Genomic DNA, 70,860 nt, shown 5'->3' with positions numbered 1-70,860 from the left:
CAGCTTGTACATATCCCTCAGGATTGAACGAGATTTTGTACACCCTAGCCTTGAACACATAAAGTCTTCCTTTGGGAATTCTGGTAGGGTCTTTACAAAGGATTTTGACTCTGACCAAGCTAAAGAAACTGTCAAACACTGAGTGCCAGTCCAGCTCTATCATTAGACCAAGACTTGAAGCAACCTCCCTCGCCATGTTCTAATCAACCCACTTGGGGGGATTCCCTTGATCTAAACCCACACTTCAATCAAATTCCCAACTGGTTCCACATCCCCATTCCACACACTCAGCGATGCAACAACTTTGGGCCTATTCAGCTGAAAGAGAGAGGCCTTTCCAATCACAAAATTCTCAACCTTCCTACTAGGAGGAAATATGACAATATAGCTGGTATCATCAGTCTTCTTCAGCTGCCAATTCCAATCCTTATCGAACAACTCTCTTAGATTTTCTAAAATCCCTGCCTCATCCATTTCCCCTTCCACAATACTGAGCACCCCAAAGTTATCCATACCATTCCAGTGACTAAATCTATTGTCCCTAACTCCCACATAAATATGATAAAAGCCAAGACCTACACAAGCACTTCCATAGTACTGAGCAGCCATTGGTGGTTTGAGCCATTTAGGGCACTGCTCCACAACATGATCGGTGAGGCGACAGTTGAAGCAAACCTTGGGTCAATTATAGCTAGAGCTTAGATGCCCCATATCTTCGTAGTTAAAGCAGACAACATACAAATTCCTATTTAGAGTAGCTCCTAGATTCTTTATCACACCCTCAGCCTGAATGTTACCCTCAATCCTTGGAGCTCCATCCCGATGCTGCTCCCTCACATTCGTAGCTTGATTCTGGGTTTGCCCACCATTCTGCCTGGTCGGTTGCTGTGGCCTTCCCCTCCCTCGGCCAAGGTTGTCGCCTCCTCTAGGTCGGGTAGCATCAAACGAACGATTGAAACCTTGTTGAGGAGGGGGATGAGGATGAATAGGACCTTGATTTAGGAAGGCCTTCCCCTCCCTCTCCATCTTTCTATTCTATTTGCTGGATGGAGTCCACAAGCTCTAAGCCATCTAGGTGGGAGCAATCACCAAGAATAATAAGAAAAATTATGTTTCTCAATGCCTTCTAATGCCACTTGATGAAGCTCTCAATACAAATGGACTAGAAAATTTATCTCACACTCAAATGATGAAAACCCAATCACGTATGTGATTCGAGAGGCTTATAGAGTGTTCTAGTATGTGTATGGCCCCCATAGCCGGCCACCCCTCTATTGAGAGGGGCCAAAAAAACTAATGTTATATGCTGTCACCCGTGTTGCTAGGCTGCTAGCAAACTCCAGTGCTTTTCTGGTGGACCACTGGAGAAATCCAATGTATGTTAGCGCAAAACATACACCGGATTTCTAATTCATCAGGTACTCAGCTATCAGCATCAGATGTTCCCAAAGTGCAAGTAGAACCAAATGTGAGCTCATCAACAAATTATGAGACCACATTTGAAGGGATAGAAAATAACTCATCAGAAGGAGATGTCATAATGTGTGGAACTATAGAAATATTTGTGGGTGGAGAGTTGCACTCTGATAGGCCCATTCACATTCCCCTGATTACGGAACACTTGCACACTCACTCTTGTCAAGAGACGACACCATCCCACTTACGCTTTCATACTCGCTTCGCGTAAAAGGATTAACCCGAGGACAGTGGGATAGACTCTAAAAGCTTTATTTGTTGATTTAATCCACCTTTAACAACTAAGGTGGGACTAAACCCCTCACAAACCAAATTCTAAACTAGGCCGGATGTCACAATTACCCAGGTCAGGTTTAGGCACACCACCTCAAGCTCCAAGCACACCACCAATCCTAGAACTGGTTGGTACAAGTAACCAAAATACACAACTACCTCCTCAACAAATGGTAATCAGAGTGAATATGAGTATAGGCTTGCTATACAAGTAAATGAATTATCAGTGAGAACGGATCAAATTTTTGCCATGACGGTGATTTTTGCACCTAGAGGAGCATTTGGCCGGCCACAAAATATTGATCCACAAATAGATGAAATTAAAGCAGCAGCACAACCACACAATCCTTCTCTGATTGAAGTTAGTACAGGGCCAAACCCTATGGTGAGTTTTGCGCCACATCCTATCGTGAATGCTCCTACATCATCGTCCACAACTGCTCCTCAAGCCGAACCATTTAGAGATTACCAAGATATTGAAGAATTTATTAATAGAAAGATGAGGCAATTCAATGTTGGGCAAACTCAGGAGCACCAGATGGAGGGCTTGACAAATCATATGAATCTCGACATGATAGGGTCCCATTCCCTGCTGCTTAGCCCCCACCAAAGCTCTGCCGGTTTGACGGTACTAATGATGCCATAGAACACGTTGTGTACTTTGAGTTAGTATGTGGTGACACGGCAAACAACCCATCCTTCTTGTTGTGTAGTTCTCTGCATCTTTGATTGTGGCTGCCTTCAATTGGTACAGTCGTATACTAGCTGGGTCAATGTCTAGTTGGGTAGCCATGAAAGTGCTTCAAGTCTCACTTTATCACAATGAGGAAAGACATATCCATCCTAGAGTTGTCACAAATCGACCATAGGCGAGATGAGAAGGTAGAAGGCTACATCATCCGCTTTAGAAATAATTATGTGAGGCTAGCAAGGGAAATGCATGCGGAGGATGCTATGCAAATGTGCATTCATGGTATGCACTAACACTGGCTGGTGGGAGTATCAAGATGTGACCCAAAGACGTTTAGTGCATTGGGTGACATTGTTGTAGCAACTAGCAACACATCATAGAGATGTATAAGAATGTTGGTTCTCATGATAACACCAGGGGCAAGGCAAAGGCTCCTGCTGAGTCAAATAGTACCAACATAGTACCGGTTATAGGACCTAGAAATGTCCGAATCTTGCAGAGGTCCTGAGCAAGCAATATGCATTCAGGTAGGACCTTGTAAGAAGCCTCTTTGAACAGATGAATCAACAAAAATTGTTGAACTTCCCCAACCCAGCGAGACCCGACCAAATTGCAATGACTGATAATCCTCTCTAGTCTCTACTGCCCATAGGTACGTTGTTCATGTCATTGAGGATTGCATTGCTCACAAGGAGCAGTTGCAAAGAGGTGTCGGTATATAGGGAGATTGGCTCTCAAGCCCAAAGCAAGGAATCCTATTATAATATGGACCATAGTGTCCATACAACAAATTGATACAAACGGGGAAGAAGAATATTGGGCTCCATTTCCTCAAGTGGAGCAACAGTTGGAAATATTTCAGCTTGCACCGGTAGGTCATCACATCATATATTTTCATAATAAAAACATTTAGAGATGCAAATTCTTAATAGTAATACAATTTTATATAAATTTAGTCAATCGGTGCAGAGGGACCGGACCCTGCCTTCGGTAGGACCGGACCCTGATTGGGGAGTCCGGTCATGCAGTCCAGAGGAGGCATGGCTGAGGGTCCATGACCGGACCCTGGTGGTGCAGCAGGACCAGACTCTGGGGGAACACTATTCCTGAGTCTAGTCGTGATGACGTGGCATATAGGGGCTGTGCAGGTGAGGATCGAACTCTGGCTGAGTTCGGTCATGCTTGAACAGATGTGTTCGATCATCTATGAGTCCGGTCAGTTTAGTTCTAGGGGGCGGGCGCGCAAGGACAAGACGTAGTGGCACTAGGTCCGGTCGTTCTTCACCACGTCCTGGTCATCACTTAATGCACATGCGCAAGTCACTTGATCGTTGGGATCGCTCGGTGGAGGTTGAACAGCAGGGACACATGGGCGCCATCTAGCGACCGAACGCTGGCTCGAGTGCGTTCTAGTCACCCCGAGCAGTGGATCTGGTCGCCCCGTTTTCTATGCAGTAAGGGGGCCAACAACTCTATTTCATTTGGCCCTCTATAAATTTTGGTTGGCCGGCTTGAGCTCACACTCTTTGCCATTTCTATTGAGAATACACCCTAGTGAGCCTAGCCAATCCTCTCTAACTCACCTTGCTTGATTGATTCATTATTTGGTGGGATTAGAGAATATCCAAGTGTATTGCTTTGAGTGATTGCATCTAGCGACACTTGGTGATTGTATTTCACTGTGGGATTCGTTTGTTACTCTTGGTGGTTGCCGCCACCTAGATGGCTTGGTGTAGCGATGATTGTTGTGCAGAGGGTGGTGTTTGCCTTTTACTCCGATCGTGGTGATTGTGAGGGATTCTCAAGCCTTCCCCATGGGAGATCACAAAAGGCATCTTTAGTGGATTGCTCGTAGCTTGTGGATCCCTAGCTTGTGTTGGTTGTGCGGCACCCGATTGCGGGTTATGCGTGTGATGCCTATTAGTGCATGAACCTCTAAGTGAGTGAATCGCTACAACAGGAACGTAGCTTGCCAACGAGCAAGTGAACCTCGGAGGAAAAATCATCGTGTCATCTTGTGTTTGAGGATTTCATTGGCATCCATTGTGATTGATCTCTTGTCGGCTCGGTATATCCTTCCTAGCACTTGTATTTACTTTCCTATATACTTGTGTAGTGCTAGTTGTAGCTAATGAGTAGTGTAGCGTGATTAGTTGTAACCATTCTTGCTAGGTTGCTCACTAGTGGTAGAAGTAGTGACTTAGCCATTGATTGTGATAGAGATCATAGCAACTAGACTTGTGGATAGGTGGCTTGCAACACTTGTAGTGCTAGCGCAAAATTCGCTTCGCCATTTAGTTGTCTATCAATTTGTCTTAGTGTTGTTGTAGAAATTTAAATAGGCTATTCACCCCCTCTTGCTATTTACGACCTTTTAGTCAGGGCGGGGCCAGCCCGAACAGAGCAGCACTGAGGTACGATGAGCACTGAGCAGGTCCCCGCCGTTGCCTCTGAATTCTATGTACATTCCAGAATCAGAGTTTGAGATACCTAGAAGTAATATGTCTTCTGCTTTCAGGCTAGCAGCGCCATCTGCAAGGAGGTACCATGGGAGATGCAAGAAACTTAGACACCAGGAATCGGGGACATCAAATTGATATTTATTTCACCTGTGCTTGTGTTTCTAGAGTTGCAAAGTCTTGAATTGGACATCAAATTGATATTCTCTAAATCTAAAACAAAGTAAACTCTGCAATTTGTTTATTTTTAGCCAGTAGTAAAATTGTCATTTTACCCCCCACTTAACACCGTCAAAGGTTTGAATTGGAAGGAAGGCTATAGAAGGAAGATATTTTTGTTTTAAGGCCATACATGTAATTTCAAAAAAAAGGGCCATAGAAGGAAGGTGCATTTTTTTGAGGGCCATACAAGTAAATATCTCCAGAATATAACACATAACATCACATGTATTCTATGTGCACATCAAAAAAATACATCTAGGACATCCCATATATACTATGTGAACATCACAGAATATAACACAGAACATCACATGTATATTATATGAACATCACAAAATACATATAATAAAACATCAAAAAATACATCACAGAACATCACATGCATACTATGTAAATATCATAAAACATATCATAGAACATGTATACTGTGTGAACATCACAGAACATCATATAACATCGTATGTATACTACGTGAACATCACATGTATATTACATGAACACAATAAAATATGTCACAGAACATTACATGTATAATACTATGTGAACATCACATGTATATTGCGTAAATATCGCAAAATACATATACTTCGTGAACATCACATGTATCTAGTATAATATAGAAAATAAAAAAATAAAATTATTAAAGTAATTAATTAGAATAAATAACAAAGAAAAATCACACTATAAAGAGCGAATAATTTGTGGGGGCTATCCCTCTTTCATAACTGTTTGATTTTGACACCGTTTCATATGAGCCTTACGTCGTCTGAGATCTTACTCTCCCTCATTGATAACCGTTCGATCTATACACCGTGTCATATGACCCTTCCATTATCCGAGATCTTACAGCGACTCCCTCTCGGTCAAGTATCAATAATCGTAGGTACCGACAATTACATTACAAATCCTATTCCGAGACCTGGTAGTAACGTGTATGCATGCAGGTGCTTCCTCTTCGTGGACTCTAGCACGTTGGCAACCAGCAGTCAATCAATTTTTATTTCCTTCAAAGCTCAGACTCTAGCACATAGCTAGCCGCAACGTACGAGGCAAGCATGAAATCCCATCGGCATGCTTCAAAAATATATATATATATATATATATATATATATATATATATATATATATATATATATATATATATATATATATATATATATATATATATATATATATATATATATATATATATATATATATATATATATATATACCTTTCTCTTTCCTTAATCTCCTAACGTGTCCAACATGGATAGAGCAACCACTACTAACCTTTACCTCATCCTCCTCCAGTAGTGGTGGATGACGAATTCGTATCCAGCTGAGGTGTTTCGTCGGTTACCAGGAAAAAGAATTGATTACTCTCGTACCTGATTTTGCAGTGTAACCCTAATATTCTCCAGCCCACCCTCGCCTTCCCCTTGTCCACGAACAAAGCCGACATCTGGTGGATGAGGCCCATGAGGCACCACGGACACTGCACCAGCATCAGGGCCTGCGTGCACTGCCCGAGCGCGAGCTAGTTGGTCGCCTTCGGCGGGAACCTGGCAATGGTCGTGCCGTATCTGTTGTTCACGTTGCTGGCCACGAGGGCCACCGTGTTTACGAGCCCCCCAAGTAGGCTAATGAACGCGTCGACGTTCCTGCCGCTCACGCTGTTCATGTTCCATGCGACCACCAGGTCTGCGGAGTTGTCGTAGCTAGAGAGGCAGTCGCAGTAGGAGAACTGGAACAAGCACTGATCATAGTACACCGTCGCATCTCTGGATCCGACGCAAATGGCGGACATCGCAAGGCTGAGCCCCAACGCGAGGCACGAACGCACTGGTCGTCGAGGAAGTCCCCGCGGCAGTGCAGGAGCCCGTACGCCTGTGTATGGGGTGTCTCCGAACGCTAGCGACGCGAAGCCCGACGCATTCGCGTTCCCTACAAGCTCGTAGGAGATAATGGTGAGGTTGGCCTGGAACGTGTTGTTGGACCACGTCGAGTTACAGTAGTCGTACGTGGAGTTGCAGATGTAGGAGAATGATCCGGCAACCCCGTCGCCTTGCCATCGCTCGGCTCCGTCACCAACGTCGTCGAGGCCGCGCCGACGAGGAGGAGGATCGAGCAAGGGAATAAGTATCACGTGCATCTACTGGATAGTTGGGGAGGCTGGTGGTGATCTGATGCAGATGCTGCTGTTAGCTACGTGCATGTCGCACGTGCATATTTGCTAGTTCACATAAAACATGAATAACATGACATGGATCTCATGTAACATATAAAATGAAAAAACTTAAGAATAAAAAAACAAAATAGTTCATATAGTAAATCAAAAAAGAAATAGTAGAAAAATAAAAAAGAAAAATAAATAAAAATAGAAAGAAAACAAAAAAAAAATATTATTTAAAGTAAAATAAAAATAAATACATGAAAGATAAAAAATATAAATAAAATAAAGAGAAGAATAAGACACCAGAAAAAAACAAATGAAAAAAAGAAGAAAAAGAAACGAAACAAGAAAAGGAAAAAAATAAATGAAAAAATAAAATAAAATAAAATAACTGAAATATCCACACCCACTATTCAGCCTACAAAACGAATTGCGGGCTGGCCGTGTCGTGGGCCGTCCTTGGCTCCCGCCCACACGTAGAATCCGTGGCTCCCGCGCTCTCTGTTCGGCGCGATGTTTGGGTCCAGCCGTTCGGATCCGAAGGTTTCCGATGTGCCTCTAGGCAGTAGGCACACATCCTCTTAGGCAAGGTATTTTTCTCTTTTGATTTGAATATAAAAAATAAAATTAGAAATTATGTCGAACAAGACTATAAAAATGAAAGAAAAAATAAAAAAAACATAGAGTAGCTAGAACTGGACGAAGAACTTTTAATTCTAAAAGAAGAATGAATACTTCAATAAAAAGAACATAGAGTAGCTAGAGTTTGCAGTTGGAAGAGGGGAGGAGGAAGAGGACGAGATGGCGAGGGACGACGGGTTCCCGGTGTGGGAGGCGGCGCTGCTCGCGGGCGTGGCTGCCGTCCTCGCTGCGGGGCTGGCCGGCGTCTACGTCTCCATGCCTCGCTCCGACTACAGCTTCCTCAAGCTGCCCCGCAACCTCCAGGAGCTCCAAGTCCTCACGTAATCCAACCCTCTCCGTTAGTAGTTGTTCTAATTTGGTAGCCCCAAGGCCCAAGCCATTTTTTCACTTTTGTTTTAATTTTAGAATTGTTTTGTTTTTGCTCTTTTTGTGATTTAAAGCTTAACGGATGGCCTAAATCCTACTTCGATCGTTCTAATTAACCCGTGATGTCTAGCAAGACAAACAGATATACGATGTTCAAGCTGTTCTTTGTTGGGTTGCATTGGTAGATTTGGCAGTGTACGCGTATCTTGTAGCAAAAGAAGGATCTGCTGTGCTCCTTGTCATGTTTGATATGGCCAATTTATATTATCTGCAATTCAATATAGGTAGAATGTGAATTTATAACATGGTTATCCAAATCCATGTCGGTTCATGCACTTTGCTGTGTGTGGTCCCCTTGGTTCATTGAAGAAAGTAATAAATTTCGTAGTTTCCGGAGTCGGTGGAGTTTGTAATCCTTTCTTTTCGATATTTGGTTTCTGACCAGCTGTAGCTGTCGTATGTTTTGAACCTGTTCACAGCGCGTTTTGTGATGTGTGCCTTCCTGATCAGTTTATTACTGTTAGCTCACAAAGCACGTTGTAATCTTGTGTACACACGTGAGCACATCTTCCTTGTCACAGATGCTGAAGTCGCTGATATTTGTAAAGTCAGGTCACCAGTAAATGTAGAGTACAGCAATGCAGCTTTGCTTCTTTTTTGTCAGTTCAGCAGTAAAGTTACAGTACAACTTTGTTTCATGATGAGTTATCATCTGGTAGTACAATTCAGTATTTGTTACTCAGTTTGACTTCAGAGTGTTGCCAACATGTTGCTGTAGGATTATGTATGTTTCAGTTCCAATGTCTCTAACTGTGGAAAGTGGATCGCCTGCCTTGCAGTGTCCATCTGGAGGGCTACACCAGTGACTACACCATCCAGGTGCTGGTGGGCTACTGTGCCGTGTACATCTTCATGCAGACATTCATGATCCCAGGGACCATTTTCATGTCCCTGCTTGCCGGGGCCCTCTTTGGGCAGCTCGGTGGTCTAGCACTGGTGATCTTTGCTGCCACTGCCGGTGCTTCTTCGTGTTATTTCCTGTCCAAGCTGGTAGGGAAACCACTGGTCTTCTCGTTGTGGCCAGACAAGCTCACGTTCTTCCAAAAGCAGGTAACGGCAGGACGTGCATTGTTAGTTGACATGCTGTTATGATAATGCTCAAACATGGAATGATGCCTTATGCTCAATTTACTGCCAATGTGGCATGGCTACTTCGTTGATTTGATGTTCTTATAGGAGTTTGTAGCTGCTTTATGTTTATATTAAGTCGGTGCTGAATTTACAATATCAATGCCCACAACTGAAAAGAGTAAACAATGCTCTTTAATTTCTCAGGTTGCAAAAAGAAGAGAGAAGCTGCTGAATTACATGCCTTTCCTGAGAGTCACCCCAACACTGCCCAATACTTTCATCAATTTTTCTTCACCTATTGTGGGTGTGCCATACCATACTTTCTTCTTGGCGACAGTCCATTGGCCTCATCCCAGCTGCCTATGTGACTGTCAGGGTATTCCTGCTTCTACTGTACTCGTCGTTCCCTCAGGTGCACTCTTCGTGTACGCGCTAATTGGTTGTCCTAACTTTTGCTTTGAGCGACCTGAGATCGTTGAATGACCTGTATGATACACAGTCGATAGCGGTGCTGTTCCTGATCGGGCTTGTTTCGGTGACGCCAACGTTGCTGGGCAAGAACGAGACGCCAAGCAGAGCACCAGACATGGCAGCTAGCACCAACTGATCACTTACACGCCACCCCAGCTCTCCTCTCCTGTATGTACATACAAAAGTCCAGCGCTTTGGTGGTGGCTCCGAGACTCTGGATCAAATAGAACCGACCACGAACATGGCGAGGGCCCCCAGTCTGTCTCCACTTTTGTGCTGATTTCGTAGAAGGGATCGGATATCTCATGATCACCTCTCATCGTGAACCTTGCTGGCAAAACGGGCTGAGGAACAGACCTCTTTTCGTTGCTGTGTTTTACATTGTTTAGATGGAAGGTTTCACTGATTGTATGTATCTTGCACACGTTAACCAGATTCAATCAATACAGCCGATTCAGTGATTCATTCATGAATGTTTGCTGTGTTGTCGTATACTACCTGCGAAATGATTCTTCAGTTTAGTGCATATTGTGCGTGGCGTGTGGTCTGTGGAGATTTTGCGTTTGTTTGGAACGGGATGCAAATGGCCCGTCATTCTCGATCTTGCTTTATTTATTTCATATATATGTGTGTGATCAGTGATCATTCATAGCTATTCAGAGGTGGCATTATCTGTATGTTGACGATAGTGCGTTGGTTGGTAACGCATATGTTCGCCCACCTCTTTGTTGGGACCTCTTGAGCCGTGCAATGGCCCTGGATCTCATGCCCGGCAAGGGGTTTGGTGACGCTCCGAAAGCCGCTGGCTGCTGACGAGGCATCCATGCTCCAATCCTAGCCACGAGCCAGCACAGCCAGTAGTAGCCACAGGTATGGTGTGATTGTGTGCACACGGTTTGCACGTTGACGTGTCGGCTAGCTCAGCTGTCGTGATCGGGCCTCCTTGGTCCTCACGAATCGTATCAGCAGCATCCTTTTTTGAATGAAAATATATCAGCAGCATCCTCACCCCAACGAAGGCCCAACAGAACACTTGGGCTTGTGAGAAGCAGGAGTTCGACTCGCCCCGGGCTCCACCAACCAGCCCAGTTCTTTATTTTGGGTATCCATGGGCCGAAGCGAAAACACGACATGCAGCGCCAGCGGTCGCGCGACGGCGCAGCCTGTTTCGGCGTTTCCGGCCATCACCACGGCAGGAAACGGGCAGGAATCGCGGCCAGTGTGGCCACGGGCGATCCCACGCGACGGGTGGCCGCTTTCTCCTGCAGCGCCGTGCAGCGATTCCGTTGGAACGTGCAGTGCAGCGGCCGTCCGCCCGGTGCGCGCACGGCGCACGCCTCGCCTCCTGCTGTGTCCTGCACAACTGCACAAGCACGGCCGTCGGCCGCGCCGCACCTGCACGTCGGTGCGCGAGCTGTCTCCAGGCCAGGCGGCCACCTGCCGCTTCCTTGCGGGGAAGGTGATTCTTGTCCTGGGTTGCAGTTACAGGCTTACAGATTGTGACACAATCCTCGCCTCGCGTACGTATACTGTCATACTGATTGATGAGCAATGGGTATTCACCGGCCGCTTGGCCTGCTGGCCAATCCTTTACTCTCACACGTGCGTACGCGATCCTCCTTGGCTTCACGGCTTTGTCGTCCATAGTAGCCAGCACCTGTCTCTGACTCTCTGTCCAGTGCTGATTTTCTGTCCATCTGCGTCGGCCGAATAACAGCTGGAAGAACGTGATGCCCCCCGGGATTTCAGGTCACACCCAAAAGACATGTCATATTGCTCAGTATTTATTACTAAGCAGCGGATAACTGGGCACGGAAGTGATCGAGGCATTTTAACAGCGTTCGGCAGATTATGTGGGTAAATGCATTGTTTTCTCCCCGAGATTGTCCACAGGGAGAGTGGTCATGGCTTCATGAGCATATTCTTGCTGTCCTGGTCTAAAATCCCAAGATAACTCTAGAAAATATTGTTAAGAAATCTCATATCACAAAACTTCACATGGAAGGACTATAGCAAGCTGGCAACAATTGAAAGGATGCAGTACCGCAATGAAGAGTAAGGTGAACTAAATGCTGAAAGGAAGTGGAAGGACATGAATTAGCATGAAAAAAACATATCTGCAAACAGCCTGTTCGGCAGTATGTATCTGGCTTGGCTTATCAGCCAGCCAACAGTGTTTTCCTCTCACACCAAACCAGCCAGCAGTACTTCAGCCCATGGCTTATAAGCCAATCCAGCCGAAACGAACAGGCTATGGGGAAAATTAAACAGACTCAGCAAAAGATCAGGAGGAAAGGATACTTCTTAAACTATCTCTGAACTTTGTTGGAGCTATAACAGATCCAGACCTTCGAAATGATTCATCAACATGTTCTTTAAGGGCACAGAAAGAACAGAACCCATCCTTATTATCTGCAGGTTAACAGCAGTTCAGATCATCCAGACTAAAATAAACCAGAATGTATAAAAACAATCGAACAATAATTAGTTGTATGAAATTATCCATACATGAGCATGGAGTGAAATGATCAGTTGAGTGAAGCTTGAGAAAAAACGGTACAGTCTGAGTGATGATACACTGAAGAGTTGCATTTAGGAAGCATGTGTTCCCCATATTGCTAAGACCAGCTCCCTGCACATGGGAGAATTTCGCAACACGATAAAATTGTGATAAGTCCTTAAGGATGTCTATAAAGTATAGAACTTAGCACAGAAGATATTACATACCACAGATTTAGGTTGCCTACTATAAGAAACGGACAAAGGAAAATGCATATCTTCCGCATCACAAGTTTCACCAATCTATTGAACAAAGCCCAGCAATACAAATGACTTGATGTAAGGAAGGATCAAACATAAAATGTCAGATAAAATGTGATTAAGACAATAAAAAGGCTTACATTAGAGTTGCATTGCTTGCTGTCAAGGGGCAACACTTGCTGATTATCTTGGACACCCCATAAGTCTATTTCATCCTACAGCAGCACCCAAAAATAATGTTAAGGGACTTTTCAGAGACCTAAGCTAGCAGTAAATATCATAGGGCTGTGGTGGGGACGCTTACAAATGAATCAGGCTGCTCTGTGCCAAGGGGCTCTGGCTGCTCACTTGTTCCTCTATGTGGCACATCAACTCCATCCTACAATATAGGAGTAAATTAAAACCCAAAAGGACAAGAACTAAGGATCTTCTAGGCACAGAACTCTGTATTAATGTTATATACAACAACAATGCCTTTTTTTGTCCCAAGCTAATCAGAGGCAATCTAGATATAAAAGTCAACAAAAGCCACCAACAAAGTGGGTAGAAAGGAAAGAAAGAAAATGGTATAGGTAGAAATAATAATAGTACAGGAAACTAATGTCATAGGTCAAGGTTCAGGCACATGGATTGCTATAGGAATGTCATGTATGGAATTATAATTGCAGATCAGCTGCATGTATCATGAATTGTGCATAGTCATTTAAGTTTCAAATTTAGCTTAACAGGCAGCCTTAATTAGTTAGTTGTGCTTCGTACTAGTGGTTGTGTGAGGATTGTGCACACTTTTCATTTTTATAAAAGTATAAGAGAACAGAACAGGTATATACATGAAGTTCCTGAGATGATTTTTTCAGATAAAAACTGGCAAGCTGAATGCTCTGTACCATTGATTGTTCCATTTTCATGACATCTTGCACCAAACTGACTTCCTTATTGATTGAATGTGGTGAACATGAATTATCTTCCCTTTCCAATGTACCAGATATGCCCTGAACAACAAATCCATGAACCAGTAAGCAAATATTACTATCAGAAGAGCCCAAACAAATTCACTAGAGCCATTCGGTTTTAAAATAAGGGCTGGGGGAAAGGACACACCTCAGGTTGAGGTTGCTCGCTTCCAAGGGGAGCAGATGCAGCTAGGGCCTGTTCACCCGCAATTGAGTTCAAGCCACTCTATATCAGAGAACAGGTATACCCAAATGATTACAAGCTACAAATTTTCAAAAGATCCCATAAATCTTGAGACATGCCGCGCGTGAGCCCTTTGCTTTGAACCCTACAACAACTGCTTCTTGATTCCGTGCACAGCTGTCATAGATCCACGTGTTTCCACTGAAAATAGACCCCGCCGGCACATGTCTTCCACACTCTCAGCCATGCTGGTCCGTCCCCTGCGATGTGTCATCTAGTTGGGGATGGTGATATTCAGAGTTCTTCGATGCGCAGCACAGACCGACTGGAGTTCATAAGCCAGGCAACCAGCAATACGGTTCAGGACAGAAAACTTGCTGCCAAGAAACCCCATTGGCTTGACTCCAGACAACCTAACGGCTTATGAGTTTCATTGCTGTGTGCATGCATACATGTGAGGCGCAGGACTTTCATTTATTTATGCATATGCAGTGATGCCGGATTGCCGCCGGACGGCAGGCTGTACTGACCTTCCATTCAGGAGGTCGGATACAATAAATAGCTCAAGTACATCGACATCCACTGTCCCCATTCAGGCTGTACTGACCTTCACACTGGACTCACTGGGTTAGTCCCAATTCAAGTCATTAAGACACAGGAAGTGAAGCTCCATCTTGGTTCTGCTACAGATATTTTACACTCACAAATGCTGTGAAGTATATACGGGAACAAATGAATCGAAATCCCACGTCCCTTTACATTAACATTACCCCAGCAGCCGAAGAAATACATGGACTAGAGCATCAATGCTCCTCAAAACATGCACAATATAAGAAATTAAACAGAAAAAGGGAAGCAACTACATCACCCTTCTGTTCTCTTCTGAAACTTCTTATACTATTATCTTTACGGTGAACCCTGCAGTTCTGCTGAATCAAAGTGAAGCTGAAGCTAGAGAAATAGTCATCCATGGCATACAACGATATTTTGTTTTTCTTTGAGATGGCCCGATTTGTTCTAATGTTGGCTTTTCTTCTTCAACAAACCACCAAATTTCTTCATCAAAGGCTTCTTCGGTTGCTGCTGCTTGATTGCCAGCTTCGTGTTGTTGTTCACCCTGTTGTCTATGGACAACCTGTGGCCGTCAGAGGCAGCGTCTCCCTTGTTGGACTCCAGATCAAATTCTGATTCACCGTCTTTCTCCTTCTCTGTAGATAGATCGTAGTCAGTGACCTTGCTGTTCTCCCACATCTTTGTAGCGATCACTACATGATCATCATCCTTCGTATTTCCCTTGTCATTCTCATCTTTTGGACCTGTTCCATTTAGCACTTTACCATTGCCAAGCATGGAAGATAGCTCCTTCAGCTTCTCTGAAGCATTCGACTCTTTGACCTGTAGGTCATCATTCTCCTGTTTTATGTTCTGCAATTCATTCTCTTTGTCTAGCAGCTTTTCTTTCCAGCTCAAAGCTTCAGCTTTGGCTTCATCCTTGGCTCTGTTCGCTTCCTCTACCTGAGCTTCCAGCTCCTTCAGCTTCTCCTCCAGCTCAGCATTTCTATTTCCGCATTCTTGCACCTTCTCTACCGCCTTATCCATCTCAACTCTCATTGTACCAATTTCTTCTTCTGACTTTTTGATGGAGCTCACAAAGCTGACCTCTTTGGATTGCCACTCCTCAGATGTATTCTTCGCTTCTGCCTCCATTCGCTCCACCGTCTTCTTCAAGCAGACTCTCTCGTAGTTTGCTTCATCAAGCATCACTTCATAGTTCTCCTGGGTGTTCTTGAGATTCATGTTGAGCTCCTCTATTTGTGCCTTGGCACGCTCAATCTCTTCTTGTTTGTTCAGGTACCTCTCCCGTGCCTCTCTTGCCTCACCAGACATTTCATGCAACACTGAGGCTAGATCTTCCATAGCCTTCTTAACTTTCTCATACTCACCTTTATTAGTTTCTAGTTCCTTAGCCAGCCTCTCCTTCTCTTCACATATTGATTCAATTTGTGAACTTGCATTGTTCTCATTGTTAATAGCATCCATCTTCTCTTCTTCCAGTGCTTGGAGCTTTGACTGAAGCTCATTGATCTCTTCCCTCAGTTCAAATGCTTCTTTCTCAGCAACATCAAGACGCTCATTAGACGCAATAATATCTTCATTCTGCCTAGCTACCTCTTCTTCCAAAGCCTGCAACTTGTTCTGAAGGTCAGAAAGTTCAGACTCTTTCTCCGAAAGCAAGGTGCTTGCTGCATCCAATTCTTTCATCACCGAGTTCAAGGAATCAACCTTCAACATGTAAGACTGGTTGGCTGCCTCCAATTTAATTTCCAGAATTTCAGCCTTTTGCTTCCATTCATCAGCTAGCCCCTCTGCCTCTGCTCTGGCCTTCATAGCATTGGCAGCATCAACTCTCAGCGCTTCGATCACATCCCCCAATTCAGCTACCTTCTCTTCAGCATCCTTTGCCTTCTGGCGCTCAATCTTCAGTGTAGAGACCTCTGCCTCAAGCCTCATGATTTGCTCAGCGCCTTCCCTCTCTTTGCTCTCCAGCTCAGTGTCAAGCAATTCTTTCAGGCGAGCAACCTCTGTGTTGAGGACCTCCACCTTATGAGCATTCACTTCATTGAGCCGGATAGCATCATCCACCTGATTAAGGGCCAAGTTCTTGGCATCGATCGCATCAGCGAGCTCATACCTAGCCTTCTCGAGCTGCTCCACTGTGGACCGCAGCGCGGCAGCATCTGACTCCTGCTGGCTCCGCATGCTCTCCAGCTTCCTCTGCAGCTCCTCCTCCTTCCTCTGCATGGACTCGATGCTCGTCTGCTCCAGCTCGACCGCGCGGAACATCTCGGTCTCGGAGGCCTCCGCCTTCTTCGGCGCTGCGAGCGCGACCAGCAGGTTCGCATTGGCCTCGTCGGCCAGCCGCTTGGCATCCTCCAGCTCCTCAAGTGCCTGGACCTTCTCGTTCTCCTTCTCCGCCAGCTGCTCCTTTGCCCTCTTCAGCTCCTCCTGAACCGCGGCGAGCTGCGCCTGCAGTTCGTGAGACTGCTTCACGGCGCTGCTTTGCTTCTGCAGCCATTCCAACGGGATCAGTTACATCCCAACAACCCAAACGGCACCAAGCAAGATCAAGCGACACTGATGACGAATCAAAAGAGACTCGTACCTCGGCAGGCGGCGTGCTGAGGCGGGCGAAGACCTTGGGTGTGCGGCGGTCGCCTGACGGCGGCTTGTCCGCCGAACCAGGGGACCTGTCGGCGGCGCGCGGCGCCTGCGGCGGAGTGCCATTGGCCGGCTTGGCGGGGCCCGGCTTGCTCGGCCTGCTGCCGCCCTTGGGCGTCGGCGGCGTGGTCTTGCCGCTCTTGCTCTCTGCCGCCGCAGATCTGCGTTCCAAGAACCAATTTTTTTTCTCAGATCAAGAACCGCACACACGGGACCTACCAGGATCTGCAGCCTAAAAAAAAGAATTGTCGCGCAGAACTAGAGAGATCGATGCTTACTTCGGTCTTCCCAGCATTGCTACGGCTGTCGCAGGCGGTCTCTGCAGCTCCGAACCGGGACGGTGGGTGGCCTCAGCACAGGGTAGGGATTGGGAGGGAAGAAGCAATCGGTGTGTCGGTGTTGGTCGCTTCGCTGTGAGCAACAGCAGAGCACAGGGCAGCCGTGGTGGTGGCTAGGGGGGAGGGGAGGAATAGAATCTGATCACCAGCATTTGCGTCATGAACAGCTCAGCTCAGTGTATATGTGTGATTCGTATACGGATCTCACATCATTAGGCTGGAGAGAGAAAGAGAGGAGAAAGACAGTGATTGAGAGGTGAAGCGTATAAAGCCAAGAGAAAGGCAGGGCTTGGAGCCCGCTTAAAAGCTCTAAATTAATAGTGGTAATAGTGCTTTAGCAGAGAGAGAAGGGATAAGATCACGCATTGTTTGTGTGCCAGTGCCAGGGTTAAAAATTCAGACAGCACGCTTTGCTTGAGCCTGCAGCTGTTGCCCCCTCTAACCACCGGTGGCCTGGCCGAGCAAGCAGACAGAGGGTGACGGTGGAAAAAGACGTCACCTGCTTGCCTTGCTTCTTTTCCACTCTTTCTTTCTCCTCCGGTTCTGGCGTGCTCGCTTTTACAGAGTTGTACGCCGGTGTCTCTTGTGAACAGAGCAGCGGCGAGTGAAAAGGGCCAAAAAGGGCCAGGTTCCAGGTGATTTTTTCACAAGAAAACCCTCCAACATTTTGCCACTTCCCAGCGTCTCTCTGGTAACATGTTTTTAGGTCCAGCTGCACGATGAATTCAGAGGAGTTTCGAACAACAACAGGAAAGAAGATCCAGTCTGTATCAATTATGCATGCATTTTTCTAAACGATGCCTTATACGAGAAGAAGCTTCCACGGCAAATCATAGCAGGTGCTGGATTTGATTGAAGATTGAGATAAGGAGATGTTTTTTTTATATCAGAAAACTATGGCCCCGTTCGCTCCGCTGAAAAAAAGAAGCCAAAACAATGTTTCGGTTGATTTGTTGTGAGCAAAAAATATTATTTTCGGCTGAAAAAACGAGCTGAAAAAAACGAATTATAAGATAAGCGAACATAACCTATGTCTATACGAGAATAAAAATGGAAAGCGTTGTGATAGATAGATGATATAAGATAGGTGATAGATGATTAGAGAATAATTTTATTTATAGAAACTATTTAAAATTATATTCTCTATAGATAATATCTATATTAAATTCTAAATATGCAAATTATTCTATAATTTTATGGTTTGGACTGTCCTTAGCCCCGAACATGGCCACATAAACAATGTCGTTTTCATCTGGGCGACGTGCTCCGGCCATAACATGCACCGGCGACGTCTATATCTGTCTGTGCACACCACACGAGCCGGAATTCTTGGCTAACTGCTGATTAGTGTGTACATTAGTAAATGGATTTGAGATCCTGGAAGTGCATTAAACTGGTTGCAACTTGCTCGAGAGGACGAGGAGCAAGGTGCAAGATACTGAAGAACGTGCACGGTGATCTGGCATCGGAATCCGGTGGTAAAAGCGTACTAGGCCGTATCGTGTCGTGGTGAGTGGCTGATAGGGCACGGTACCGCACGCACCACGCAGCGATGCTGTCCAGGAGACCAGATCACCAGAAACCCAAGTGGTCAAGAGAAAGAAACGACATGCGAGTCAATGCCGTCCTGGAACCCAGTTAATAATAAGGCCTTGTTCAGATGCCATCCAAATTCTAAGTTTTTTCACTTTCTTTCTATTACATCAATTTTTAGCCGCTTGTATGGAGTATTAAATATAGGTAAAAAAATAACTAATTACACAGTTTAGTTGAAAATTACGAGATGAATCTTTTGAGCCTAGTTGGTCCACGATTGGATAATATTTGCCAAATAAAACGAAAGTATTACTATTTATCGAGTTCACTTTTTTTTTTTTAAAGTGAACGAGGCCTAACTCTATGGGGGACTTTCACGCCGACAGGGAAAAATAGTAGAATGTGTGGCCATCGTGCACGCACTAGCAGAGAAGCCTACTGGAACAGCATCAGAGAAAAATAATGCCCCTACGAAAGAGCATACTGCTGCTCCATTATGGGTTCTTTTTATATGATAGGATAGGACGGTACTCATCGATTATATAATGAGTAGAAGAAAAGGCTTGTGTATCTTTTGAATGCCTGAATGGTATTGTATTGGCTACGTACTCAGTACCGACAGCTATTCATATATTTTTACTGTGTATATGTAGGTCAGAATAATCAATTCTGCCTTGTTTTTTCATGTGTGTTCTATTTGGGAAAAAAAGATGATAAATTCTGCACTGATTTGACTAGACATGATTCATGTTTTTCGTCGTAATATCTCCCGAAGAAGATCAGAAAATGTCAAAATGATTTCAAATTGGCTTCTTGTTTAGGTAAAAAAATTTGTTCTGTAGCAGCAAAGAAAGCTTAATACTGAAACATGTCCCGCCATTTCTATAGGTAAAAAAAGCCTTTTTCTGACGACACTATCACTACCGTAAGACAGGAACAGTAATTCTTGAAGCATTAGGAAGGGATACTCTCTTTCAGTCTTTTCAACCTGAAAAGGTTCATTTTACCACCAATAAATACTGTAACATTGCTTAGTTGACCTTCTAAACAAAATCTTGACTAGCTTTACTCACCTTAACTATTTACAGGTGGAAAAAAAGCTCTGTATTTTTTTTTCTTTTTCCACCGTGTAAGTTGTCCTTATATGTACAAATTTCTATGGAATCATAACAGCCTGTTCGCTTGCTCGTAAACGATCGTAAATTTTCAGTCGGAAACAGTATTTTTCTCTCACACCAAACAAGCCAGCAGTAAATAATCCACGATACGATACGGCCTCTCGAACAGGCTGTATAGCTGCTAACATACTCTGGGTTAAGATATATCATGATTTTTTATGATTATTTTCAAAGGTTGGGAGCTGATACTGCTTATCCCACCAGATAAAAGGTATTAAAATGGTTATTTAAAATTCTCCAAGCATTTTTTTAATGGGCTATGATGACATTTACTTTTTTTAAAATTACACAGTAGAGCGTAGGCGCCCACAACACGCACGCACGCTCACCCCTATTAACACACGTACGCAAACCGTACCGCTATTAGAACCTCCGAATGACTGAGCTGACAGATCTCGAGATTCACGAAGTCACCACTGGCGCCTCGTTGAGGTCGCCTACCACAGAAAGCATAGCGCCTTTAAATACTGGAATAAATCTAGAAAAAATACGAACATCCGTGCTAAGTCGAGAAGTTAAACCCGGGTTGACAGGTTGCACCACAAGAAACATAACCAACTCATCTATGATCAGTTCGCGTGATGCCATTTACTTTGTTTTTATTTTTCTAGATATATAGTTTCTACTATAACATATATCTAGATGCATCATAAAAGCTATAGGCCTGCTTGGTTGCAAGCTAATCTCTGCCAAGCTAAAATATGAACAAGTTCAAAAGATTTGACACATAATTGTTTTGGTGCCAAAATTTTGGCAAGACTTTCTAAAATTTGGCAAGGCAACATTTTTCTCTCTTGTTAGTAACAAACCAAATACCAACATTCATTGCCTTACCAAAATATTGACTTGTCGTAGTATCAAAACACTCATATGTTTGGTTTCTTTTAAAATTGGCTTGGCAAGAATGAGCTTTCAACCAAATAGGCCCTATATACTAAAAAGCCTAATTTAGAAGGAGGTAGCTAACAAAAGATTCATTTTTATAACAGTAATTTTATTTCGACTTATGATTTTTACGGCTGATAAGTTGGTTGATGTTGTTTTGCTGTGAAAGAAAAACACTGTATCATCACTATAAGTTCAAGCAAACAGGACGAATTTCTTTAAACAAAATATCCCCTGACGCATTTGAAGCCCAACTGCCATTTCACTATCGTAGATGGTCGTTGAGCTAAGACTGTCTCCAAAAGCGTAGGCAAAGGGCGACCCAAACCTAAAATACGTCGTGCATAGTGTTTTACGTCAAAAAAACACAAGCCAACAGAGAACGCATCCAAATACCCATTTTGTGTACTAGCACGTGACGGAAGGCAAAAAAAAGCGTCGTCTCTCTCCACAACGCAAATCACTGGAGCGAACGACGACGGCGAGGCGCGCCTGCACCTGGAAGCGCCGCGCAGGGGAGGTTGCGTCCGCACCATCGGTGGAGGTTGCTGTGGCATAACCGCCCGGAATAGCATACTTACGGAGGCGCTCGTCTTTTACCAGACGCTAAGCACCCCGAAAGCAAGCTACAACGGGCGGTATCCGTCGGGCACACCTCAAGGGAGAACCCGAAAGATCCACATTTTTCCCAAGGATCTAATAATGAGAACGAGTTACAATACTAGTCCATTTCATACATCATAGTTTCTTAAAAAGTATATTATTACAATACCAAATATCAGAGTGCGGAATGATAAACAGCGGAATTTAAAAATAAACATCTAGCGATAGGGACGAGGATACGTCTGAGCCCACCAGAAGCATCCTCCACACAAGGTACATTTCACGCATCACCTACAACAGGGGCAAATAAATCCCTGAATACACAACGTACTCGCAAGACTTACCCGACTAGTGAAAATAATTTCCCGACTCTAAGGAATATGAGAAGCTTTATGGCTTGTTGGTTTATTTTTAGCAGAAAGCAATACTAATAGTGAGTCCTTATTTAGGTTGTTATTATTGGCCGCGTTAAGTTATTATCTATGCAGTCTATATAAGCACTTATTCTACTTTCAAGCAAGAGTTGAGTAATCAGTTCTATTTCATTACCTTCCATCTTTCAGTTCTTACTACGATGCTAGAGTTAAGACAAGTCGTACCGACTCAGCGGCGATTTGCGAACCAATGTGCCCAGCTAGGTGCCCCAAAAACACACGCCCCGCTTGTACCCTAGGTACAAGCAGGGCCAACCCATCACTCTCCTATCCCGGATGTCCAGGTCCCCATTGAAAGGGTTGAGATGGCGACTAGAGGGGGGGTGAATAGTCATTTCTAAAATTAATCACGTCGGCTAACCGAAACAAGTGCGGGATTAGAACTATCGGTCTAGCCAAGACTATACCCCTCTATCTATGTTCTCCAGCACCTTCTAAAGATACTAATTAAGCAACAAAGGTGCCGGGCTAGCTAGAGCTCACCTAACCAATTCTAGGAGCAAGATCACATAAACCTATGTCACTAGTACTTTAAGCAACAAAGGAGCTCCTACACATGCTAGTAAGCAAAAGCACAAAGCCAACTAAGCTCACTAGCAATGCCCAATAATAAGGCAACCAATGCCAAATTAGAGAGCGCAAATACTTAGCTACACAAACTAAGCAAAGTGACTAACAAGATTACACAAACCTAATTAGCCACGCAAGGGAGCTACTTCTATGCTACACAAACAAGAAGGTAACTAGTAAGCTACACAAGCTAACTAGTTATAAGAGCAACTACACAAGCACAATATATATGAAAGTAATCTCAAGCTTGTGTAACGAGAATGCAAACCAACAGGAAGAACAAGGTTGACACAATGATTTTTCTCCCGAGGTTCACGTGTTTGCCAACACGCTACGTCCCCGTTGTGTCGACCACTCACTTGGTGGTTCGGCGGCTAATTGGCATCACCCGCCAAGCCCGCACGTCGGGCACTGCAAGAACCTACCCCGAAAGTGAGGGTAGCTCAATGACACGCTCAACTAGAGTTGCTCTTCGCGGCTCCCGCAGGATGAGCACAATGCCCCTCACAAAGCTTTTCTCCGGAGCACCGCACAAGCTTCTTATGGGCTTCGACGGAGACCAGCACCAAGCCGTCTAGGAGGTGGCAACCTCTAAGAGTAACAAGCACCACCGGCTTGCAACTCGATCACCTAGTGTCACTCGATGCAACCTCACGATGCAATCGCACTAGAATCGCTCTCTCACATAATCGAATGATCACTATCAAGTATATGTGAGATAGAGGGCTCTCAAGCACTACTACACAAGCCACCAAGGCTCTAGTGTGCTCAGCTTATGGTCCAAGGCCAACCATGGCTTCTATTTATAACCCCACGAACAAATAGAGCCGTTACCCCTTCACTGGGCAAAAGTCGGGACGATCGGACGCTCCGGTCCGATCGACTAGACGCTGGACCTCAGCGTCCGGTCACGCGATACTCGCCACGTGTCCCCTCCTTCAAACACTATTCATCTGATCTCAACAGTCATCTAACGACCGAATGCAACAACTTCAACTGACCGGATGCTGAGCCTCCCGCGTCCGGTCGTTTCTAGTAAGGTTCCAGAAACGACATTTCACGACCGGACACGTCCGGTCAATCATGATCGGACGCAGCACTAGCGTTCGATCACTCTCCAGCTTCTACTCTGCCTACATCACCATACATCAGCCCTGACTGAATGCACATAGCCAGCGTCGGGTTACTTCTAGAGCCAGCGTCCGATCGATTGACCGATGTTGCATGCTGCCTGCCACCACTGACCGGACGCTGCAACCCAGCATCCGATCACTGCATGACCAGAGTCCAGTCCACACTGTGGGACCCTATCTTTTTCTGTAGGGCACCGGTGGCACCGTCGAACTGTCCGCACTCTACGAGCGGACACTCCGCCGGTGGAGTTTTGAACCCTTCTCACCTCCGTTCCATCGCCGAGTTGATCCACATCAACTCCAACTTCATCTCCTTTGGAAATGTACCAACACCACCAAGAGTACACCACTATATGTATGTATGTTAGCATTTTCACAATCATTTTTCAAAGGATGAGCCACTCAACTTGCCACTCCACTCAATCCTAGCGACGATGCAAAGTTAGATCACTCAAGTGGCACTAGATGACCGATATGCAAACAAGTTTGTCTCTCTTGATAGTACGGCCATCTATCCTAAACCCGGTCATAAACTTCTCTACACACCTATGACCGGTGAAATAAAATGCCCTAGGTTATACCTTTGCCTTGCGCATTCCATTCCATCTCCTCCAATGTCGATGCAACACATGCACCAACACGATCAACAATGATATGACCCACTTCATATCATCATGTGATCATATTGGTTCATCGATCTTGACTTTACTTGCTTTTCACCATTGACTTCATTCATCGGTGCCAAGTCTTGCTCAAGCTTCACCGCCACGTGGTCTATCACTCCAAAGCCTCTGACTTGCCCTTCATGCTTGCAACCGGTCCATCAAGCCAAGTCTTATCTTAATCTTCTCCACCTTGATCACATGACTCGATGTCATGTCTCATGTGCAATGAGCTCCTTCATCATCATATGTGTGAGCTTTGCAACATCCCCAAGCCATTTTCACCTTCATGGCATATGTTGCTCACACATATGTACCTGTGGACTAATCACCTATGTATCTTACATAAACATAATTAGTCCACCTAGGTTGTCATTCAATTACCAAAACCACACAAGGACCTTTTAATCTCCCCTTTTTTGGTAATTGATGACAACTCTATAAAGATATGGAAATTAAGCTCTTTTGGATTCATGTTGCTTGCCCAAGCAATTTTACCAAGTGAAAATGATTTTGGACAAGTACCACAAACCCGAGATGGTAGTATTAGCTCCCTCTACATATGTGCTAGAGTGTTTGTATTGAAGTTTGCACATATGCATAGATTGAACATGTGGGAGAGTAATTACTACCAAATGATGCTAAGGTGTATAGAATAAACCTTTGAAGTATGTACCAATTGGAGTTGCACCTTTAAGTTCATCCTTAACACCATGGTTAGCTAGATATCACTTGGAAATAAAAGCACTAGATACCTTGTGAGATCAATATTAAAAGCAAGGTACTAGCTTTACTAGAAAAGCATATCAAGTGTCTAGCTATCATCCTATGCATGCTAGTTATCAAATCATTATTCAAGTACTACAACTAGCATACACCACACAAGCATGCATATTGAATTTAAAAGCTTATGCAATGCAAGCAAGCACATGACTATTCACATATCAAATGCAATCAATCAAAGTTCATGAGCTTGTTCCCCCTACTTGTGTGCTTCTCTTGTCCAAGAAATTTTGATCCATCTCTTTTCTTCAATGTTGCTCCCGCTTTGTCCATATCCATGACCAACCTCTACTTCTTTGAGCTTTTATATCTTATCTCTCCACCTTGTATAATCTCAATCTCAAAGCTTTCATATCTTTGTACAATCTCTCCCCTTTTGTCATCAATTTCCATAAAAGGTGTGCTTCTCATTGATGCAAAGGTATGCATTTGGGGTAGATGGTTGAGGCTTGAATCTTGCATTTTTTATGGACATTAATTGGTGGAATGACACCACTTGAAGATACCACTTGTAACTTATACCACTTGTATCTTGTGTAGGGCTTCTTGAGATACCACACATAGGATCTTTGATCTTGATACTAATTTATGTGACACCTCCCCCTATGTGATAGCATGGGTCATCCATTTGATACACTTGAGCTCTTGTAGGTGAGGGATGCATTCTTCATTTGATGATTACTAAAAGTTGAGGATCACTTGTGGAACCATTTTCTTGCATGATTGATATTATGTGTAGATGTGATACCACTTGAAAAAATCTTTTAGTATGGAACCACTTGTTGGATTTATCAATAAGAACCATTTCTTGAACATTTGCTATCTTCATGAGTACCACTTATAGGATATCACTTATGAGTTGATCTAGACATCATTTGTAGATTCTTGATAAAATACTTGAGTCTAGATACCATTTAAAACAAACAAACTAGATATTCATTTGCATTGTTGTCTTGTGCTTGTACTCTTATCACTATCCTGAGCTTCTATCATGAGCTTCTTATCACTATCATGTGCTTGTACTCTAGATACCATCTATCCTAAACCCGGTCATAAACTTCTCTACACACCTATGACCGGTGAAATGAAATACTCTAGGTTATACCTTTGCCTTACGCATTCCATTCCATCTCCTCCAATGTCGATGCAACACATGCACCAACACGATCAACAATGGTATGATCCACTTTATATCATCACGTGATCATATTGGTTCATCGATCTTGACTTCACTTGCTTTTCACCGTTGACTTCGTCCATCGGCGCCAAGTCTTGCTCAAGCTTCACCGCCACGCGGTCCATCACTCTAAAGCCTCCGACTTGCCCTTCACGCTTGCAACTGATCCATCAAGCCAAGTCTTGTCTTGATCTTCACCTTGATCACATGACTCAATGTCATGTCTCATGTGCAATGAGCTCCTTCATCATCATATGTGTGAGCTTTGCAACATCTCCAAGCCATTTTCACCTTCATGGCATATGTTGCTCACACATATGTATCTGTGGACTAATCATCTGTGTATCTCACATAAACACAATTAGTCCACCTAGGTTGTCACTCAATTACCAAAACCACACAAGGACCTTTCACCCGCCCAAACTTGGACTTCAAGCCCCCACTCCTGAGTCCCAAACTTAGGTTGGTGTCAGAAACTCCACCATCTCCGCCTTCAATCAGTCGGTCCGAAAAGAGATGGATCTGTGACAAGAGAGCAACAAGTCTTCCCTGTGCCCATACCTAAGTATGCGCTCGGGACAATAGATCTGTGACTTGCCTAGCGTCCATTGCAACGACTGGTCCTTAATCGACACGGACAGGGAAAAAGTATAACCAAGTTATGTCCTGTTGGCCGCAGAACACAACCCCTTACACCCACCAGTACCCAAACCATATCTCTGCTCGGTCACCATTTTTTCCACCATTTTATCATGAGTGATCATATTTTATCACATATTTGCGAGTAATGGCAGGTTACTCACGCTACCGATATCCTGAGCATAGCAGCTACTCGACCTGTACTAGTAGGACTCATTGGTAGATATATTTATGCAAGTAGTTTCCCATAAAATGCCTGTAACTTAAATGCACATCACATATATATATTCAGTGATCATTAAAAATAGGGGTTATGCACCGGGGCTTGCCTTGGGCAGGCGATGGGTCAGTAGGGTTAGCACCAAATGGCTCCTGGGCTCCTTTCTGTACGAGGATCTCCTCCTCGTACTCCTTGATGACCTCGTCATACTCCTGTTCGTCGACGAGCACGACTTCTACCAGCTCGTGATCTACATGCATGAAGTGATGATGCAATACTTAGTAATCTAGCAACAGCAGCTCTTAAAATAAAGTGCCTCTGTCTAACTACTACGCTAGTGCTACCGACCACGGTATTAAGTTATCTATTGCTATCAACAACAAGTATGAAGCATGACATTTATCATTATCGCAACTACAACTATCCTTACTCCTAACGCTGATTTATGCTATATACAGTAAAGCAAGGATAATAGCTACTCGACTTATCAACCTACCCTAGGGCTACAACTTTTACAGCGAGTGCCTACCAACCTAGCAAGCCTACTGTAAAATTCTTATATCTATAGCTATCACCAATCTTCCACAAATATTCCTACATAATATTAGCTCTCTAGTTTTGAATTTATGACCCAACCCTTATCACCGCTAACTGCAATCTAATTGTACTAACAAGTAGATGGTATTTTTGTGAACCTGACAAAATTAGCCTCACTATTTTTGGACTACTACACAATTTACTATAAATTACCAAAGTTTAGCTAAAATCTTTATTGAATAAACACTTCCTATTTTACTGGAAATTGGAAAACGCCATTCTATTGCGCGTCCCACTCAGTTCGGCTCGGCCCACCCTGGCTTCTCGCCCGCGCGCAGGCGCAGAGACTGGCGTGGCCCGCTCGGCGTCGCGCGACGCGGCCCAACGTAGACGGCCCACAGCGGAGCCGCGCGTGGCTGGCGCATTTAGCGAATAAGCCCCCGTTCTTTACCCTATTATCAAAACTAACATGAGCACTATTACACTGAGTCACAGATTTTTCAACTGCCACCCCCTCCTTTCCCTTCTTCGCTGCGGCGACGTCCCCCGGCACCCGTGTGCGCATCGACGCGACGCGCGCGGCACCGGGCGGCCACGCCGGCCACACCTGACCCCCTAATCCCAACCTAAGGAGCCGATGCTCACCTTGACTTCAACACACAACAATTGGAGGCGATATGGCGAACAGGGACGCTGTCCCGACCTCCCTCCCCGGCGATGGCCCTTTCCCTACGACGACGGACGTGTTCCCGTGAGCCACAACCTCAACAGCGTGAACCAACTCATGGGTAGGCAACAGAGACTCACCCTATGCTCACCGATCATGGTGGCTTGACCGGAGACGGCTCGAGTGGGCCTAGCCACGTACACCCGGCGGGCCTTGCGACGGCGGCTATGGCGAGACTGTGGTGGCAGCGCTGGGTAGGCCGCGGTAGGGCGAACTAGGGCACGCACGCGGTAGAGTGGACGCACGCGGTAGAGTGGAGCTAGGCGAAGGTGCAGTGACAAGCAATTGGACAGCGGTGGATGTGGGTAAGGGAATTTCACGGCACGGCTGCGGGTCTTAAAACGACCGACGACGATGGAACGGTCCAACTAAGCACGGCAAAGGCCAGCAACAGCAGTGAACGCATTCGGCGTGTGGCTAAGTCCGCACTCCATCCCAAGGCACGAAATCTCACTGCCTTTACAGACGCTGCGTTGTCTCGGCGCGGCCCGGCGACGGCAGAACAGGGGAAGGTAGGCATGATGGCTTGGCGCTATCGCCGTAGAGGCTGGCAGGGCAGAGGAGACAATGGTGTAGCATGGCAGCAGACACTGACACGCTGGCGAAGTAGGTAGCCGCCCCACACGAGTGCAACTACGTGGCGTCAACGGCAATAGTGCCGAGCAGGCGGTGCCTGTGAGCGCGCCTGGCGAGTGGCGACACCAGCTCGGCAAGCGGAAAGGCGCAAATAGACGCAATGGCACAGTGCACGTGCGTGTGCGCGTGGTGTGTCGTGCAGCCACGGCAGCGCGAGCTGCAGCACGGGACTCGGTGGCTCAGCCGACGCGTGCGAGGGCAGGACGCGGGCAGGCGTCCAGGACGCAGCACTGCAGCAGTGGCGGTGCTAGCTGCGCGCCCGCGCGTGGTGGCAGGAAGCCATGGCCCGTAGTGCAAGGGCCATGCGCGTGCGTACATGCCCAGGCGCGACAGTGGGAGCGCGGCTGGCGTGGTAGCGCGCGCTGGCAAGCCAGCAGTGGTGCCAGGCCAAGCAGGGGTGGTGGTGACCGCGCTTGAAGATGGACCATGTGCCGTGCACGCATTTTAAAGCAGCCCAAAAACCTACATCCGATGCTACAACCGCCCAACCAGTTGTTCTACACATAAAAAGGGTACCTAAGGCTAGCCAATCGTGCCAAAACATCTCACCACTTCTTAACCCGGTCGCTCTACAAACTTTGCCGAACATGGGTTCGTCGACCCCTTTTCAAATCTACGCGAAATGACTTAAACTTCGAACAGTTTCGCGTCGAATTCCAATTTCGACCTACTGGGTATACTAGCTAGCGAACCTCGTCCTCGACCACACCTATTTCATCGTCGCCTACAAAGTACATACTACAAACTCTATCAAAGTTCGCATAAACGTGTTGTAGCATTTTTGTTCGATAAAAATTCGCTTAGAATACTAAACAACATGAAACGTAACATCTGTTTCTTGTTTCGGATAAACGTTTCAAGTGCCGAACATTGATTTATGCATCCTGTTATACACTATTGCACATAAGTATGATGCTCATGCAACGTTTTAGCAAAAACAGTACAATGTAACACCGAGGGTGTTATAGTTGCCCCTGCTCATCGGTCCGCACTCGCCCCTGCTCGCCGGTCCGCGCCGCCGGGGCTAGCCTAGATCTCGCCAGTCCGCACCGCATGCAGGGAGGTAGCGTCGACTGTGGGAGCTGCTCCCGCCGAGGTAGGCTACGCCAACGGCCGGCGAGCAGCCTCGAGGTAGGGGGGAGCGCTCGTCCTCATCGTCAGTGAGGGAGATCTCATCCCATCGCATGGATTTGGACCTACCGTCGGAGGGGAAGAAGCGGGCGGCATCAGGGGAGAGAGGGGCCGGCTCCGGTTGCGGCGGAGCACCGCAGGATCCCACGAGCGACGACCCAGTGGCACGTCGCGCCCCGAACGACCCGCCGCCACCGGGGGCGCACTGCAGCGGCGCTGCCCACGCGCTGGCCGGCGACTGCGCCAAGCGCTCCAGCTGAGGAAGGGAGGAGCACGGCGGAGGAGGAGATGGGGACGCAGACTCCTGCGCCGGCGTTGTTTGGGCGGCGTCGCCCATCATGGCTGTCGCTGCGCGGCAAGCCCGCCATGGCCGGGCGTGGCGCACCGATGGAGAGGCCCGGGGTGGAAGAAGGGGGGAACGGGAGGGAGGCAGGCAGCGTAGGGAGGCAGGATTTGGCTGCTCGGGGTCTGTTGTTGTAGGAGAAGACGAGATTTAGATCCGTGACCCTTTATCTGTAGGTGACCTATATTATTGAATATGTATCATGTTTGGGTCAGCTCCTTTCGTGGTCGCTTTTATCGATGCGCCGGTGTAGATGAGACGTCACTGTACGCGCAAATTCCTTTCACCGACGCGCGGGTGGAGGGAAAAATAAGAAAAAGATGGCAGCACACTAAAGAAAAAGCAAGCGGCGAGAAGAGACGACACTTGCTTTCATCTTTGCCTCTGAAAAATACAGTATGCTACAAACGAAACGTACCCCCATCAATCAGCTCTACAACAAACAAATAAAGCAAGTGGAGAAACCTAAGTGTCTTGACAAAAAATACACGCGCGTAATACAAACCTACTCCTCATCATAGACCCAAGAACGCTGATTACAGAGGCGGATCAACATGATCCACGCCACGAACGGACATCCGTCCGCCGCAACCTTTTTTACCAAAAAAAAAACACTACCTTGTCCTCAGCAGGATCTTTCTTTGTTTTTCTCCCGGAAAATGAACTGGATCTTAGTTGGCATGGAAAGCCACGGCCAGAGGCCATGAGGAGGATTATTTGCTGTTGCTAGTTGCTACAGCCCGGACACGACACGATTGATGCCACTGACCGATCGAACAGCGCGATCTTCTCTTCTCCCACCGGCACCGGGCAGTGCCCACATCGACCGGTGATCACCCCGCCTATGGTCGTATGGACTACAGAGGCTAGGAGCCTAGAGCCCAATCAGAACACTGCTTCCTGCAATGGTGCCGTGGTATGTGTCGGGGTCAGGACAATCGCCTCCTTCGTTTGGGCCCAAATAGTCACTGCCTCATCGGCTGGCCAGCGACCGTCCACACGACTGTCACGACATGATGCGTGTAATCTGGTGCGTGCTGACTCTGACTGCTGAGGAGTCCGGCATCCCATGCTCCTCGTGGCTAGGTCGCTGGTTGAGTCGCTGTGATAAGTTCAGCCCGTGCTGGTTTCTTACGAAAGGAAAACACTGCCGATAAACCTTAGCTGAAAGCTAATACATGCGAACAGGCTGTATGCCTCGAAGCTACAGGCCGGTGCGTGCTGCCGCTGCCTGCTGAGGAGTCCGGCAGTCTTCTCTGTTCGGTTGGTAGTGTTGCGCTAGCTCTAGTCTGGCTATGTGTTAAACATCGGTTTCTAACAAGGGTGAGAAGTGGGTGGAGGCATTCGTCTTAGGTCGGGGTCTTCGCCTGAGATGGGCGGAGGTCCCTAAACGCAGCGCACTCCTGTCGGACAAAATCCTCTGTCGGAGGCTCCAGGCAGAAGGTCGCTAAACGAGAGATTCAGTAGGCTTTGGCCAAGTAGGAGTAAGAGAAATGGGCGGAGGCCCTCGGCTTTGGCCGATGCTCCGGACTCGGGCTTTGGCTCAGGCTCTGCCTGAAGGAGAGAGTGAGGGTCAAGTACCGACTCACAAGAACTAGGGTTTCATAATTGCTTCACCAACCTCCTTCTCACAGTTACAAGTGTTCCCTATTTATAGGGCTCAACTACCACTTTACAGAGTTTACAACAGTGTCCCTCAACTGCTACGGTACATTCCAGGAATATTCCAGCCCTAGTGTCTAACCTCAGGGGTGTTCTCATCACACCGTCTCGCGATGTCTTCATCTTGGGCCTAAGCCGATGCCCATTAGAGGCCCATCAATTGTCCTCACGTATGTCTTGCTGACCTGATCGTTCCTTGATGGGCCTCCGCTGCCCTGGGGAACACCTTCGCCATGATTACTGCGCTTGGCCTCCACCGTCCCGGGGAGAAACTCCACCGTCATTCTTGTACTAGGCCTCCGCCGTCTTGGGAAGAGCCTCCGCTGGCTAGGCCTCGCCGTCTTGGGGAGAGCCTCCGCCGGCTAGCCTCCGCCGTCTTGGGGGGAAGCCTCCGCCGGCTGGGCCTCTGCCGTCTTGGGGAGAGCCTCCACCGGCTAGGCCTCCACCGTCTTGGGGAGAGCCTCCGCCGGCCGGGCCTCCACCGTCTTGGGGAGAGCCTCCACCGTCTCGAGGAGAAACTCCACCGTCATTCTTGTACTAGGCCTCCGCCGTCTTGGGAAGAGCCTCTGCTGGCTAGGCCTCGCCGTCTTGGGGAGAGCTTCCGCCGTCTTGGGGGGAAGCCTCCGCCGGCTAGGCCTCCGCTGTCTTGGGGAGAGCCTCTGTCGGCCGGGCCTCTGCCGTCTTGGGGAGAGCCTCCGCTGGCCGGGCCTCCGCCGTCTTAGGGAGAACCTCCGCCGGCTAGGCCTCCACCATTATTCCTTCATTAGGCCTCTTCGAGGGGGAGTTGACCCATACTCCGTATGGGCTCCCCCAACAGTAGCCCCTCAGCTACTAGGTTATGGACGGTACTACATGACCTGGTAGATGTTCATACAAGAAGAGGCACTATACAACCCAGATCTTGGTTGCGAGGATTGCCCTCCGCAACCCATTCATGCACGCCTCGCTAAAAACTCCATCCCAAAAACCCTGTGGGAAAAAAGGGCATGGAGAAAAAAGCACGCGCATGACTCTAACCTATACATGCACTAATTCCTTAGGATTTCAGCTCTGGGTGCCTTTATCTTCCAGATTTCTTCATCTATGGCCTTCGGCTCCTTCTACTGCTTCTATGGCATGGTTCATCGGCTTCGCTCGGTGCTCTGATCTTCATTTCTAGGACCTTCACGATGCGTAGGTCTGTATCCTTAAGGCCTTTGCTTCTAATGTCTTTTTGGCGCGCAGGTGTGTCTCCAAGGCCCGATGTGTGGGCCTTCGTCTCCATGTCTTCTTGGTGCAGGGGTCTTCAATCGCCTTCGGGTCTTTCGCCTCTGGTATCACCTCGGCGTGCGGGTCTCCACCTCCGAGGCCTTCCTAGGTCTTCATTTTCGGGGTCCTTGCCTCTAGTACCTTCACGATGCTCAGGCCTTTGCTTCCAAAGCCTTCGCGGGTGTTCATCTCCGAGGTCTTCACCTCCGAGTCTGGTATCATCTTGGCGTGCTGGCCTCTATAGGCCTTTGACTTTTCTTCGGGCGGAGGTCTTCATCTTCGATCCTTCTTTGGGCGGCGGTCTTCATCTTCGATCCTTCTTCGAGCGGAGGTCTTCATCTCCGATCCTTCTTTAGGCGGAGGTCTTTGACTTTTCTTCGGGCGGAGGTCTTCATCTCCGATCCTTCTTTGGGCGGAGGTCTTCGACTAAATCTTCGCTCACGAGCGCCAGACAAAAGACCTCACGCTCCTAAGTGGTTGGTCCTCCGGTGCACTCCCCTAGCCCCTCTTGGCTGGCGTTTGTGGCCGAGTTTTTAGCCATGATTGGTGTAGTCGACGTAGTCGTAGTAGTGGAAGTAGGTGTTCAGAACCAAGTTTGCTGATGTAGACGTCGACGAAGGTGTTGTAGAACTTGGTGTCGAAGGTGTCGACGGAGGTTCTTGAGCCATATTGCAAAAGTTGTTTGACAGAGGCGATGTTGTTATACACGATGAAGGTGTCGATGAAGCCCCTCATGTCGTCGCGTTGGCGGAGGCTAGTTGTCATGGTTTTGCCGAAGGCCCTCCTGCAAAGCTGCTTGGCGAAGGCCCTCCTAAGAAAAATGTGTTTTGGTGGAGGCGATATTGTTGAAGTTACCGAAGGCGAAGGCAATGCCGATATAGACGCCGACGCTGCGTGTCGAAGGCCGGAGAAGTCATAAAAATACAACTGAGTTGATCTCCTGCATTTTTAGGGACTTAGGTTGGGCATTATAGCTTCGTCAAATATCGACTTGCTTTGCAAGTCTTTCGACACCCGGAAAGGCACTGGCTTTCCCACTAGCTGCAAAAGATGGTTAGTCATTTATATGATACGTGAAGGTAGCATGAGAGCCTTAGTTTCATGACCTGGTGCCCGTGTTGGTTCAGGACTTCTTCCAGGATTTGATGCATAGAGTCACGGCACCCGTGCATTCTTGGCACGACAGCCTTAGCTTCGTGACCTGGTGCCCGTGTTGTTTTGGGACTTTTTCCAGGATTTTGATGCATAGAGTCACGGCATCCGTGTATTCTGGGCACGATAGCCTTAGCTTCGTGACCTGGTGCCCGTGTTGTTTCAGGACTTCTTCTAGGATTTTGATGCATAGAGTCATGGCGCCCATGTATTCTCGGGACTTCTTCCGGGTGGCCCGGGCCATGCATTGCAATGTACTTATGCAATATATGTATGTGATGATGAGAATGATAGCATTTGCGCAAAAATATTTAAAAGGTGTAAAATTATTATGCATCCTGAAAAATGATGGTAAAGTTGAATAAAAGATAAGCTCTGTATTATATGAGAGGGTTATAGTTCAGATAGCTTACGAAGGCTATCATTTGAGGACCTGCACGGGTATGGATGTAACTAGTATTGAATATATAAGTAATTAGTTCCCTACGAAGGTTATACACAATAATATTGTGTTGATGCATATTATAAATACTTGAGAAAGAGATTGAATAACACAACCTGCAAAAATGAGAGAAAGTGTTAGCGTTAGACGGCTCAAAGGTTTAGTCACTGCCGAAGGTCTATTGCTGATGGAAACCAACTCACTAATGAAGGCCAGTAACTGACAAAGTTTGCTAACTATCGAAGGCCTATGACTGATGGAGGTTGCTAAAAACCAATAATAGGTGAAGTCCACTAACTCATGAAGACCATGACTGTCGAAGGCCCAAACTGACGAAGGCCAAAGACTGACGAAGGTTGTTAACTGATTGAAGGCTGATCACTGACTAATGACGGAGGCTGCTGACTGATCGAAGGCTGCCCACTGACTGATGACGGAGGCTGCACTGATTGAAGGCTGCTCACTGACTAATGACGGAGGCTACACTGATCGAAGGCTGCCCACTGACTGATGACGGAGGCTGCTCTGATTGAAGGCTGCCCACTGACTGATGACAGAGGCTACTGACTGATCGAAGGCTGCCCACTGACTGATGACGAAGGCTGCTGACTGATCGAAGGCTACCCACTAACTAATGATGGAGGCTACTCTGATCGAAGGCTACCCACTGACTGATGACGGAGGCTGCACTGATCGAAGGCTGCCCACTGACTGATGATGGAGGCTGCTCTGATCGAAGGCTGCCCACTAACTGATGACGGAGGCTGCTAACTGATCGAAGGCTGCCCACTGACTGATGACGGAGGCTGCACTGATCGAAGGCTGCCCATTGGCTGATGATGGAGGCTGCTTTGATCGAAGGCTGCCCACTGACTGATGACGGAGGCTGCACTGATCGAAGGCTGCCCACTGACTGATGACGGAGGCTGCTCTGATTGAAGGCTGCCCATTGACTGATGACGGAGGCTGCTAACTGATCGAAGACTGCCCACTAACTGATGACGGAGGCTGCTGACTGATCGAAGGCTGCCCACTGATTGATGACAGAGGCTGCTCTGATCAAAGGCTGCCCACTGACTGATGACGGAGGCTGCTTTGATCGAAGGCTGAGTTTTATGGGGACTACTAACTAATGTACCATAATGTATTTTGAGATGGTGAAAACGTTCATACAGCAAGACAAATGTGCTCTATGTGAGGGGTTAGGTTGGGATGGTAAGAGATACTTACAGTGCTGGTGACCTGCATGTTAGTAAAAAAAGATTCGATAAAAGTTAAAAATTACTTTAAGTTTAGCCGGGCCTAGGCCAAGCATGTATAGCCACTCAGGCCATGCTTTTGATGCGGCGAAGGCTGCAACAACTTTTTTGGTCACATTGGTGACATGTTGTACATGAAGGTTGGTTTACGAAATTTGCCTCGAGAGGCAGAGGTTAGACCAAGAATGTGTAAAAATAAATGACAAGGGCGAAATTTATTAGGATTATAAGCTGATGAAAAGTATTCTCTTATGCTATTTTGATACCTTTGGTGCTGTAGTTCAAGAATTTGAAGTTGCAAAAAGATAAGCAACTTAGCTGCGGTTTGCGTTGGAGGTCAAATCCTTCGTTGCCAGCATGATGGGCCGACAGCTGCGGATAAAATCAGTTGGCCCCCTTCACTTCTTGACGTGGCTGGAGTTGTTCCGTAGTTGTGGCGAAGGATGCAGCCTCCACGCCCATGTGGAGGTCGCTGGGCCGAAGCCTTCGTGTACTGGTCCTTTTTGGTTGTGCCGACGGCTTCTTGGGCGATGCGATGCCAGCCTTTGGGCTTGCGTTCTGGCCGGCGTAGACGCTAAGGACGACGGCCACGTTAGGTCGCTAGCAGTGCTTGCTATGGTGATGTAGTGGTCACTTGATTACCTGCAGGCAAACAATGGGAACGCTATGCGTGCTCTATTGGTTAGCCGGAGGCTATATATTTTTGTCAAAAGGTCTGGGACTCGTAGATGATGTATGTTTTGTAACAAAGAAAACTCATGGATGTATGTGTTGGACTGTCCTGTATGATCCAAATCTCGGAAGGCTTATATAGACTCTGCACATCTTTGTATTGTGGACAAAGCTTAGTGAAGCATTGCACAGTTACTGTATGTAGGTGCATCATGACTGTAAGCAGACTAGGTGTACGAATTGGTATCGTGTGGGATTAATGGTGAGGCAATAATTACTGCTGAATTGGAAAGAGAGTATATGAGTATACGTTACTTATCTGGCCTTCGTACGATGGTACGGTATGTGTTTGCTGGCCGGAGGTGAACTGTCGTAGCAGGTAGAGCCTTTGCTTTGGCGTTTGGGTTGTCCGACTTTAGCAGTCGACGCCGTGCATCTTGAAGGAGGTTGAGCGTTGGCGAGCCTAGGCCACGGCCTACGGCGAGTGCAATGCTGCCTGATGGGTGCACAACAAGCACGGCGGTGTGGCACGCAAAAGGTCATGAGCACCGCAGAACCATTGGCGTCGTCGAGGTTGGGGGCGTCGTCGTCGTGGGCGTCCAGGTGTTCCGGGACACGGGCGCCCGGGCGTCAAAGGCGAGTGTGGAGACGGTGGAGTGGATGCCACGGCCTGCGGAAACTGAGTATCGTGCGTTCGCACGTAGGACGTTTCGTATGGCGGAGGTTGCCTAGGCCTGGCCTATTAGCTTGTGACTTTGTTTCCACACATTTGCTGTTAGCAACAAACACTAGAAATGAAAGTAGCAATGCATTTGTTAAGAAAATGAGAGGAGGCTAACGCTAAGAAGTTGATGTTGCATGCAATGGTGCAAACCAGACTCCGGAGCTCGGAGACCCGGAGGTCCTGTAAACCAGGACGTGGCTTATTGGATTGTCGGAGGTAGCAAGATAGCAGGTGAGTGGCTCAGATCTGCGATTGCTATAACAAGGGTTTTTGATGAATTAAAGCTGACTTATCTGAACCGTAGTTGAGGTGCGAAGGCTGTCAGAATGACGTCCCGCGTAGTTGAACCTCCATTGCATAGAGGCCGAAAGCTTGGTGCCAAGGTTGAGCACCCGGAGGTCTTTGGGATTCTTTTTTATGAAACTGACGTGAAGGTTCCAACTCTCAACTCTCGAAAAAAAATTCGTGCCGAGCACGGTGGGGTAGGCCTAGTACAAGAATGACGGTGGAGTTTCTCCCCGGGACGGTGGAGGCTCTCCCCGGGACAGTGGAGGCCAAGCGCAGTAATCATGGCGAAGGTGTTCCCCAGGGCGGCGGAGGCCCATCAAGGAACGATCAGGTCAGCAAGGCATACGTGAGGACAGTTGATGGGCCTCTAATGGACATCGGCTTAGGCCCAAGATGAAGACATCGTGAGACGGTGTGATGAGAACACCCCTGAGGTTAGACACTAGGGCTAGAATATTCCTGGAATGTACCGTAGCAGTTGAGGAGCACTGTTGTAAACTTTGTAAAGTGGTAGTTGAGCCCTATAAATAGGGAACACTTGTAACTGTGAGAAGGAGGTTGGTGAAGCAATTATGAAACCCTAGTTCTTGTGAGTCGGTACTTGACCCTCACTCTCTCCTTCCGGCAGAGCCTGAGCCAAAGCCCGAGTCCGGAGCATCGGCCAAAGCCGAGGGCCTCCGCTCCTTTCTCTTACTCCTACTTGGCCAAAGCCTACTGAATCCCTCGTTTAGCGACCTTCTGTCTGGAGCCTCCGACAGAGGATTTTGTTCGACAGGAGTGCGCTGCGTTCAGGGATCTCCGCCCATCTCAAACGGAGACCCTGACCTAAGACGAAGGCTTTCGCCCATTTCTCACCCTGGTTAGAAACACTATGCACGAATTTCTCCGCCTCCGCCCCTGCTCCGTTGGTAGCGTTGCGCTAGCTCTAGGCTGGCTGTGCACGAATGAGATGAGACGCCAGGAGTAACGTGTGTGTAGGCGTAGGGATGGGACGTAGCAGTGATGCTGACGCAGGAAGAGAGCGTGCAGCGTGGTTTCTGGGTGCCCGTGGTCCGTGGAGCATACTCCTAGAAGACGTGAAATCGTTAAGGGCTACTTTGGCAGCCGGGGCAAATGAGCCCAGAGTATAGCCACGCGCGTGGAATTTTTTTGGACTTTTGATTCCCACCACCACCCTAGGGAGAATATCCATGCGGGGGTGAGTTTTCCTGTGACTGTTTGGCAGCCAATTTGAGGACTCACGAGAGTTGCTGTTTGCATGTTTGGTTTCCCTGGTGCTGCTTATCACTATCGAAGAATTAAAAATAACGCCTCAAACAAATAGTAAAAAGTCAAGAAAAAAAATCAGAATTTAAGGAAGCTGCCACAGATCAATGCTGAAACCACAAAAGCGTGAAAAAAATCTCAGGAATAAGTCTCTCCGTACAAAAACGATATTTCAAATCTGAAATCATGTCTAATTATCATCTAAAATCTAGCGAAATCCAGGTAGTAGTAGCATTGATACAGATGGTTCTCCATCATTTACATCCAATAGATAGACATAAACTGGGTTATAATAACCTAGTCCATGAGCATATACAAAAAATGTAAAATTCTTCTGCTGGGAACCGGGAATGCTTGGGTTCTTCTTGGCACAATGGTTGAAATAATATATGTTCAATACACCACAAATTCAGATAACCGTGCTGGTTTCTCTTAGTGTGGTGTTTCTTGGAGGGACTTTGACCAGGCACCTTCACAGCTGATGCTCTCTAAGCCACTTAAACATGGCAGTCTCATAGCCCGATGATGAAAGAATGGCATATCAGAAACAAACAGGACCAGAGTTCTTAGCATATCACATCTGAAAGAAAAATGACATAATGGAGGAACAATATAATTCGGAAGTTAGGCATACATCGCAGCATGGGCATGACTGGAAAAAAATGGATGAAGCATTAGGACAGATTGGGGTACCTGCCAAAAATATAGGGTGCTATTTGCCACAAATGTAGAACGACAGAAACTAGCAGATTGGGTTAGGATTGAGGATTGCTTCAGATTGCAATTGTTCTTAAAACATGAGGAGCAGACATGGCACAATAAATGAGGAAAAAAAAGGAATAACGCCATGCAATGCTATCATTGCACAATCCAAACTAAAGATAAAGTGTCAGTTATTCACCCCGCTGCAATAACAGGTGTGATAATACAGCTACGAAAGGACTACTGAATTCCAAAGATAAAGGAATGTACGAAGAATATATTAGGCACTCAAGTATCACCTCACTCATCTCAAATCATGCACAGCTTCCACCAAGGATTCTGCACTTTTGCAATGAGATAAATCAGGATGAGTTGGTAATGTACCTCTTTTGGCTGCATGAATAATGAACTGTATATTTTTTGTCCTCAAGTGCAGTGCACAAAGCTCGCCATTTTAGATCAAACAACCGAAAACCACAAAGCAGGATATGAACACAAGGTCTACTACGGCCAGCAATTCACTAGAATTAGCTCTATGAATAAGCAAGATGCAGCCAGAATAAGTTCATCATGCCAAAATAAGCAAGACTAGAGAATTTAACCTTGGCCTCCGAGCAGCGGGCGCTTTCATAATCCGACCGCGCCATCTTCAAGAAGAGCACAGGTTCCTGAAAACAGCAGTGATTTATGCATTACAGGAAACAGCAGTGAGCAGCGGCAAGCTGACTTTTAATTTTGACAGTAATTTCTTTTGAAGTCTTGCCTGCTGCTAGTACGGATGAACAAGCAAGGGACTATTACAGGTTTGCGTGAAAAAATCTTTTTATGTGTTAAGAAATGCAGCAACAAATCTTGAGCCAATAAGGTCTACTCCAACTAGAAATTCACTAGAATAAACATCAATTCATTGTGCCAAAATAAAAAAAGATGAAGAAGTAGGACTACTGAACTATACCAGCAGTAACAGGACACCATAAAGGACAACTGTGCTTAGACATTTCAGGTTACCAAAACTTGAGCTCAGAAATTTCAGATTACCATTTCTCTTTCGTATATATATGAAAATATCATGTGTTAATAATCGGTGTAATCGACTCTTTCGTAATTTTGTTTAGACGAAATGCTTCTGAACATTGGACCTATTTCAATTCCACAACTTTTTTAAGCAATGTTCCTACTTCCATCTAACCACCACCCAAGTTTCATTGTTCAATTCCCACAGCAACGCTCAGGGAATACATCTAGTTACATGTACGTATAAGACAGCTATCAGTCATGATAGGATTTGATAACATTCTTAAGCTAGGAGAAACATGTAGATAATAACATAAAACTTCAATGCTGTGGAGGATTGGAGGGGAACCTACCAAATACTGAAACAGGTCTTCAAGGTGCTGTGAGGCATATCCATTTTATCTGAGCAAAGCAAAGATAATGCATTGTTAAGGTTGGTGCCAAACCGATAGCATCCCTGCACAGAGCAGTGCTACCTACACACAAAACTGAAATCCCTCTCCAGCAACAGAGCACTAAGAACTGCGTGGACTTGTAGAGCGTGGACTTGTAGAGCCCTAAGGAACTTTGAAGATTACCAAATTGGAGGATAAATTTCATCTACAAGCAATATGAGACATATAACAGTAGTATAATTAGTACTACAATTCAGTAGCACTACCACTTCACTTCTTGTCAGCTGCATCTATTCTAGCAGTGGCTGGTCAAAACTGAACTGGCGCTTTTACAATCATGCAGTCCGACACAACCATGCACATGACAATGAGAATTTTATAGAGCTGCTGCTATCCTACTATATATTGCACGAGATCCACATCAATCCTCAACTATGAGAGATATACCAGCTCAAAGAATTAACTACATCTAAAAATAAATATGTAGAACATATCATACCACCCAGTCAATTGGTTGTGTTCAAGAATTGCAATATTTAAATGCAGAAAGGAACATACCAATATTTAAATGCACATTGTAATGGCGACAACACTAGTTCACGAAACCAGAAATCTACGACTCCCTAGGAGCTGGACCTACAGGAACATGATTCAATTTTTTGAGCAAGAGAATTGGTAATCTTGTCACAGAATTGATCCCAGGACAGCAAACAAAAAAAAAAACACTGGCTTCAATTTTCAGAAACTCTAATAAGCAGCATCTTGTGTACTAAACCTTGTGATTGCGAGGCACACTATGAAAATTCCGAGCTAACTGACTGACTCAAACGTGTGACCATCAGAGTTGAGAGCAGCTGAACTAACTTGGAAGTTGGAACAAGCTTCACAGTCTATTGAGCTAATTAAAACAGGAGAATTTGCTCTCTGACACATGCTAAATAAACCTCATGCGTGCACAGCATCGCTGATTAAGGCACTGCAGCTTAAATAAATTCAGCATAGCACATCCAAGTCGCAGGCACTGCTGATTAAGGCAGTTCTTTAACAATCAGACAAAACATGGTATTCTCAGTTTGCTACTACAAGCACATCCAATGAGTAAAAGTTACACATCCAAGTCGCAGGAGCTCGATCTAGGGAGGACAAGGAGGAGAGAGGAAGGGCTCACCAGATCTTGGGACGAGGCAAGGCGGCCAAGCGGGGGCAGTCACGGAGCAGTGGTCGAGAACTCGAGATCGAGCCGGCGGCGGCCCTAGGATCTACGAGAAACAGTCTATGAGAAGAGAGGATCAAGAAACCCAAAACCCTAGCGGGAGGCACAGAGATGTAGGCTGAGGAGGGCTCACCATTGGCGTGAGCCGAAGCGACAAGAAGGCGGAGGGGAGGCGGCGACAGGATGCCGGGGCGGCGGCAATGGCCGGATGCCGTAGCAGCGGCCTTGCGACTTGCAGCTCCTGCGCGAGCAAAGGAAGAGCTGCGCGTGCGCGGGCGGTCGCGACTCGCCGAGGGGATGCACGGGGAAACCCTCCTGGCCTCATCGCTCGTGGATTGCTTCCGTGTGGATAACGAAGGGAAGCGGGCTGCGATCCTCGGGTTGGTCGGCTGCCAAAGAGCACGAAGATTTGGCCCGGGGCTGATTGGCACGGGGCTGATTGGCCCAGGGAAATCTCCGGGTTCCACGCGGGGAAGACTGCTGCCAAAGTAGGCCTAAGAGGGAGAGAGAGAGAAAAAAGAAACATGCCTTTAATATGCACTGTGGATAACTCAGATTAGCTATGAGACTTACACGCTAGCCAACTGCGCCACCAAATGCCTGGTCGACCCATATTTCCAAAAAACTAGTATGACTGACTATTAAACATCGAGACGTGGAAAACCATTTCAGAGCATTCGAGTGGTAAAGCTGCCACAAAGGCGCGCGGTACAAGTACAACCCTCCCTAAAACAGTAAGCGACACTTTTTTAGCAAAACCAACCCAAAAAGCTACCCGACATGAGCAAACAGACGGGGCCGTTTGGTTGCTTAGATGGGTTAGCCCGGCTCGTGAGGACGTAGGAAAGGGCTGTTTAGGGCTTCTTTGTTAACATCCTTCATTAATAACCTGTGTTGCTCTGCAGGTCTTCGCTGGCGCAGCACCATGAGCCTCGCCCCGTGGTGGCGCTTATCAGGGGACTGAGCAGTGAGCACGCGATGCATCCTCCGGTCTCCGGCACTCCTACCTGAAAAAACTCCCTGCTTCGCCGTGTGCTGGCTCACAGGCTCAGGCACTCGGCACTCCACGCGGCTGGGCAGCACCATCAACTTGCCGACTTGCCGTAGGGCGTCAGCCTCACCAGTCACCAGGACCCCAGTCGTGGCAAGTGGCACCAGGAACTGACCTTGGAAGAGGCTGAAGCTCTTCTTCCGGAGCCAAATGACAGATCCCTCTTTGTTTTTTTTTTTCTCCGCGGAGACTTCTCTCCAAACGCCATCACGCGGTTCTGCTATGCCATTGGGCGTGTCTGGGATAGAGTCGACAGACCGCGCGGTGTGCTCCGGTCGCTCGCTTATAAACCATACTTTTTTTTAAACCAATAAATAGTAATTTTCTCCGTCGACAAATCAGGCCAGAGTACTCAGGGAGTCCCACCGCGGCACGGGAAACGTGGCCGCAGTTCATTTTTGCGGTGCACTTGCCAGGTGCAGCGAAAACAATCGCAGCCGACACGGAGCGTTTGGCACGATTATGCGCTTGTTTTGGCCGCCACCGCCGGAAACGCTGACACAAACACGCCCATTGTCAACTCAGGCTGCCAATTGACATACCATGCCTTATCGAGCGAGACCTCTAGACGAGCGGTATCAGGCTGTAGCCCACATGGAAAACACGGTGAACACAGCAGATGAGCTATTGCCCTGTTTGGAATGCAGGAATATTTCCTAAATACTGTGTTTTTCCTGAAAAAATCAATATAACAAAATTGTTTGTTTTGTTACAGGACTGAAGACTCAGTCCAGAGAAAACTCGATTCAATTTATCTTCACTAGCTATGATACAGGATAAGCCCTGTCCTGACCTAGTAGTGCTACCTACTAAATAAAATGGGCAGTTGTTACAGGTGCCAATCCCATAAATAGCCACATAGGCGTGTAAATAAACATCAGGAGACAGAAATAATAAAAGATAGATTAACTGACTCTGAAACTCTCATATACCCTGCAAGGCTGCAACCAATCTAGCCAGCCATAAAGTCTATGACAGCAAAATTAGATTAGGGGACAGCTGACGACCGCAGGGACGCTGAACCAAGATATACAGAGAAGTAGCAAAAGAAAAGAAAGGATATACAGTAATACAAGATTTCGGCACCCAACTTAGTAATACCTAGTACTGAAGAACCAGCTTTCTTTTCTTCTTGTCCAGAGGGTCACTTGCAGGGCATCTGCGAGACTCGTGCTTTGCATTTTGCTGTGTTATGCAGTCCATTAAACCTTTTCTTCGTGTGGATGTCATGCCCCTCATCAAATGTAATGCATTCTGATCAATGCAAGGACCCTTCACAGCTTTAGATGCAGATGCAGCCTTAGCTTTCTTCGCCTTCGGTTGAAATTTCAAGTTTGGAAGTAAAGTCTCCTCTTCCTCATCTATAAATGAGACAAGGAGAAACATGAGCCCTTAAAAAGTGGATGAACAGTGTTTTACACCATGTAACATTCAACTGCGTTGAGAAACAATTAAATAGATCCAAGATAATTAGCACAACAGTGCAAGTCTGATGTTTAGATCTGAAAGGGTGAGGTGATTAGAATCACAAGGATTAGGCCAGTAATCAATCATAAAGTAGTAGTGTTGTCAACTGCATGATAAATTGAGTGGGAATTCATATTAAATAAATTGGGTGGGAAGTTCTATCAAGGAAAATAAGATAGATGCATTACGAAAATAAAACCAGAAGCTCATAACTATAGTTGAAAATGCATACTTACCAAAGTCCTCAAACTCAAACGCTCCAAACTCATTATCAGAGGACAGTGACAGTCGTTTGGAGCACCGTGGAGTAGAGGGCTTATCCAGATTGGTAGTTTCTAGACTGCGGAGACATCTAGGCGCATCATTTTGGAGAGAAGCCCTGGATGGATTATTTTCATCTATTGTTTCATTGCTGTTGGAAGCACCAAGTGAACTTCTCTTAGATGGCTTCTCAGGAAGGAATGATGTTTTGCACGGACTCGTTTCATCGTTCTCTGTCTCCTCTAATTGGCTGGTTTCATTTTTCTCTAACTTATCACCAAAACTACTGCTACTGCCTCCTCCAGAAGTTGAACAGTTTGCATCTATATTTTCCAAAACTGACACAGGAGATGTGCCACAGGTATTCTCAGCTTGTAGGGCATCCTTGCCATCTAGCAAACTCGAGAACCATGGAAATTTGCCCTGCCTAACATAGAATAGAATATATGCTTCCTGGTTTAATGCACTTGAATCAATAATAGAATCAATCTGCAAAATGACTTGGCTATTACAATGGTGAAAAGGTTCATATCGTCAAATGCATTAGCAACGGACTGGTGGCACATACATTGGAGTCATTCATCAAGTACCATGTGCTTGGTGAAGAACGAATGGTGCAGACATAATGTCCATAGTTGGGTAATCCAGAATGCTCAACAACACCATAAAGATCATATTTCAGCTCCCCCTGCATGTGGAGGTATAATAGAACATTAAAATCTACCTAAGTGGAAATAATTCTGTTTGTGTAGAGGGACTGGAATCCAAATCCTTAGTCTAGATACTCCTATAGCAGCATGTCTTCCAAACAGGCATTAAGTAACTTACTATAGGAAAAACTCACCGCAGTGTCTGGGTTGCTGTGGAATGGCTTCAAATCAACCTCCAGAGGGTACACCACATGTTTGTCAATCTTCTCAACAGAATTGTCAAGGGTTGTAAAACGCTTGAGATGAAATGCAACAACATCCGGTGCTCTATGAAGTGTAAGCTGCTTGTTCTTACAAACTTGAGCATTGCAACTTTCACAGGTGAGCTTGTTTTCAGAGTCCCCAATCTGCTCTACCTTGGTAAAAGATTGCAAAGCATCTACCAGGTGATCGACCTGATCAATCTCCAAGCTTAGATCCAGGAAGGGCTCAAATGTCTCTGAGCTGTGACCACACTCGCAGCAAGATAACTATAGATATAAAGAGTAGCATTAGCTGCGATGCTAGTACCAAGAGAACAAATAGGTGATGGAGAAACTAAATATTACATGGCTTTTCAGTTGTCCTCCAAAAATCTCCTTGACTATACTTTCTTCGTCAAAGGATGAGCCCTTGCCCTTTGACTTGGGATCAAGAGTACACTTATGCAAGTTATCGAGCAAGCAACGTAGGAATTCATGTGCATCTTCTTGCTGTCCTGGTCTAAAATCCGAAGATAACTCTAGAAAATATTGTTAAGAAATCTCATATCACATAACTTCACATAGGACTATAGCAAGCTGGCAACAATTGAAAGGATGCAGTAGCGCAATACTTAAGTGAAGAGTAAGGTGAACTGAATGCTGAAAAGAAGTGGAAGGACATGAATTAACAGGAAAAAACATATATGCAAACAGCAATTACAATGGGGAAAATTAAACGGACTCAGAAAAATTTCAAGAGGAAAGGATACTTCTTAAACTATCTCTGAACTTTGTTGGCGCTATAACAGATCCAGACCTTCGAATTGATTCATCAACATGTTCTTTAAGGGCACAGAAAGAACAGAACCCATCCTTATTATCTGCAGGTTAACAGCAGTTCAGATCATCCAAACTAAGATAAAACAGAATGTATAAAAAAACATATTTCGAACAATAATTAGTTGTATGAAATTATCCATACATGAGCATGGAGTGAAATGATCAGTAGAGCGAAGCTTGAGAAAAAGCGGTACAGTGTGAGTGATACACTGGAGAGTTGCATTTAGGAAGCATGTGTTCCCCATATTGCTAAGACCAGCTCCCTGCACATGGGAAAATTTTGCAACAAGATAAAATTGTGATAAGTCCTTAAGGATGTCTATAAAGTATAGAACTTAGCACAGAAGATATTACATACCACAGATTTAGGCTGCCTTCTATAAGATACGGACAAAGGAAAATGCATATCTTCAGCATCACAAGTTTCACCAATCTATTGAACAAAGACCAGCAATACAAATGACTTGATGTAAGGAAGGATCGAACATAAAATGTGATTAAGACAATAAAAGGCTTACATTAGAGTTGCATTGCTTGCTGTTAAGGGGTAACACTTGCTGATTATCTTGGACACCCCATATGTCGATTTCATCCTACGGAAGCACTCAGAAATAATGTTAAGGGACTTTTCAGAGGCCTAAGCTAGCAGTAAATGTCATAGGGCTGTGGTGGGGACGCTTACAAATGAATCAGGCTGCTCTGTGCCAAGGGGCTCTGGCTGCTCACTTGTTCCTCTATGTGGCACATCAACTCCATCCTACAATATAGGAGTAAAGTTAAAACCCAAAAGGACAAGAACTAGGGATCTTCTAGGCACAGAACTCTGTATTAATGTTATATACAACAACAATGCCTTTTTTTGTCCCAAGGCAATCTAGATATAAAAGCCACCAACAAAGTGGGTAGAAAGTAAGAAAGGAAATGGTATAGAAACAATAATAGTACGAGAAACTAATGGCATAGGTCAAGGTTCAGGCACATGGATTGCTATAGGAATGTCATGTATGGAAATATAATTGCAGATCAGCTGCATGTATCATGAATTGTACATAGTCATTTAAGTTTCAAATTTATGCAAAGTTCCACATCATTTTCCCACTATTAGTCTCTCAAAGAAAACCTTAATTTAGCTTAACAGGCAACCTTAATTAGTTAGTTGTGCTTCGTACTAGTGGCTGTGTCAGGATTGTGCACACTTTTCATTTTTTATAAAAGTATAAGAGAACAGAACAAGTATATACATGAGGTTCCTGAGATGATTTTGCAGATAAAAACTGGCAAGCTGAATGCTTTGTACCATTGATTGTTCCATTTCCATGACATCTTGCACCAAAATGACTTCCTTATTGATTGAATGTGGTGAACATGAATTGTCTTCCCTGTCCAATGTACCAGATATGGCCTGAACAACAAATCCATGAACCAGTAAGCAAATATTACTATCAGAAGAGCCCAAACAAATTCACTAGAGCCATTAAGTTTTAAAGTAAGTTCTGGGGGAAAGGGCACACCTCAGGTTGTGGTTGCTTGCTTCCAAGGGGGGCAGATGCGGTTAGGTTCTGTTCATCCGCCATTGAGTTCAAGCCACTCTATATCAGAGAACAGGTACACCCAAATGATTACAAGCTGTAAATTTTCAAAAGATCACATAAATCTTGAGATAAAAGGCTCACAGTGTGGTCATTTTCATTGGCAGCAGGAGCACAAAACCTATCCCACGAATTCGAGTAGGCTCTGTAAGCAGAAGCAGGGAAAACATATAGACAAGTTATGAACTTAAGCATAATAACAAATTGACACTGCCAATTCTGGATAGAAGCATGAGTTTTGGGCTTACAACAGTGCGAAGTGGCTGGCACATCGAGAAAAATGGTTGATGCTGCTTAGTATTCTGATCCCCATTTTCAGCACCACCCCCCTAACAGAAGTGACGATGTTAATATATTTTCATCATGGTACAAAAATTACAGCCATTACTTTCTACTGTACCCACTCCCCGTTCACAGCAAATCGTGCAAAGCAGATGGTTCAGAACAAACGCAGATCAGAACTATGACCATTCTGTTTTTTGTTTTGACTTGGGTTGGCCGTTGCATTAACAATAATTGAAACGATTTGAACAAAGAAAACGACAACCGCATCACTGCCCCTTTCTGTATTAGAGGTGTTATGTAGCGATCACTCCTGCAACTAGCAACAGCTGCGGCTCCGATCCCGAATTAACGGGTTGGGGATATCCACCCGCATAATCTCCGCAGGGCCCGAATTAACGAGATCCGAGCTAAAACCGCGGCAATAACCCACACGGAGAACGCACTAAGACGCCAAGGCCCTGGCGCAAGCATCACACTGCAAGTCAATCGGCCCCGGAAAAATCACACCCTTAGTCGGTAAACCCTGAGGCTCCAAGCCTCCAAGCCCAAGCGTACCTCGCAAGCCTCCGCCTCCAGCGGGACCTGGAACTCGGAGAGTCCAAACCAACCCAAGCAAAAGGCAACGAATCTTACCGGAACGGAGTCGGGCGGGCTCTGCCCCGCGGCGCCGTCCTGCTCCGCCATGGGATGGAGAGGGAGGCGGGCGCCGATTAGGGTTTCGCGCCCACGGAGTAGGTGGCCGGCCGGTTGGTGCGGGCGGGGGGAGTCGGTGGCCTCCAGGGATTCCGGGGGAGAGGAAGGTTGGTTTGGTTGGGGGGAGGCTAATCGAGGCAGCAGGCAAGCAAAATGGAAGGGGATTTGTTGGTTGGGCGGAGGCAAAGGCGAGGGAATTTTTTTTGGGGACGGCGGAAAATTTCGGGTTTGAAACGGAGGCGGAGGCGGGCGCGGCGTGGCGCGGCGCGGCGCGTTTTGGTGAAAACTGATGAGTGATGACGCTGCTGCGGCGGAGGGAGATGTGTCGTGTCGACTAGGAAAATGGGACGAAGCCGGCAACCAAGGGTAGTGGATTTCGCGTTTCCCGCTCGCGGCGCGTGGGTCGTGGCTACTGGCAGCGCGGGATCATTTTGCCACGGCGCGCGGTTTGGCGGCGTTGCCCGCGTGGAACGGACTTGTGAGTCAAAGTCAGACCCCTGCCCAGTGGTGTGTGGACGTGACCCGCCAAGCGTTTCGTTGTTCTCTGATTTTCGTTTTTATCGCTCGTATATAACCAAATAAATACACATTTCACATGGTAATGTATACCTGGATACATAATAATTTTGATAAACCAGAAAAATCAAAGCAACTTTTAATTTGGAACCTGAGGGAGTAATACCTATTGAAAAGACCAACAATATCTAGAGGGGTGAATAGGATAAACCTAACAATTCAAATAACTTGTGGTGGCTTAAACCATCTGAGTCCTGAAAAATTCCGTTCATGACCCGAAATTCGACCCAAATCCAATTTAATGGTCTTGCTTGCCATGCCTAGGGGTATTTACCAAGTGGTCATCTTTCGTGAGTGGATATTTACTAAGTGGTTATCTTTAAGAAATTGTTTTTGAAACCATTGGAGTTCTTTTTTTCTTTCTTTTTTTATCAAAAATAAAGACTTGTTTTAAGAACCTTTTGAAGATACTTTTTTTAACAAAACAAAAGGAAAAAAAGGGTAAACTTGTCAATATTAGATTTTTTTAACACACTTGTCAATATATTAGAGCATCTCCAACGGTTCCTTATTTGTCTTCTTAATACAGTACTTAGATTTTAGGAAAATAAGAAAAAATCTCTCTTCAACAGTTTTTAATCCATACTTCTAATATTTAGGCAGAAAGCTAATTCAGTTCCGCGTAACTTTAGCAGCTCTTGAGTCGCGCAAATCTTCTCCCGCGCGGTTTCTGCCCTCACGCCTTGGAGTCGCGCGCTTTTCTCCGATCCTTCCCGCCGATCGCTTCCCTCCCGCACCGCCGACGCTTCCATTCAGCGCTGTCGTCGCTTCTCACGTCGCGCAGCGCTGCTTTTCCTCCCGTCCGTGCGCAGGGACGAGGTTGTCGCTCCTCTCGTCTAGGGCAGGAACGGAGGCGCAACCTCAGCAGGGACGAGGAGCTCTAGGCGAGGAACAACGGAGAGGTGCCCGCCCGCGATGAATGCGGCGGACGGCACCCAGGGCTAGAGGAGGCTCTACGCGGGCGGGGCGGGTGTCTCGGCCGGGTGACAGCCAGCCGGGAAGGCGCCGCGCGGCGGCGGCCGGGCCTACGAGCTCGGATCGGGAGACCAGCTCAAATCGGGAAAAAAAAAATCGATCGGGACACCAGCTCAGATCGGGAAAAAAAATCCATGGTAAGTTCTACATGAACTCAAGTTCGACACAAACTCCTTCACTTTTTTCTCGGTTGAAAAATATGTCATTGGGATATCTTGTTTTCGCAGGCTTCCAATCCTGATCTCGCCGAGCTGAACAAGTTCATAAGTTCCTCATCTCGATGAATCTGTGTTGTTTGTATTGTTCTCTTTGCTTAGAAACAATTATTGGTCACATTTATGTCCTAATTGATTTGTTTCTCAAAGGCGAAAACTGTTAATGCAGTTTGCAGGCTACCAATGCAGCTCGAATTAATTATCTATTTTCTGATCCATATACATGTGCGTACCACATGAACTGCCTGTTTAGTTCCTAAAATTTTGCAAAATTTTTCAAGATTTTCCGTCACATCGAATATTTGGACGCATGCATAAAGCATTAAATATAAATAAAAAATAAAACTAACTACACAGTTTATACGAAATTCACGAGACGAATCTTTTAAGTCTAATTAGATTATAATTAGACACTAATTATCAAATAACAATGAAAGTGCTACAGTACAATTTTCCAAAAAAAATCGCCAGCTATAGCCTTGGAGGGAAATATTGCTACCGCTGCTGTTGCCGCTGATGCGTACCTGCTGCTGCCGCATGACGCTTGCAGATAGCATGTGCTTTTGGCATGAATGTGTTCCTATATACGTAGGTGGGACCAACTTTTGCTTTTTTTAAAGTCAAATATCATAAACTATTGGAGATGATTTTTTTTTCTTCTAAAGCTTTTTTTAAAGTTAGAAATATGGATTTTTTAGAGAAATGTTTAGGGGAACTCTGGGACTCTTATATATATATATCGGCACAACTAGGCCGGCCCATTAATCAAGCCCTCTGCGGCCTTATGGGCGGACGCGGGACGCCCGGGCCACGAAAGGACGGATGTCCGGCTCGGCTCCACGTCATCACCTATCCCTGTCATTCCATATCCATCACGCAAAATAAATAAAATTATAATAAACAAAGAAAAACAGAAAAGGTGGGGAAGTTGTCAAGAACTCCTCCGATCCCACCTATCCTATCGATCGATCGACTCCCGTTCCCCTCGGAATCGAGGCGGCCCCGAGAATCCCAACGCACGAGAAGAGGAACAGGGGAACCAGGCGGCGCGAAGAGAGCCCGGGGTGATGAATTGTTACGGTTTATGGACGGAGCAAGCAAGGAGCCTCTCCGCAAGGTAAACACCAACACGCCATTCCTCTTTAATCTCCGGCTGTTTCCCGAGATCTGGTGTTATAATCCTTTTAGCTTCGACTCGTGGACTTTGAGCGTCAGTTCGACCATGAGGGCAACACCGGATTCGGAAATTTTGGGCTAAACCTTGTGTTATTGAGGCTGCTGAAGGGGAGTGATTAATTGTGGTGTAGTATTATGGACTCAAAAGGCAGATAGAGTCCGTGCCATTTTTTTATTGATTTATTTTTGAGCTGCTTTCAGCGTGCGCATGATTGGCACAATCTCTACTGTAGTATTGCTTTATTGCGGTCTCTCTAGTGGAGTGCACAGGGCTGTATGGTTGCTTTAGAAGCGGCTAAACTTAGTGTTGCTCAACTGGGGCAGGTGACTTTTTTAGCCTGCTGAATTATAGGTAGTATTCCAGTTTGTGGCCGTCGTGCGCTTTGGCATTCAGTTCAACCATCTTCTCAGTATTTGCAAATTACTTTCAAAATTCAGTGCTGATAATAGATGCAGCAAAATGATTCCTATTCAGAGCTGGTTTGGTCATTACTCATAATCAGAGTATCAGACAATGGTTGGCATTAGTATTATGAACCATGAAAACACACTTAGCTTGCATGTCTGAATTTGGTATCCACTTGATGAACCGAATACTTTCGTATTTTCTGAATTATGTATGGCTTAATTGTCTGAGCCTTGACCTGTTATTGTGGGCACGTTTGGTTCTGTTGCCTCTCCTTTCCTATCCTTCACTGCGAAGGATAGCCAGTTTAGCTCTTACAAAGTAAGAATCCTTGGCCTTGAACAAATCAAAGCTTCCATGCTTGATGGAACCAAACATGTCCACTTCAGTAACATACATTTGTTGAAACAAGATACTTTCATCACACTCCAGGTACAGTGTTCAGCTTAACCTCATGATTTCTTACTACTAGTAGGTCGTCCATTTACATTGGTTATCTGCAGAGCTTAACCTCATGATTTTTTTAGATTAAGGAATATAATTTTGCGGTCTCCATCATTCACAAGTGAATGAGTATAGCCAATTACAACACACCCATAGTACTTAGACTATGATCCACCACACAGGGTACAAAACATGGAACAAAGAAATGGAGACGCAAGTCCCAATCCTATTCCTATTTCTATCTGAAGAGCTTAATGTGGTCGGAAAACTGAACTCATTGTTCTTTAGTTCTTAACCTAAACCTGACCTACTTGCATTAGAAGCTCATTGGTGGTGTTTGCTTTTCCGAAATGAATTCGGCTAGCTACCTCAACCCACAATTTACCGTGAGTTGTGGCTTTCAGAAAGTGAACAGAAACTAAGAGGTTTCTTGGCAAGTGTGACACTTAAATTGCATTTATTTCTAGTAAACGCTATTCTACTATTCAATTAAGTATTTTAAATGTTCTGTGATGGTTTGCTGGTGGTCACTGGTCAATATGGTGTGGAAGCCATGAAAAAACTTGACACTTTCTGATATTCTCATGTAAAATGCTCAGGATCTATCCCACATAACCCGACCTTCGATTTATATATTAAAGGCCATATGTACAGTCATATAGTCACTCTTTAAAGGGGCGTACCCAGTGCAGAGAGCTCCCTGCTCTGTGCGGGGTCTGGGGAAGGGTGTTAGTGGCAAGCCTTACCCTCGCCTGTGCAATGCGAGGAGACCGCTGACTCGAACCTAGGACCTTCCGGTCACAGACGGTAAGACTCTACCGCTTGCACTAGGCCCGCCCTTCAGTCATATAGTCACTCTTTATCTTGATAAAACATTCTTAGACATAGTTGTTCTTTTTTATTATGTGTTTCTGAGATATTTCTTGATACTCCCGTATGCCGAGTTTTAAGTCTCTTTGTTTTTGTCCTGAGCCAAACTTCTCTAAGTTTGACAAAGTCTATAGAAAAAATGTACCGACATTTACAATACCATATTAGTTTCATTCAATCGATCATGCAGTACGTCCTTAATAGTGCGCTTATTTGATATTGTAGATGTTCGATATATATTCCCATAAACTTGGTCAAAGTAAGAGAAATCTGAATTAGTACACAACCCTAGTTTTTTCTCGAACTACGCAGGAGAGCTGCGTGTCATTTCATTAAGAAGAAAAGATACAAAAGGGAGGGAAGTAAGAAACCCCCTCCCAGACACCCCCATGGGGTTTATTCAAAACAACATACTTAGGAAATAAACTAGGAAAAACACGACCAGCTACCACAAAACGACCAAGGACTTAGTGATCCAAGACCAACGACCTAGCAAGGAACTCATTTAAGGCTGAAGCTCCCGCTATACACCATAAATTACTCTCGTTGGCCTCAGATTGAAGCAGCACCTCTGTGCTAGGCCTAGCACCTTCAAAAACACAAGCATTTCAGTGCTTCCATAATTCCCAAGCAACTAAGATGATCGGACTATTGAGGCCATTATGCGATCCTCTTGGAACGCCTTTGATGGTGCCACACCACCAACCCAAGAAGCGAATATTGGATCCTTGGAGCAAAAGACAGCAGGCCCAGCTTTTGAAAAATCAGGGTCCAAATCTGTCGGGCGAACACGCATGAGATGAGGATGTGTTGAATATTTTCCTCAGCCTTATCACAAAGCGGGCATGCTGGCGGGTGAGGAAGCCCACGCTTGGCAAGGCGATCAGCTGTCCAACACCGGTTGTTAATGGCCAACCAAACAAAAAATTTACACCGTAAGGGTGCCCAGCTTCTCCAAATACGCTTCCAAGGTGCAAACCTGATGCTTCCAAAGAAAAAGGCATTGTATGCAGACCTGCTGCTGTATGTTCCAAAAATACTTAGCTTCCATTTATGCTGATCAGGAACTGTTGGCTGTAAAACCAGGTCATCAACCAATGCCCAAATAAGCAGATACTCTCTTAGCACTTGTACAGTCAAAGCCCCTCTAATATCTGTCACCCAATGCCTACTGTCCAGGGCCTGGGCCACCATGCGTTGCTTTACAACTCTTTTGGAGATCAAGCTGAATAGATTGGGTGCGAGTTCAGAGATTGTCCTGCCTTGCAACCATCTATCTGACCAGAATTTAGTTGACTCCCCATTACCAATTGAAGTTTCAACAGCAACATTGAAGAGGGCTAGCATTTGTGGCACCTGAATTGGCAATCCTGCCCAAGATCGAGATGCATCAGTTTTTTGTGCCCAAAGCCAGCAGATGCGCAGCGCCCAACCAAGAGTTTCTAAGTTGTGAATTCCAAGACCACCATACTGCAGAGGGCGCAACACTTCTTCCCAAGCAACTAGACAGTTCCCACCATTTGCTTGCTCTTGGCCTTTCCAAAGTAAGCCTCTGTGCCACTTATCAATTGCCCTGATAACCCACTTAGGCAAGTCCATAGCGATCATGAGGTAGATGGGGACTGCAGTTAAAACCACTCTCACCATGATCAACCGACCAGATCCGTTCATTAAGGAAGCCTTCCAACCTAGGGAGGTAATCAGCCACCTTGTCAATCAATGGGAGGTCATTTTTGGTCGGCTTGTGAATTGTGAGAGGTAGGCCAAGATAAGTGCAAGGAAAATCTTTTAAGGCACATGAAGCATCCCTCATATGATCCTCAGAGCAATGGATCGGAGTTACTGAACTTTTGGTCAAATGGGTCTTAAGACCTGATGCATGACCAAAGGATTCCAGAAGCAGCTTCACAACATGAAGATCATTCCTAAAAGGATGGATGAACAGCACTACATCATCAGCATAAAAAGAAATTCTGTGCTTTGCATGTTGGATGGCCAGCGGATGCAGCATGTTGTCATTAGTGGCCTGCATTACCAGGGAGTTCAGGACCTCCATGACCAAGACAAATAGCATAGGAGATAGCAGGTCCCCTTGTCGCAAACCTCGTAGATGAGAGATCAGATCACCCAGTTCACCATTAACTAGTATCCTGGTAGTGGAGGTGGACAGCAAAAGGCATAAAAGGTTACACCATTTTCTACCAAAACCCATGTGCTGCAAGATCTCAAGAAGGAAAGGCCAGGAGACAGAATCAAAAGCTAGTGACTTATAATTTGGAGCGGGCATAGTATGTTATAACATGGCTTACTTACCGCGGTATCTGCAATTCTCCTATGCTTTGGGCTAAATGCCATCTATATTTAGAAGAATGTTCATTGCAATATGTCATATCAGATTATCATACATTTAATTCATCTGTTTATTTGTTCTGTCTTGTATACTATATTTGTTTCATGAACTTAATTATGCTTGCAGGACTACTACAAAGTTCTGGAGATTGACTATGACGCATCTGATGACACCATCAAATTGAGTTATAGAAGATTAGCTTTGGTAAGATTCTGTCCAACCTCTGCTCGTCAAGCTAGTATTATGTATTAGCATGCAAAGATGTCTGTAGATTGACCCATTGTAACCCATGCTTGCTCTAGATGTGGCATCCGGACAAGCATAAGGGCGATAGCGATGTCACAGCTAAATTTCAGGAGATTAATGAAGCATACAAGGGTATTCTTCCAGCCTTTATTACTTAGACACCAATACTCTTTACAATCATCCATACTCCCCAGAAAAAAAAGGAATGGATGATCCCACCGCTGTACACTTTTATGAACCGTTCTTACAATCTTTACTAATTATATCTCATTGGTTTCTCTTCTTTTTCAGTTTTAAGTGACCCAGCTAAGCGACTAGAATACGATGCTTCCGGTTGTTATGAGATCGATCAATATACTTTGCGTGTAAGATTTTCTTATTAATTAGTCTGACAGTAGACGCTTGAGATGATCCTTTCTGAACTCATCTTATAATCTCTTTCCTCTATTGTATTTCAGGAGTACCTTGCAAAATTTAAGGGTATGATACTTACCTGTAATGGCCTTGGCATAGATCATCCTTCTAGTAAATGGTAAAGACGATTCTGTTGAACGTCACCTATTTATTTCAAAATAATGTTATGTTTTCTACTCTTGATTATTGATGGCAGCACACATGTTTGGAGGCAATGTAGACAACTGTATGACCATCGTATTTGTCGTTTCCAGGGCCCGACATTTGAGGGAACTGAAGCCCCATTGATCGACGGGTGCGGATTGTACCAGTTATTGATGCTGATCGGATTTACTGTTCCATGTAGACACAATTCGGTTGTATCACAAACAATGCCCCCCCTGCCACTTTCTGCGCAAGGTGTACTCCGTATGTATACTTAGATGGATACGGGTCACGGATACAAATTTGGCTCCTTTCTCACGACTGATAGCACGCCCCCAACCCGCATGCATGTTTTTTTTAAGTAAAGCATCCATGGTTGAACACTCGGCACCAACACAAAAATCAAGCATGATTATATATACATTATATAAATATAAATGAATATGAAAAAAGGGCTTGTTCGACCGAATTGGGCCAATTTCCGCGAACATATCCTAGATATATTATTAGCAACTCTGCCAAAAAAAGAAAGAAAGAACTATCAGAGCATTTCTAAGAGACTATATATCTTTTCTAAATGCCATGAATAGAGATTTTAGTGAAAAATTATCTTCAACAGCTTTTCTAAATAGTTATTCAAATATAGTAAAAAATAGAAGACGAGAATGACTCTCTAGAGTGCGTATGAGATGTAGAAAAACTGTTGGAGAATGAAAATATATAGAAAATGATTTTTATATAAATGATTGTCTAAATGATGATTTAGAGAGTGAGATTTAGAGGGTGTTTGGTTCCACCTCCTAAACTTTAGTCGTTGTCCCATCGGATGTTTAGACTAAAGATGGCAACGGGCGTGGTGCCCGCGGATACTACCTTCTTACGCCCGCGCCCGCCAGCTAAATCTCTCGCCCACGCCCGCGCCCGCGACCCACCACGGGCAACAAACCACGCCCGCGCCCTCCATCCGCGGGCATGAAATGCCCGCGGGCATGCCCGTGTGCCCGCCAGGTTGAGGATATACATAAATCATAGTGCATTACAAGAGATATGAAGATACATATTCACAACAAATCGTGTATATATACATATATTTGCTTGTAGGTCCCACATGTCAGACCTGTGGAGCGGGTCTGGCGGATAAGCGGGCGAGGATAGCAAATTTTTTTGCCCGCGAAGAACTATCCTCTGGGTTCAGGATGGTGCCCGCGCCCGTGCCCGCGGGCAAGAAGTGGTGCCCGTATCCTTGCCCATCGGGTTCCATGCCCGCGTGCATGCGGGCATTCCGTGCCCGTTGCCATCTTTAGTTTAGACACATGCATAGAGTATTAAATATAGACTAATTACAAAACTAAATACACAGATTTAGATTAATTTGTGAGATAATTTTTTAAGCCTAATTAGTCCATGATTTGACAACGTGGTGCTACAGTAAACATGTGCTAATGGCAGATTAATTAGGCTTAATAAATTCATCTCGCGGATTATTAACAGATTCTATAATTTATTTTTTAATTAGTATCTAAATACTCCATGCAACACCATGTGACATCCGATAAGACATATCTTAAACTTTAGTACCTGCATCCAAACATCACCATAGAAAGGCTATTGGAGATGCTCTTACTACCTACGTTCGCTAATCTGTATTTCAAGGGGGGTCATGAACTTGCAGGAAATGTTAGTGAAGATTCTTCTTCGATTTGAAATTCTTGAGTAACCAACTTGTCACAAAGCACCACCAAGACAAACTGAAGTAACTAGTTGATAATTCTATATGATAAAATAACCTAAACTCAAGCAAATTGTTTCAGTAATATAATAAGCTAGAAGCCTAAACCACAATCTATAATTCTGGTAAGATCTAAAGAAATATCTATTTCATGACAATAGCTGTGATGTTCTTCCTGGAAAAATATGTGGTGGAAACCACATACTAGGTGAAAATATGAAAACTAATTAAAAAAACTGTTTTGGTCATCCAATTTTTTTTTGAAATTTGGTATATCCATGTTGTATACAAATATGTACTCATGTGCAAAGGTTGGGATATGAAATCAAACTAGAAAAATTCAGACAAAAATAAATTTTAGATGCATGTGCACTAAAAGACAAAATTCTTGGGTTTTTATCATTTAGTGCACACACACCTAAAATTTATTATTTTTGTATAAATTTTTAAAACCCAGTTTTCATATCAACTTTTGCAAGTGAGTACTTATTTGTATGCACTATGGATATACAAAATTTTATATTTTTTGGAATAACCGAAATACGTTTTGTTGAATTAGTTCCAATGTTTTCACTTAGTATGTGGTTTACACCACATATTTTGCTTCTAGCAATGCCACATATATGTGTGCACCCATCGTACTTCCAAATCCTGGTTCTATTAATATTTTAGAAAACTTTTCAATCATGCATTAAACGTATGCAAAGTTTCTTATTGGTAGGGACAACACCTACAAGAGCAATGCAATTATGTGGAGACATGTAGGAATCAAACTCTATAATAGCTATGATACTCCGGATGACATTTCAACAACAGTGGTTAGGCGAGGGAAGTCCGATCATGTTGGGCCCTACTTCTAGGGTCCTCTATGCATCATATATCAGTCCTGAATCAGTAACTGATACGCACAACTCAACAAGATTAACATAAAACCCCATATTTTTATTGCTAATGGGAAAACATAGTACATGGTTCGGGCTCACATGGCTTGGGCCACTAGCCATATATCGTATATCAGAGTTCTAAGACAGCGATCCTATATCAACGTGACTCCATTCCTACATACTAGCTTGGAGTATGAACGTAACCCTAGCCTAAGACCCTAAGCATACTCCTATATCATATTCGTTGTGGTCCTAGCGTAGCGCCTTCGTACAACTCCGTCTTCGAGTATACGCTGAGTATCCTATCCCTATGTAACTCCAGTAGTTCCATCTGAGAAGGTATTCCGGTAGCTTCTCACCTAAAAACGTAGAATGGAGGGAGTTGAGTACATAAAGTACTCAGCAAGCCCTAAACTTTAGGTGGAGGGAGGTGGAAGGGAAGGCTATATGTGGAGGTGGTTGAGGTAAAAGTGGTAGGGTGAAGTAATTATAATTATAGGTTGGACCCTGGCAGAGTATTACCATTCTCACCAGTTTTCAGGGGTTAATTATAGTTTATCAAATTAGTAAAATACGTCTTACCAGATTATCACAGTTGTAGAAGTCTACATGTATAGGTGATTACTATTTTAGATGATTGTCTATGAATACATATATATTCAGGTATGTATCATGGTAAATGAGCATACACGAATATATGGGGTCATCTATGCTAAAGTGGGGGCTATTACTACTGTTAGTATTTAAATTAAATATATAAAAAGAAAAAACAAATAAACTAGAATTTAAAAGGGTACCAAATAATGGGGAAATGGTAGGAACAGGTAGAGCTTGAATTTAGGAGATTTTTTGTGGTGGAACCAAGTAATTTGGAGTTGAGATGGAAGAGATATGAATTTTCAAAGATTAAATATGAAAAAGATAAGTGGAATATAAGCTTGAGAATTATTTCAGGAAATTGGAATAATGAAAATGGGGTGGAAATATTTAGGGTAGGATCTAGGGTGTACCTAGCTTATTTAGGAATTTTTTTGGGAATTTTCCTATGCATGGAAATGGGTTTTGTAACCTTCTATGTACACCGCCTGGGTGTATACAACATTTTCTCCTCGACTGACTGGCTGACGCGCGGGGCCAGCGTGGCATAGTCAGCTGTCGTATGGGGTTCGCAGTGTCGGTGCTGTGCCTCGCCAACATGTGGGCCATCCCTTGCCTTCCCCATCCAGACGGTGGGCGACGGCGTCGAATACCTGGCCCACTTGACAGTGGGGGTAATGGGGACGGAGGGCCATGGCGGTAAGGCAGGCAATGTTGGTACGGCAGCAGAAATAGGGTAACTGGCAAGGAGCTCGCCGAAGTTGCTTACGCCAACGACATCCTTGCCCGGAGCTCCTATTGGAATAGCGGACGACACTCTTGAGACTCCAGCGTGGCTTCTAGGTAGGTGAGGGATGGCGGCGGTTGCATGGGTGGCTATGGCGGCTTACTGGAGCGGCAACGGCGGTGCGGTGATGTCATGGGTGCCCTTATGGGAAAGTGGGCGAGGGAGAGTGGCTTGGGCTTGCGGTGAAAGCGCGAGTACATGGAGGGGGTTGCGTGGCCTAGCCATGCCTTGCCGTCGGTGGCAGCGGCAATGGCGACTCGGCGGAGGGTTACGCATGGGGGAAGAGTAGCATAGCGGGTCAGAGTAGGCTGGGGGTGGTAGAGAAGGTGGAAGAGGGGAGCGAAAGCTCGTTATCTGCCTAATTCAGCCTACGACGACCGGGGGAAGGTGAACACAGAGTTCACTCCGATGGCGACCGTGGCGTCCAGATTGGGGGAAATCGAGCTGCCGCTCAAGAGAGGAGGGGAGAAGGGAGACTGAGGGGGGGATGGTGTGTCCTAGACCTAGGTGAAGCTAGTGGGGGCGGGGTTGAAGCCAGGAGCTCGGGTTGAGCCTATTTATATATAGGCGCCAAGGTTGGTTCGCTGGCGGCGAGATCTTTACCTGTGGTGGAAAATATCTAGCTCATGTGGGGCACGTGTCTGGTTGGTATGGCAGTGAGCTGGCTACTCGCTGTAGCTCATGCTTGTCCTCATGTGGCCGAAGTGGAGTAGGGGCCATGCAGTGCCAGGCCCTAGGGGTAGGTCAAGGAGGTGCGACGGCCGAGGGCCCAAGCGAAGGAGGGGCCCAAGCCAGGTATATAAACCCATAGGTCCTATAGTCCTATTAAGCATTAACAAACTAATGAGAAGAGTGACATAGAACTGGTCAGCGCGGCCCAAAAAGACAACATCAACATTTATTTCCTAGTTTTCTTTTCCCACGGGCCCTCGGGTAGAGAGGAGGCGAGGAGTCACGCTGCACAAAACACACTTTGATCGTGAGTTCACGACATGCGCCTTACACACGCGGAGCTGGCGAGCCGCGCCTGCCGCGAAGAGCTATACTACCGGAGACACGAACATGGCGCACGAGGACGACGACTAGGCAGGGCTCCACAACGATGACATCTTGATTCTTGGCTTCTTATAAATTACTGATCACCGATCAATTGTTTAGGTCCAAGGTATTTTTTTTCTTTTTATTTTTAATCCAAATTAATTATTTGTATAGTATTCCAGACTTCTAGTACTTTGTACCCATATAGTTATATTTTTCTTCTAATTTAGGTGTTAGAATTTTAGAATGTTACCTAAGAAACATTTGTCATGGGTGAGAAAAGAAAACGAATATATTGTTTTTTAATCTACATTGTTCCTCGATAATTATCATACTATCTACAAATATATTGCTTAATCTACATTGTTCCTCAATAATTATCAGACATGTTAAATTAAAAATATGTTATTGAATTTATTTTCAGTTTTGTAAATAAAATTAGTGCCTATATATTATAAGATTTTATATATGGTCAAGAGGGGCCGTTGCGACAAGATTGCCAGAGGGTCCCTTAAAATCCTAGGACCGACACTGGGGCCATGGCAACTTCACTGCCAGCATGCGCGTGTCGATGAGCTTTGCGGGGAGAGTAGGGGCGATGCAGAAGAGAACAAGGGAGTGATGCGGTTCGTTGGTGGGGCCCATGCTTAGCTGTTTCGGTGTGGCAGGGTGGCAACGAGGCTGTTGGCTTGGGCAGCGTAGCGCAACACGGGATTCACGTCGTCGTCGGGAGGTAGATGACGATGCTAGGTGTGTGAGGTATGGGCATCAGTGCGAGAGGAGAGGGGAGCGGGAGCAGGCATGGTAGTGGCTAGGCTAGGCTGCTGGGCTGGCTGGTGTGGGCACGACATGGCCTCTGCTGCCTGCTGGGCCTATGGCTGGGTCAGGCCACAAGGAGGGGAGGAGGGCACGTGAGCCTGGGCTAGGCTTCGGCCCATGGCAAGAGAGGGAGCAGGCCACAACATGGACTAGAAGGGAGGGAGAGGAGAGAATGAGCCCAAGGGGCTTTTCCATTTTCTAATACCTTTTCTATTTCTCCGAATTTAAACTAAGCACATTTTAAGTGGAATTTGAATTAGATCTCAAGGAATTTGATGGATAAGTGGTTAGGGTAATTCAAGGGAGGTCAAGGGAAAGTGTTTGGTGGAAAGGTTAAAGGAAAAGTCAAGGAGGGTTATTTGGTGGCAAAATAAATTATAGGGCACACACATGCAATCAAACAATTCAATTCAATAAAGCAAGCACTTCATCACTCAAGCATCCTAATCCTAAATGCATATGGTAAATTTTGATGCAAGGGTTCTAGAAAGCATTTTCTTTTGAAAGTGGTTTTGCAGAAATTAAACTAAGCAAGTTTTAATTTGTTGTAAAGTTTTGAAAAATTCAAATTTTTAGTGATTTTTAACATGATGCAAAAACACGGGTGTTATAGATTGTCGGTGCAGAAAGTGAGCAACACGTAAATATTTATAGTTTTGCTATACGTTATGATCGGAGGTGGCCTAGCACTCAATGACACAGGGTTTATACTGGTTCAGGCAACGTGTCCTACGTTCAGTTTGAGTCGGTCGATGACTTTTATACTGGTTCAGGCAACGTGCCCTACGGCCTAGCACTCAATGACATAGGGTTTTCCTAGCAGCTCTTGAGGTCCTAGGAGTTACCAGGGCGAACATACGTCCCCTGGAAATTTTCGACGAAGACCCTCTTGAGGTCTGGCCAAGTCACAGATGCTGTCATGCGGGAGGAATTCGAGCCACACCTGAACATGTTTCCCCCATATAGATGGGGAGATATTGAATGATGAAAAGGTCATCATCCACCCCTTCGACTCAGGCAGGCGAGCCAAAAATCTTCGAGCCAAATACTGGGGTTCGTCTCCTCGGTGTACTTGGTGATGTTGGTGGGTGGTTAGAAGCGTTGTGGGAACGGCGCTCTCTGGATACACCGGCCAAAGGCCCATGGTCTCGGGCCCTCAGGGCTGGGACTCCGGTCGTCTGGCCGGCGACCATACCTGGGGCGCATTTCACCGCTCCCCTTGATGGTTCGGCCAAGACCCATGTCGCCTGCCATCGTTGCCGCCCGATGGATGTCATCATCATGCCGGGCCTAATGCCGGTTACTAATGACGCTACAAGCGTCTTGGTGCGGACCGGGCCATTCCGATACCAGCGGTCGGTGTGGAGTAGGCGCTAGGTGGGACCACGGCATAGCCAATACCTCCTGAGCTACGCTTGGCGGCTGTAGCGATGAGCGGATGGAGCAATCCGTCTGGTGTGTCCCTACTCCCTCAGTGGGGAGAGAGGGCATGTGTCAGAGTCATGATGCAAAGCTTTCCACCTGTTGAACGACGGTGGCTTCTACCAGCACCTGGAGGTTCCAATAGATCGCCTACTCCTAGGGGGTCGACGGGCTCAGGAATGCCGCGTAGAAGCATTGCCACAACGGCGATGTTCTAGCTAGCCTGAGTGAACTATGGGGGGTCATTCCCCTCATTCATGATGTCACACTAGACCTGGCGGGCGTGACCTTGGGTGCCTCCCGCCGGGTCATGCGCATGGGGCACAATGTGCTGTACCGAGCACGTCAGCGTAGGCAGCGGCTGGTTCTGCCTGCCGTCATCGTAGCTCCTCAGTGTGCTCTTGTGCAAGCGCGAGGGCCCCCGCATGCGGGTCTAGAGGGGGTGAGTCTGCACAGACTCCGCAACCATTGGTGGCTGCCCCAGAGCGTCTGCTATAGCGCACTCCTAGGATGGACGGTGGCTAGGTGCCTACTGTCACCGATGCTGGAGCTCTCGCTCTCAACGTCATCATCTAGGAGTTCATGGAATGTGGTGGGAGCATAGCTCGCCATTCCCACAAATTCGGATGTGAGAGGGGGCAGCGCCAGCGTTGTTCGGAGCCCCCGAGCGCATGCGTCCGTGGGAGACACGAGGCCATATGGGAACCAGTTGTACGGTGTTTTCGGTGTGGACAATACCGTCCTTCTAGATAATCGGTGGGAGATAGTAAATAAAGAGTAAATAATAGTATGCATATTACTCACAGCGGGGTTTGAGCAGATAGTTTGCTCGGAATGAAGCAGTAGGCAGCCTCATCGTTGGAGTCGTCGTGCTTCCCGGAGCCGATGGAGGGCTGCCCCTCTAATGGGCGTTGGAATGAGTGCCTCCTCACGGAGGTGTAGTACGCTGAGCCGATCGGCAACGAAGTTCATGCTTCTGAAGAGGAAGGCCGAGGATGTCTCGAAGATGGGTGGAACCCACATCCCAATAGGTGGGAGTTTTGGAAACTCCAATGAGCCGAAGCGAGCCATATCGCTTGAGCCCACCATGGCGAAGGTGACAGAAAAGTGGGCCATCCGATGACCAAAAGTATGAACGTATAACGTCTTCCCCACGGACGGACGCCAACTGTCGATGTAGAAAGTGATCAACACATAAATATTTGTAGTTTTGCTATACATTGTGATCGGAGGTGGCCTAGCACTCAATGACATAGGGTTTATATTGGTTCAGGCAATGTGCTCTATGTCCAAGTTTGAGTCGGTCGGTGACTTTATTCCTATGCCCAGGTGCTCGAAGTTTGTTGTGGGGTTATAAACTGGAAGGGAGAAAGATAGAGGATATAAGAGGTCTGGTCAGACTCTGGTTTGAAGGGCCGAAGAGTAACAGGAGCCTGCTATGTGCTAAGTGTTCGAGCGTGTGCCTGTGGTTTGAACCTGGTGGTTCTATTGTTGTGTACTAGTAAACTGATCGATCTCTCTATTGGGAGAGAGCGCATCCCCTTTTATAGATGAAGGGGTTGGCTTTACAAGTGAGAGGGAGAGAGTGCGTATGCTACTAAGTCTTGTTGCCCACGCCAGTGGGTACAAGATGATGATAGGCGCCCATAATACTGTTTAATGTCAGATGCACGTGGGAGGTTGCGTCGTCTTCTTCTAGTATGGCAGATGTTGGTGCCTGCCTCACTGTTGATACCTAGAGGCATGCAGAGGTGTTTTACCATGTTCGCCTGGTACGATAAATGCCTGGTGCCCACAACACTATTGATGCCTCAGAGGCATGTGGGGGGAGCCTTACTGTGTTTGTCCGGTATGGGGGTTGATGCGCCCACAATACTATATGAGGAAATGTCGACGCCTACAACACTGCCTGGGCTTTATCATGGCAGGGACTATAACACCCCAGGTGTTTAGCTTCCACATTTGCACTGCATTTCATGAACATGAGCATCATGCATCCCTTCGTGAACTTATATCACATGAAACATGATTTTCGAAACATTGCAACATGTTGTATATTTCAATGTGTGTTGTTTCTTTTATGAAATGTAAAGTGTGCAACACTTAAGTGTAACATGTGCCACTCACTTAGTGAAACAAAGTTAGTTATTACTATGCAACAAGATTAGGAAACAAGTGAAACAATGACTATGAAACAGTTGTAACATTTCATGTGTTTTTCATTGTTTCAGTACGTACCTTGCTTGACTCTTGTATGACCAATGTATGGTGTGGCTAAAAACTCTTGTAAGGGACTTAGTTACACATAGAATGTCTTTTGGAACATTGTTCATGTTGGTCACTTTGACTAATTAAGTTCCCAAGTCATGGTTTGACCAAATTTGACCCCTGAACCCTTTGGTTTGACTATTTAAAAATGTAGCTTAGGATGTTTGCATGTCTGAGTAACCTAAAACAAAGTTGTAGTAAATTTTATAAGGAACAAACTTTGTTTAGAAGCCAAGTCATGAAAATGTGCACAACATGTTCAAAAAGGACCCACAAGTCAGATTTGAAGGTAGGAGTCAACACTTGAAAAATTTGCTAAGTCTTAACTGCCATTTCAGTTTGATTGAGCCCACTTTGGATTGATACAACTCTTGATCCATGGAGATCTAGGCTATTGATTTCTAAATCAAAGTTGAAGCCCTACTATAGCTCTACAACTTTCATGTTCATTGTTTCCTCTAACTCGTCACGGTTTCAGGAGCTAATTCGGTGTTAAAATTGCCCTATCAGTCGACACCTTTGAGCTCTGAAACTGAAAAGTTTCAGACATCTACAGTGTTCACTGATTCAGAAATCAGCCACCGCGTGGGTGACGCAGCATCGCCGGACGCCTGACCGCGCAGGCCACGTGCCGTGGCTGGCCTGACGCTGCTGTCGGTGTCCTCCACTTGAAGCCGTGCGCCTGCCTGACCTGCTCGCCATCCCCTTTTCATTTCTCCGCTCGCCACAGCAAGTGCAGCCCGCAAGCAGCCGCTCTGCCATTGCTGCTCCTGCTTCGCCGTCGCCGAGCTCGCGTGCCACTACGAAAACGCGCGCTACGTCTTCACCATAGCTCCGCTGTGTTCCTCGTGACCTTCTCCACCACTTAGCCGGGCCATTGGAGCTTGGGTAAGGTCGCTGTGACCATTCCGCGCACCGCCGTGCCATGGCCGTGCCGGTGACCTCATCGTGGCCAGCACGGCACCGTTCCCCTCCTCCTTTCTTAGCTCGCGTTTAGTCTTCTCCATCACGTGTAGATGCTTGGGTGTAACGGCTAACACCAATGCCGGTCCAGCCGCGCCGGGACACGGCCAAGCACCGCCATGCGCCATGGCCGAGCCGCCGAGCTCCATGGCCGGAGCACTTAAGGACCGCTAGAGCTTCGGATTTGTAGGTCAATCGACGCGTGGGAACTTGGGGAGCACGCCGGTGCTGTCCAAGCCACCGGAGGAGTCGTCGTCGGCGAGTTCCACCGTCGCCGCGCCGTCGAAGCCACCTCCTCTGTTTTCGTCTCGCTGACGGGTGGGGTTGGCTGACACCTAGGACCCACACGGCAGTGGCTATGCATTCATAGGGCTAGTTCAAAAATGCAGTTTTGAATGCTGATTTGTGATTTTTGTAACTCCAAATTGGTAGATCCAAATTGAGTACTTCCAATTTTGTTAGACTCACAGTTAGGTCTAGTATTTAAGAAAAATATGTCTTGAGCACTTTATATAGAGATTTTGGATGAATTAAATAGGAACTTGAAAAGTGTTTTTGAAGGCATACAAACTTGTTTAAATCATATATTGAGTTTCTGTGATCCAAAAATTGTAAAATTTTGTGGGTAAGCTAGTATTGCTTACTAGAAGCTCTGGTTAAAACTTGAGAGACATTGCATGTGTAGTTTTTGAGTTATAGATTTTCCTTTTATCATTGGTAGATACTTGTGTGAATTTTTGTAAATTATCTATGAATCCTATGGCCATGAAACTTGGTAGGTAGTATCTTAGTACCTTAAGGATGCTACGAAAAATATGAAATCTGTTGCTTGACACTTTTCACTAAGGTTTCCTAATTATGCCATTTTGAGCCATTCTGCCTTACCATTTTTGTGTAGGTTGTTATACTTACTCAAATGGTGTGAAATTTTTATGGTAGTCTACTTAGGGCATGTAGTGTCTACTGTAATTTTTGTAGATTTAATGGGGTAGTTTTCATGTATGTTTACTATTTCCTTTAATTAATTAATTAAATTAAGAAAGGTATTAAAAGAAATGTTTTGGGGATGGACACCCTACTTTCTGGTGTTCTTGTGATATGTGTGATATGTGAGTAAAGTTAGTTTTATCCAAGTAAGTGTTTAAATCATAAGTTAATAATTATTTGTTTGCATTATGTCCCTCCGGACATATCTGGGGACTTTGGAAAGTTCCCCATGATATTTTAGTTTTCTGTGAATAAGATGAATACAAGAGTTGTAGATAATTTAGGTAGCTAGCTCCTGTCAAAATTTAAGGGCATTTGGCCTAGTAGTTTAGAAACTATAGCTGTTTAAAGTTAGGTTCTAGTTTTGCTTACTCTCTGCCTTGTAAGGATAGAGTTCTGTTGATTTATGAATTCGACTTGGTAAAGTGTTGAATCATGCTTTGAGATCTAAAAATGAATTGTAGACAATTTCATAAGCTTTCCAGATTGCCTTGTTGCATGTCATTTGGAATTATAAATCTCCAGTTATGGTTAGTTTACTACACCGCTATATAGTATTCATTTTGCTGAAATACAAATGCTTCAGTGTATGTGGTTGCAAGGTTCTCGTTGATTGTTTAGGGGTTAGCCTAACTTGAGAATATACTTAGGTGCAGGTGCTAGGTCATTAACTAAAGATGAGCAATTATACATTAGGTTGTATAAACTTGGTAAGTAAAGTGATTTGAATAGGGCTTAAATTAGGAATATGCAAACTACAGCGAATATGCGCATTCCCCGAGCATCCCTAACATTCATTCATGTGCATCCATGAATATTTATCTTGCGCATTCATGCAATAGGTGTGTCGGAGGGAGTGATGTTTCTAGAGTTTGAGGGAGCCAACCTAGGAGGAGGAGCCCGAGGTGCAGGAAGCCGACGAAGTAGTCACCACGTGGAGGAATTGCCCGAGTGCCCTGACCACCAAGCCTTCCTCGTTCCTGAAAGGCAAGCCCCAGAGCATATTAAGTCTCCCATGTTTTCACAAATACGTTGAGTATCTTTTATTCGTTGATGATGCATTAAGTATAGGAATTGGTTGGAACCAATTGCTGCATTATATATCCTTCCTTGTCCAGATATCGCACTGGAATCCTATTTAAGTTTCAGGACGGGTTAAATGCTTAGCCATGCTTAGTGCGGTAGAAGTCAGGTGATTTCCTATCACCTGCGAGCTTTAGGATGAGGTGGATCACAGTTGGCTATATTTTCTATCGTGGAAAAGAACCATGTTAATAATGAATTAAGACCGGGCGGAGTCTTGTGTAGGTTTGGACATAGTGACTCCGTCTGAGTCGTTTAAGGACCGATACGCTGTACGTCCTCATGTCATGTTGAACGCAGCCTAACACTTAGCTGGCCAGATAAGTCATTCCGACCGCGAAGCCTAGTAGCTCGACTCAGGCCGGGGATGCGAGCAGTGGCGTGCATTCTGGAGGTAGCAAGGATGTGCGGAAGAGCCATTGGCATAAGTCCTAAGGCGGGTTAGAGTCCCAAACAACCTTGGCAGAGTGGTTCTCTGAGAATGCCGATCTGTTCGGACTCGCGACTCCTGAATCGTACCAAAGGTGACTTGTTTGCGACCCTGACGGGGGAAGCAGGGTTTGTGTTTAGGAATACCCCTCTAGCTGGATAGGAATCGATTCGAATCGCCGTCTCTCCCGGATAGTGAGAACTTGACTGAGCAGGCGGCAACGTAGATTCAATTAATTTAATGATATGGTTAAATGGATGATGATGATAAGGTTGCCACAATGAATACCTGATATGGTTATTAATGTTTGCACCCTAATAAAATGATTGCTTAGTATAGGTGCTAATGTAGTTAATAGGTTAATGGCTAAAAAGTCACTGCTAGTTCA

At 45.7% G+C, this 70,860-nt stretch overlaps 4 protein-coding genes, 2 long non-coding RNA genes and 1 pseudogene across 8 annotated transcripts; 3 read left to right on the top strand and 4 right to left on the bottom strand.

The window, feature by feature from the left end:
* Nucleotides 1-6,640: 6,640 nt before the first annotated feature.
* LOC136466029 (cysteine-rich receptor-like protein kinase 4) lies at nt 6,641-7,255 on the bottom strand. Its single transcript, XM_066464540.1, has one exon. The coding sequence runs from the start codon at nt 7,253-7,255 to the stop codon at nt 6,641-6,643; it is 615 nt and encodes a 204-aa protein (XP_066320637.1).
* A 730-nt stretch (nt 7,256-7,985) lies between these two features.
* LOC136467514 (uncharacterized membrane protein At4g09580-like) lies at nt 7,986-10,332 on the top strand (annotated as a pseudogene).
* A 4,184-nt stretch (nt 10,333-14,516) lies between these two features.
* Nucleotides 14,517-17,617, bottom strand: LOC136467507 (WEB family protein At5g16730, chloroplastic-like). The gene is made up of 3 exons (XM_066466233.1): nt 17,281-17,617; nt 16,947-17,163; nt 14,517-16,849 (listed from the first exon to the last, which is right to left on the bottom strand). Exons 1-3 carry the CDS (start codon nt 17,295-17,297, stop codon nt 14,801-14,803), a joined length of 2,283 nt encoding a protein of 760 aa, XP_066322330.1. The 5' UTR covers nt 17,298-17,617; the 3' UTR covers nt 14,517-14,800.
* A 21,721-nt stretch (nt 17,618-39,338) lies between these two features.
* Nucleotides 39,339-43,050, bottom strand: LOC136467518 (uncharacterized). 3 transcript variants are annotated; one of them, XR_010761598.1, is made up of 5 exons: nt 42,705-43,046; nt 42,527-42,617; nt 41,317-41,365; nt 40,552-40,617; nt 39,339-39,827 (listed from the first exon to the last, which is right to left on the bottom strand). It is a non-coding gene; the product is annotated as an uncharacterized lncRNA (long non-coding RNA). The 3 variants fall into 3 exon arrangements; XR_010761597.1 differs by having other exon boundaries at nt 39,341-40,288; nt 42,705-43,050; XR_010761596.1 differs by having other exon boundaries at nt 39,341-40,617; nt 42,705-43,039.
* A 1,247-nt stretch (nt 43,051-44,297) lies between these two features.
* Nucleotides 44,298-49,925, bottom strand: LOC136467517 (ubiquitin carboxyl-terminal hydrolase 21-like). Its single transcript, XM_066466247.1, has 16 exons — nt 49,590-49,925; nt 48,920-49,000; nt 48,881; nt 48,756-48,814; nt 48,594-48,671; nt 48,380-48,484; nt 47,765-47,839; nt 47,601-47,675; nt 47,441-47,515; nt 47,225-47,345; nt 47,013-47,123; nt 46,609-46,781; nt 46,195-46,530; nt 45,919-46,038; nt 45,326-45,839; nt 44,298-44,983 (listed from the first exon to the last, which is right to left on the bottom strand). The coding sequence occupies exons 1-16, from the start codon at nt 49,638-49,640 to the stop codon at nt 44,724-44,726; spliced, it is 2,235 nt and encodes a 744-aa protein (XP_066322344.1). The 5' UTR covers nt 49,641-49,925; the 3' UTR covers nt 44,298-44,723.
* Nucleotides 49,926-50,877: 952 nt separating this feature from the next.
* On the top strand, nt 50,878-51,551 carry LOC136467519 (uncharacterized). Its single transcript, XR_010761599.1, has 2 exons — nt 50,878-51,337; nt 51,428-51,551. It is a non-coding gene; the product is annotated as an uncharacterized lncRNA (long non-coding RNA).
* Nucleotides 51,552-52,312: 761 nt separating this feature from the next.
* On the top strand, nt 52,313-57,787 carry LOC136467516 (uncharacterized). The gene is made up of 6 exons (XM_066466245.1): nt 52,313-52,532; nt 56,788-56,865; nt 56,964-57,039; nt 57,199-57,272; nt 57,366-57,439; nt 57,576-57,787. Exons 1-6 carry the CDS (start codon nt 52,500-52,502, stop codon nt 57,607-57,609), a joined length of 369 nt encoding a protein of 122 aa, XP_066322342.1. The 5' UTR covers nt 52,313-52,499; the 3' UTR covers nt 57,610-57,787.
* Nucleotides 57,788-70,860: the final 13,073 nt, after the last annotated feature.

This window comes from Miscanthus floridulus, chromosome 7, assembly GCF_019320115.1.
Source record: "Miscanthus floridulus cultivar M001 chromosome 7, ASM1932011v1, whole genome shotgun sequence".
NCBI lineage: Eukaryota > Viridiplantae > Streptophyta > Magnoliopsida > Poales > Poaceae > Miscanthus > Miscanthus floridulus.
This window is presented reverse-complemented; position numbering and strand designations above follow the sequence as displayed.

Bases quoted from the DNA above. Each gene is read 5' to 3' on its own strand.
- LOC136466029 (XM_066464540.1), bottom strand. From the start codon at position 7,255: ATGCACGTGATACTTATTCCCTTGCTCGATCCTCCTCCTCGTCGGCGC.
- LOC136467507 (XM_066466233.1), bottom strand. The intron at 16,850-16,946 runs GTACGAGTCTCT...GAATGGCTGCAG, and splicing joins TCAGCACGCCGCCTGCCGAG to AAGCAAAGCAGCGCCGTGAA.
- LOC136467517 (XM_066466247.1), bottom strand. From the start codon at position 49,640: ATGGCGGAGCAGGACGGCGCCGCGGGGCAGAGCCCGCCCGACTCCGTT. The intron at 47,346-47,440 runs GTATGTAATATC...TCCCATGTGCAG, and splicing joins GAAGGCAGCCTAAATCTGTG to GGAGCTGGTCTTAGCAATAT. The intron at 45,840-45,918 runs GTATGTGCCACC...GTCATTTTGCAG, and splicing joins ACTTGATGAATGACTCCAAT to ATTGATTCTATTATTGATTC.
- LOC136467516 (XM_066466245.1), top strand. From the start codon at position 52,500: ATGGACGGAGCAAGCAAGGAGCCTCTCCGCAAG. The intron at 56,866-56,963 runs GTAAGATTCTGT...TGCTTGCTCTAG, and splicing joins GTTATAGAAGATTAGCTTTG to ATGTGGCATCCGGACAAGCA. The intron at 57,273-57,365 runs GTAAGATTTTCT...ATTGTATTTCAG, and splicing joins TCGATCAATATACTTTGCGT to GAGTACCTTGCAAAATTTAA.